General features: G+C 40.8%; 2 protein-coding genes across 2 annotated transcripts; one reads left to right on the plus strand and one right to left on the minus strand.

Annotated features, from left to right (window-relative positions):
* Positions 1-4,097: 4,097 nt before the first annotated feature.
* Positions 4,098-21,663, minus strand: TMEM100 (transmembrane protein 100). The gene is made up of 3 exons (XM_060763982.2): positions 21,568-21,663; positions 13,031-13,174; positions 4,098-6,157 (listed from the first exon to the last, which is right to left on the minus strand). Exon 3 carries the CDS (start codon positions 6,083-6,085, stop codon positions 5,681-5,683), a length of 405 nt encoding a protein of 134 aa, XP_060619965.1. The 5' UTR covers positions 6,086-6,157; positions 13,031-13,174; positions 21,568-21,663; the 3' UTR covers positions 4,098-5,680.
* A 10,195-nt stretch (positions 21,664-31,858) lies between these two features.
* On the plus strand, positions 31,859-46,619 carry PCTP (phosphatidylcholine transfer protein). Its single transcript, XM_060760937.2, has 6 exons — positions 31,859-32,065; positions 37,669-37,786; positions 43,265-43,344; positions 43,909-44,080; positions 45,180-45,247; positions 46,422-46,619. Exons 1-6 carry the CDS (start codon positions 31,859-31,861, stop codon positions 46,494-46,496), a joined length of 720 nt encoding a protein of 239 aa, XP_060616920.2. The 3' UTR covers positions 46,497-46,619.
* Positions 46,620-72,089: the final 25,470 nt, after the last annotated feature.

Here is a 72,089-nt window from a genome sequence, read left to right on the forward strand (position 1 = left end):
AAGCCATGTTGTTTTGTCTTCCTGTCTGCATTCCTGCAGTAGAAGAGGCCATAGGGCAAACCACGTGTTACCTCACTAGATCTGGCACACCTTCCTTAGATGGATCTGGCTGTCTAGATCACTTGTGTTTACTCAGTCAGAAAAGATTGAAGCTCTATGTGTGACATCTATGGACTTTATGATTACAATGCGAACTCTGCTACAGAATTGAGTCTCAACACTGAAAACATATTGGGATGCTCTTACTCAAACGAAGTTCTGGATACGCCTCAAATTCAACATGCAGGGGAAAAAAGAACTAAGAAACTAAGTTGCTGAACCCAAAAGCTTACCCCTAACATAAGTCCGGTCCTGACTTATGAGAGCAAAAACGCACTCGGTGGCGCAATGGGTTAAACCCTTGTGCTGGCAGGACTGAAGACCAACAGGTTAGAGGTTCAAATCTGGGGAGAGTGCGGATGAGCTCCCTCTGTCAGCTCCAGCTACCCATGCAGGGATATGAGAGAAGCTTCCCACAAGGTTGGTAAAAACATCAAAACATCCAGGTGTCCCCTGGGCAATATCCTTGCAGATGGCCAATTCTCTTACACCAGAAGCAACTTGCAGTTTCTCAACTCGCTCCTGACACACACACACACACACACACACAAACCGTATAATCAACTTTCTGCTCACCATAGTTACTTGAAGCTGTTTTAACTCATTGGATTAGTCTTGGTAAGGAACAGAGCTTGGAAAAGCACTTTTTGGGCTACACCAGAATGGCTAATAGGATTTGTAAAAGTAAAAGGACTTCTCCAATCTCTGCTTAAGGAGCAATGTGAGTCTGTTCTCCCTTTTCTAGCTTATTCCAACAGTAGTCTGTACAAGAGGTATCTGCTGAAATTCACGGAACCAACTACGCTGAGTCTCTTAAAACACTTTAAAGCATGTACAGAGCTCTGTTTGCCACCCCGCCTCCAAAGCAAAGACCTTCACCTTCCTTTTCTCAGTAGTATTTCCTGGGACGTCTTGGAAAAGGGTATTAAGAAGCCACGTCTGGTATGTCATGAGGAGAATGTAGTTCAAAAAAGGACAAGGCAGGGAGTCGTTGCGTTGACAATCGGTCACATTTGTTTGTCTAAGTCATGGTTCTCAGCAGCCTCTGTCAATGTATTTACCCTGGAGGAACCATTGAAATACTGGTCTTAGGGAAAGCTGCAAAAAAATATCTACAGCTCAAAAAATATCTGCACTAATATACACCGTTTTGCTTATACAGTTTCAATTATGCATTTATTCACTTAGGGCCTCCTCTTCTCAATACCTCTGTTGTTTATCATATGGAAAATAATAGGGTTTGCTATTATCTATGGTTTTCCCGTGTCCAAGCAAAGTCTAGGAACATATCTTCTATGGACATTGAGGCTTTATTTGAAATACCACAACTATTATGTATAAACTAAAGCCTTGGTGCCATCTCCATCAGGGAACCAGAGTGGTGGTGGTGGTGGGGGATATCTGCCAGAGATTTCACCTGCTGACAGGTGAAGTAAAAACAGATGCTCCCTCTTCATTTTATCCACAGAAGTCAATGGAGCCCCCAGTGGCACAGTGGCTTAAACCCGGCAGGACTGAAGACCAACAGGTCACAGGTTCAAATTCAGAGAAAGTGTGGATGAGCTCCCTCTGTCAGCTCCACCTCCCCATGTGGGGACCTGAGAGAAGCCTCCCACAAAGATGGTAAAATATCAAACATCCAGGCATTCCCTGGGCAACGTCCTTACAGATGGCCAATTCTTTCACACCAGAAGCAACTTGCAGTTTCTCAAGTCACTCCTGACACAAAAAAATGGAAGCAAATATTACTTCAAGCACCATCCTTTGTACCTAAGGAAGCAGGGTTATTTACAGTGATCAGGATAGATAATGTAGCATGCATATACCTGTTCTTCAAAAGAGAACAGAAGGGAGGGCTCAGACTGAATGGGAGTGGTAGCACTATTAGCCTCTCAACAACCAGCATCCAAGGCAGTCATCTCACTTTAATATATGACTATCAAGCAGAATAGCTAGAATTGGGCTACATGCACAAATAGTCTGCTGTTGTTGTGTGCCTTCAAGTCATTTATGACTTATGTGAATCCTATCATGCTATTTTCTTGACAAGATTTGTTCAGAAGAGGTTTGTCTTTGCTCTCCTGAGAGGATGTGACTTACCAAGGTCACACAGTGGGTTTGAATAGCAGAACAGAGATGTGAACATTGGCCTCCAGCATCATAGTTCAACACTCAAACCACTACATCATGCTGGTTTCCACCAAAAGTCTGGCATATAGATATTCCTGCTGCAATTGAACCAGATGCCCATCTAGCTAAGCAGCTAACTTTCACACAGTGGTCAAGTGGAATTTTCTGCAAAGGATATAATAAGAGGTCAGCTCTTTCCCGCATAGCCTCCCACTAACTGGTGGTAGTGTCATTTTACAAGGGAATTGTGTTGAATTTTAGAATTAGGGAATGGTAGTCAAGGCCAGCACGAAGGCAGCAGCCTTTTCCTTGCATGACAGAAACTGCTCTTTTTGTGGTTTTTTGGCAATTGATTAATAAATCTACAAACTAGCAGCCATCTCCACATCTTGTGACAGTGAAATCCATGAATGCATTGGGCATTTGAAAGAAGAAACACTTTTTTCATCTGCCTGAAATTACCTGAAACGATTACATTTTTATATGGATCCGCTCTCTTAAGAAAATAGCATAGGCCCATGCAGTCAATTTTAAACTATAAATTTACATTCTATTAATATTGTTATTTTAATCTTGACACTATTTATTTTAATAGATATATATCATGGTGATGTATTTTATCTGGGTGTTTTACTATATTATACCCCACCTCGAGCTGTGAGAAGAGGTGGGTAATAACTAAATTCTATTATTATTATTATTATTATTATTATTATTATTATTATTATTTTACTGACACAAAAACACAGTATGTCACAGCAAATGAGATATATATGCTGGATTTCGTATCACAAAATCACAAGTCTAACACTTCCCAAGCATCTAGGATTGTGTGATGTATTTTCGAATGATGTGTGCAGATCCAAGTAAGGTGGCCTTTTGAAGTTGACAGATCATCTTTTGTCAATGTTTATTGTTTCCAAATGTCGGCTGAGATGTTTTGGCACAGTACCCAGTCTGCCGATGACCACTGGGACCTCCTGTACTGGATTATTATTATTATTATTGTCCACATTTGACAGGGTTTTTTTTTTTTTTTGCTGATTTAACTATTCACAGATTTAATTTAATGTTATATCTAGGTACCTCTACTGTGATTCCAATGAACGAAAGGACCTAGGGAGCTTTTCTTTCAAGTCAAATAAAGTGATTTGTTTAATTCTTTGTTTCCCCAGTATTGCAGGGGTCCTGTATTCCTAACTCCATTGAATGCAGAAGCCTGATTGTACTTGAGTTTGTTCTTCTTGAGTGACAGTTTCTTTATTTTACATAACCCATCTCGAAAACAGATCTGAGAATTGAGCAACCCTCCAAATTTTCTGGAACTACACTAACCACTATACCACACTGGGCTTTTTCAGCGTTCTAAAACACTTCCCCATCAGACTGGTGACAGATGGCCATATTGCCCACCACATGACATCACTGGATTTCCCATGGAGGCCCCACCCACAACCAGAGTGGAAGTGTTGCAGAAAGCTTCCCTCCAAACACTGGTTCCCCGAGTAATGGGGGAAGCATTGCTGCGATGGTGTGGCATGCGGGACAACGGATTCACCCCACTGCTCTTCAGTTCACTGCTGAAGTGGGACACTTTGCCTGGCTAATGTGATGAGGTCCTAGGTCAAAGGGTGATCTGAAGTTCAAAAGTAGTATCCGAAGAGCTGCCTGTATTCTCACTCCTGCTCTAGAATAATTCAGACAATTGATATACCGCCATACCAAGCTGAATATACAGCATTTAGTTTTGGACACTAAGCTGATTCTGGCCCGGGAATACATTAATCATTATATGGGAACATATTCTTCTTCTGCAGAGGATCCAAGCAGCTCACAGTCAGAATGAAAATGATTTGATTTTCTAAAGCTTTAGCAGCAAGGGTTGTTTATTATTTCAAAATGAAGGGTACAATTTCTAAAAATGCAGGTTTCAATATCAAAACCATCCCAAAGTGCTAGGTATGAAAGTGTGATAATAGTTAAATTTACCAAAGGGGAAAGGGGGAATCACCTTTTGAGCTATACACATACCTTGCTGTTCACTTTAAGCAAATAGGTACATAGAGCAATCTGTGTATAAGCAATAATAGCCCCCATAATAATAATAATAATAATAATAATAATAATAATAATAATAGTGTTCAATATTACTTTTTTAAAAAGTACCACAGATAAACATCATAGGAACAAAATGAATTGCTGAGCTGATATCTAAGTACTGGCTTATGCAAGTTTCACAGTTTCTTTTTTTTATATAAAAATAAACAATGCTATGTTGATCAAAGCCACATCTGGGCCTCTCGTCTTGAAAAGGAAAGCAAAACAGTACTTAGTGAACATGACTTTGGAGCAGGTTCCTGGCACTTTTAGGTCTGTTCAGATCTTTTCTTTGATTTGCTCACATTCTTCTGCAATATGGTCCAAGCATTTGCCAACACCTTAGAAAGTAACACAGTTCTCCAGGACTGGGAGTAGAAAGAAAAGTTCTTCCTATGTTGGAAGAGGTGTAGAGGAAATATGAGATGTCAAGGCTACTCTCCCTGTTGAGATGGAAGGCAAGAAGACCATTGCATTTTCCAACCTTTACAGACCAAACAACCATGCAATCAACATGGCATTCCAGGAAACTGTTATTTTTAAATTCTGAAGATCATCCCCTAAGCTTGATCTACAAGTTACACATGACTTGTTGTCTGTAACCTAAGACCAAATGCCATTTTTCCTAGGGGAACTTGGAACAGAGAGACAGCTGATGTGGAGAGTATTTTACCCCTTTCTTGGCCATTTCTGTTGAGTAGTGTGCAGAATTTGCCATCACAAGTTATTGCTGGTAATCAAATTCCACAGAAGACAGAATCAATCACTTTTTGATATAAAGAAGATTATCTATGCACATTTCCATCCAAATTTTTATAGAAGACGCTTCCTTAAGGGGAAGAATGCTAAATATAGTTATTTGTCACTTGCATGCCTATCAACTTGCATGTTCTACTACATGATAGTTGCATTGCACGTTGCCTTCCTTTTATGATCTTCCTTTTGTATTAAATATGCTTGTTATCAATTGATCACTCCTATCTTTAACCATGCAGTGTAGTTTGTTTTCTGTGCAGGCACTCCTGTGTGGAAACTTGGCCTTTCTTGCACTACAGATCAATGAGTGGTATATGTATTATTACTAAAAGTTTGAAATTACTGACATTTGAACTTCATGATGACAGATATGGTAACATAATCTGAAAAGAAAACTAAACTCCCAGAACAACAAACCTAAAGCATCTTGTGAGACTGTGACAAAATATGTAATGGTGATGCCTGAACTTCCCACAGTCTTATTAGATCTCATTTGTAATCCATTTCAGCCATTACTCAGTGATCCTACAACCCAACTGCAAATAAATAGATGTGTTTATCAAATAATCCTCTGCTCTTTTCTTTTCACTTGCAGTTTTTAAGCAAAGAGGTTCCTCTGATTTGCCACTAGAGCTGTCTGGCTCTCCCGCCTCTTTCCTTTCTTGTTCCGTTGTCTGATTTTCCAGCACAGTGCACTCGAGGCCAGCAAAAGGAGTCCAGACGATAACAGGAACAACCCCAGCACAGAGATGATGGATCCATGGGAGTTGAAGCTGTATGCCACGGCGGTGACCACCACTCCGGCAATAAGGATCACCACCCCAAATGGGACAGTGCAACGGTAGCAGGAGAGTTCAGCTCCTCCCGTGGTGGCTGTCAGCTGGCATTCACTCACCAAAGGGACAGTGGTGACCCGGCAGTCATTGTTGTTTATTTTCTCCAGCGTCGCACACTGGGGACATTTGGAGCCCCCCAAGATCTCCTTGATAGGCTCATCTGTCATCTTGCAACTCTGAGATGAAAACTTTCTTGAGTCAGTGCTGAGGCTAGACTAGATGTGCTTCAATTGCATCAGCTGTGGAAAGAAAATGAATTTAAATAATAATAATAATAACAACAACAACTTTATTTTTATACCCTGCCTCCATCTCCCCAAAGGGACTCAGGGCTGCTTATGCATGGGACAAAATGTCAAGACATGAAGCAAAACAATGCATTAAAACAAAACAAAAAACACTTTTTAATTTTTTAATTTTTTTTTATTGTTTACCCACTCCCACCCCGGACATACGATTTATACAATAAACTACAGAAATTACATTTGAAATATCAGTCTTAGTCACAGTTTTTCCACTCTACATCTTAATACATGCTCTAAATAATTCCTAACTGGATCCCACATGTTCTTAATCATTATAGCATTTTCTATTTTGTCTATATTGTTCAATTTACATTTTTTATTTCCACATTTAACATATTTACTACATAATTGTACCAATTTGTTGGAGTCCACTTTGTTTTATCTTTCCAACCCCTCACTAAAACAATTTGAGCACATGCTATTAACTTGTCAATCACTCTGTCATTTTGCACATTATACAATCCTGGTAACCTTGCATGTAACATTCTATTAATTTCTCCATCAACAGTTCTCCAATATGCCTGTAATCTATCACATTCCCATATCATGTGATTAAACACACCTCTTTGTTCACAACCATGCCAAAACCTGTCCTTTACCCTGGTAAAATTGTGAAAGTTGTGCAGGAGTCCTGTACCATTTTTGTAACATCTTCCTTCTTGCTTCCCTAAATACACACTACTTTTCCTTTGCTATATTCCCTTTGGATATCTTCCCTCTCAATTTCCATATCCATTCTCCAAAATTAAAACATGATTAAAATAAAACATAGCAAAACATAACAATTCGATAGCATCAGATAAAAACCCAATTAAGTAAAACTTAAGGCTATAAAACAATAGCATTAAGACTCACTTAAACAATACATGATAAAATACAATAACCAGAAATACAGAGATGGGCAAAAACAAGTGGATATTTCAATGTGGCGAAGGAGGCAAGTTATCTCCTCACAATTAGGCAGCTGTTGGCATGACATTATGTAAGCATGTCAGGTAAAGGTAAAGGTTTTCCCCTGACATTAAGTCCAGTTGTGTCTGACTCTGGGGGGGTGGTGCTCATCTCCATTTCTAAGCCGAAGAGCCGGCATTGTCCATAGACACCTCCAAGGTCATGTGGCCGGCATGACTGCAAGGAGTGCCGTTGCCTTCCTGCTGGAGCGGTACCTCCTGATCTACTCACATTTGCATGTTTTCGAACTGCTAGGTTGACAGAAGCTGGGGCTGACAGCAGAAGCTCACGCCGCTCTCTGGATTCAAACCTGCGACCTTTCGGTCAACAAGTTTAGTAGCTCAGTGGTTTAACCCACTGCGCCACCGGGGAACCAAATTACAGTGCAATATTAAAGGTTATCCTGCCCCAGATTTAGTCTTACAGTTTCAAATACTCCTAAAGAAGAGACAGAGGAAGCGGACTGAAAAAAAAGTGGGAGGAAAAAAATCCTTTCCTGCCTCAAAGCAACAGAAATAAAATCCATGATACAACAAGATGTAACCAACATTCCAATGGTATCCAGACGTCCCACAAATGATAGAGCTCTACCAGACTTTCTACCTTTCTCTCCTCTAAGACAAACATACACATACACACTAAACATTTTATGCAAACAGTTGCTGGTGATGGCTGTGAAGAAGCTCATCTATTTTATCTATTTTAATTTTGATAACCCCATCTGCTGCTTCAACCATATCTGAGTGCAGCTCAGTCAGAAACAATACATTAAAATGCAACATATTTTTTTTTCTTTTTGGTGGCAATGAACAACTAAAGGATGTGATTTTTCAGCTAATGCAAGAAGGTCATGTTATTTTCCTTGTGAAAGTAACATTGCTGAGCTTTAAGGGTAGTGTCTTAAGAAATACTTATCGTTTAATTAAAAGCATTTTTAAAGTGGGGAGAGGAAGTAGAGTCTATGACAGATTGCAGCCAATGCTTACCATGTTGGCTGGGGCAATCTGGGATCTGTCGTCCAAAAAAGTACTCCCCCAAACCTCAAGTGAGGCCCTGATGCTGTTCTGCTTCCTGTTTAATTTTGCCATTGGCAAAGGAGGACTATGTTAGCATTTCCATCTTTTCAAAGCCCCTAAATCAGTGGTTCTCAACTTTTTTTGACCACGTACCACTTTGACTAAAGACCACTTGAACAGGGACCACTTTGACCAGAGATCACTCTCCAGCATTAGTATCAGAAGGGTTACAAATCAGTTTTTGGTCAACTTTAGATTCCGTTTGGTTATCTGGGGTGCTGATTCAGAAAATAGCACTTGATAGATCACAACAGCTCTAGTTTCTGATACAGAACATAAGTCATCCAGTAGTTGCCACCTGCTCGCTGATAGAAAACCATCTTTAATAATCTGGAGCCGCTACCTTATTTTAGGTTTTGTGGCCCACCAGTGGGTTGTGATCCACAGATTGGGAACCACTGCCCTAGACTGACTCGTACATTTTCCTGACACCTGAAGTGGTGGTTGCTTCCAGTTTTGAAAAACGGCTATTCTAGATGTATTGTCGAAAGGCTTTCATGGCAGGAATCACGGAGTTGCTGTAAGATTTTCGGGCTATATGGCGATGTTCCAGAAGCATTTTGGAGCCTCACAACCTCTGAGGATGCCTGCCATAGATGCAGGTGAAACGTCAAGAGAGAATGCTTCTGGAACATGGCCATACAACCCGAAAAGCTTACAGCAACCCAAAATTTAAACTCTGAATGGAGATAGTTTGGAGTGATACCAATCAGACATTGTTATTGTTATCATGTCACTGCTGTTGTAATTTTAAAGAGCCGGTATATGGAGTAAGTTTTAATGTTTATATGGGAGAGTGCTTGTTGTACTTTTAAAGGTTGTATATTATTTGATGTCATGGCCTATGGGTGGTACAATAAACAATTCATACAAAAAATAAAAATAAACTGTGAATGGATGAATCTGTGGGCCAGCTGTAACCACATCATAGTAAAGTATCACTCCTAATATTCAACTGATTAAAAATATATTCCAAAATACTGAAAAGAAGCTTTTGTCTAGAATCCAGCTATGAAAACCAGTTAGGTCTGCTGACCTATAAAATATCTGATCCTAATACTTTAAAAAAGTTCTTACAGTCTGCATACTTTTTGCACACTCATATTACTCATCAGTCTTTGTTCTCTCCTGATGCATTATAAGGAGCCCTTCACTTTTTAAATCAGCAGATGTCACCCGTTGGTGAGAAATATATGTCAAATAAACAAGATCAAGGATTCATTTACAATTTCCCAGGACACAGTAACAGTTCTGGAGCTCCTTTGACTTGACTTACAGAACATTCATCTTTCTCTCTCAATATTAATTTTGATTGCAGGTTATTTGAGGGTTATCTGTAAAGATTACTGCTTGCCACTTTTTATACTGACTCCCATTCGAAGTTCCTCTTTCAGCTTCTCTGTTCCCAGTGTAAATATTCTAGGGCCCTTTATTTATTTATAAAAACAACTGAAAAAGGTGTGTTTTTTTTGCAGAGGGGAGGAGTATCCTTGATTATGCCCCCTTTCAGTATTTTTAATTAGAGAGAAGGAGAGAGCAAAGTATATAATATTAGTTTTTGAATATCAGTATGTTTTTTAAAAGCAAAATGAAGGGATCTGTCATTAATTTTAGATTTTTCTGTTTCCTTCGATTAAAAAAAACTGAACTTATTCTTAAGAAAGTTGCTGCTGAATCAAGTCTTTCAAGATCTTTCAATTTCTGTTCCTTAAGGCTACATAAAATGGGAAAATTTGGCCTTTCCCAGTGTCTCACTATCCCCAATAGCCTGTTGCTGTGTGCTTTCAAGTAGTTTCCGACACATGGTGACCTTATCATAGGGTTTTCTATGGCTGAGAGTGTGGTGTAACTTGTCCAAGGTAACCCACTGGGTTTCCATAGCCGAGCAGTGAATCCTAAAACTGAGTATGCAGTACTAGGTTCTCTAGGTGACTCTACACTGCTTCTAGCAGATGCCATTCATTTCCATAAGGTTTGCTTTTATCCATGGTTTCCGGTTTCCACTGCAAGTTCAGATTGTATCCTATCTGGATAAAGGAGTCACATAGGTTGAATATGTCCTATCCAAAATGCTTGGAATCAGAAGTGTTTTGGATTTTTTTTTAAAAAAATGGTTGTATATGTTATCTATGTAGATAAAATATTTCAGGGATGAGACGCAAGTTTAAACACTGCACTGAATATTTTTTTCCCGTGTCAGGAGCAACTTGAAACACTGTAAGTCGCTTCTAGTGTGAGAGGATTGGCCATCTGCAAGGACATTGCCCAGGGGGTGCCCGGATGTTTTACCATCCTGTGGGAGACTTCTCTCATGTCCCCATACAGCTGGAGCTGACAGGCGGGAGCTCACCTTGCTCCTTGGATTTGAACCACTGATCTTTGGGTCAGCAGTCCTGCCAGCACAAGGGTTTAATCCATTGCACCACTGGGGACTTGAGTCATAAGACTTCATGTTCACAAAATGTTCTTTAAGAGGACACACTTACAACCTACAATTTGGAAAATTCATTTTAGTAATAAACAAATGATGCTTATACCCAATCGTTTTTTGAAAAATCCTCAAGATTCATCACCTTCAACTGAATAAAGGAAAAAGAACTCCAATAAAAGTCTACACAACTATGAATTTTTAATCAGGAATGATGGAGACATGGGGCACACACAGGCTGACAACATGCCATCTGGATCATAAAGCTATAACTAAAATTAAGGCTGTAGTAAACATCAATCCACTATATCTGTCTCGTATTGACTAAATGCTGTTTGCAGTTCTGAGCAGTAGTACCGAAGTACATTTTCTGTGGGCTCATGCCATGCTTCTGTTGTTCATTACATGGGCTGATTCTGCAGATTGCTCAAAGCTATAGCTCATAAAAAACCCAGTTCCTACAGCAAACAAAGAAGTACAAGAAACACCTCTGCACCCTGGGCCTGACATGGAAGTGTTCATATTACTTGCTAAGTAATCTTTAAATATACCATGATCTTTAATTTTCTAAAAAAATAAATAAAAATAAAACATGCAACTGATCAGTGACTTCAACCCTAAATGTTCAAACTAAATATGTGATGCTACACTGATTCAGGATGATGACAATGTTTGTTGGACTGCAGCTCCCAGCATCTTCCACTGTGACCAGGAACAATGAAATGGCCAGTCTAACAACACTGAAATGCCATACATAGGTTACTCTTGCATTAACTGCAACATGTGAAAACACCCGGTTAATGTAATGAAGAGATAGCGAAGTCTGATCTCTTCATGGTTAACACTTATTGTAATGAAGATACCACTGGGTTGACATATTCACATTGCATCCACATCCCAATTCTCACAAGAATGATCACCACAGGCTCTTAAGACTGTCATTTCCTATTGTTGTTACCCCTGAGACAAGCAATTGATATAAATCACTGTTTTAAGCTTGATTTCTTATTTGTATTTATGGCAATTTCTGTATACGGTTTTCACATAGTAATTCCAATCAATAAGAGGACATGAAGAAACCTCATACCAGATATTCTAAGGAATTATTCCAGGAAAACGCATATTATCCCAATGTAGCAGCTAGGCGTGGTAGAGATTTGAAACTGAAACATCCTTGGGTTAATATGAGTTTTCAGGGCTGTATGGCCATGTTCCAGAAGCATTATCTCCTGACATTTCACCCACATCTATGGGAGGCATCCTCAGAGTTTGTGAGGTGTGTTGGAAACTAGGCAAGTGTGGTTTATATATCTGTGGTATGTCCAGGATGGGAGAAAGAACTCGTCTGTTTGAGGCAGGTGTGAATGTTGCAATTGGCCACATTGATTAGCACTGCATGGCCTTGCAGCTTCAAAGCCTGGCTATTTCCTGCCTGGGAAGAATCCTATGTTGGGAGGTGATTAGCTGGCCCTGATTGTTTCTTGTTTGGAATTTCCATTTTTCTCCATGTTGCTCTTTATTTACTGTCCTGAATTCAGAGGTTTTTTTAAATACTGGTAGCCAGATTTTGTTCATTTTCACGGTTTCCTCCTTTCTGTTGAAATTGTTCATATGCTTGTGGATTTCAATGGCTTCTCTGTGTAGTCTGACATGGTGGTTGTTGGAGTGGTCCAGCATTTCTGTGTTCTCAAATAATATGCTGTGTCCGAGTTGGCTCATCAATTTGATGAACCAACCTTTTTAGAGGACCAATTTTCCTTGATCACCCAGAAGGAAATAGTTCTTTTGAAATGACTTTCTGACTTTAAGATTGTCTGAGGAGGCCCTGCTCTCGGTTCTGCCTTTGTCACAAGTACGTCTGGCGGGGACGAGAGACAGGGCCTTCTCAGCGGTGGCCCCTCGGCTATGGAACTCCCTCCCTGGCGAGATCAGATTGACTTCTTCACTCCTAAAATTTCAGAAAACACTTAAGACATGGCTGTTTGAACAAGCATTTACAAATATTGAGTAATGGGCATAGGAAAATGGAACAACTATACAATGGGACTGGACAATGTTTTAATGAGGATTTATAGAATTATGTTTTATTGCTGTTATGATTTTATTGATGTTAACATTTTTAAATTGTTCTTGTGTTTTTGTGGCATTGAATTTTGCTTTGTAAACCACCTCGAGTCGCAGGAAGGCTGAGAGAAGCGGTATACAAATACAGTAAATAAATAAATAATAAATAATGGCACCTGTTAATACCATAGGAGGTATTATTATCTAGAGTCAAAGCCATCACTTTAACACTCTATGTGTTAACATTTTAATTAATGACTTCAAATGTACAATCAACTCACATCCTACCTCATTTGTAGGATATCCATCATCTCTTGCTTGGATGAGCAAAGGGGGTACACCAGCAAGTCCACGGGCTTTTTCTTCCCAAACCTGTCAGTCAAGAGGAAAAACTAGCACCTCCAGTGAACTGTGGAACACCAAAGAGGTGACCTAGGATGAGAAAATGCAAAGGAAATCAGAACAGTGGAAAAATAAAGTTATAGCAACTAGAGGGGTATTTTGCATAAAGAAGAACTCATATCTCACAGTAGGCACACTTTAGACTTGGGCAAAACAAATCATTTACATTTTCCACTGGATAGAAACAGCACAGCTCTGGGATTCTGCACCTGCTCTCAACCATAAACTGCTTACATCTCCCTATGAAAATGTGTCTTTCAGCTTAGAATTACCTCTCATCCAATGTCAGAGAAAAGGCAAAGACTCACTCCGTTTCTACTTGACATGTTAAGAGCAACCAAATTTCTCCAGTGCCTGCATTCAAACCAGCCAGAAGCCAGAGCGACACTTTCCGTGACACATCCAAGCCAGGGAGAGCCAACGTAATTGTCAACAGGAGCAACAGCTGTGAAACCACCAAGCAGCCGGTTAACCTTCTGAACCAGCAAAAGATTTGTTACTAAGCTTACTCAACATTCCTTTGCAATGCATGCGGGGTTGGGGAGGATTGTTAGGGCCATTTCGACACTGCAACCGGTCATATGTCCTGGAAAGAGCTTGGCTTTAATTGTGAGATTTTTTTCCCCTCTCACCTGAATATGACTCCACACATTCAGGGAAGCTTCACTTGGACCATCAGACTAGTTTAGGGGCCCTTTCACACAGCTCTATATCCCAGAATATCAAGGCAGAAAATCCCACAATATCTGAGTGTGGACTCAGATAATCCAGTTCATATTGTGGGATTTTCTGCCTTGATATTCTGGGATATAGGGCTGTGTGGAAGGGCCCTTGGTCTATTCTGTCCTCTGATCTTACATATCATCATCATTTGCCAGTTCTCTTTTGTTCCATTGTGCTTCGTAAAACAACCAATCCATTGCTTCTGGCAGCTGAAACAGCTGAAAAAGCAGTCCTAATCTGGCAACCCTCCTTTATATGGAAGAGTTGTGCCTTCCAATAGCTTCTTGCCCTGATCCTGAATATTCGCTGTAGCTGCAGGGAATCCCAATGGACAGACAGCTCCAGTACGCTGCCCACTGATGTCAACAAAAGGAGCAGCTTCATGGGTGGAAGAGGTCTACAAGAAATCTTGGATTCATTTTCCAAGAACTTCTGAACAAAGCTACTAAATATCCTAAAAACACCAGATACCATCTGATCTTGGAAAATACTCAGGTCATTACTGGTTAGCACTTGGATATAAGACTGCCAATGAACATCAACTGTTGTAAGCTATATTTCAGAGGAAGGAACTGGCAAAACTATCTCTAAGTATTTCTTGCCATACGTCAACACACAACTTGAAGAGACTCCCTTTTGCATTCATATACTTTGTCAGAGAGAGGAATGATATGTCCATCTAGCTGCGCTGCATAAAGATCTATCCTAGATAGTATGCCTATTTTAAAAGATCCAGGAAAAATAATGCCAAGGGCTTTGGTGCACAACCAGCCTGGAGTGCTTCTGCCCTGCCAGAGATGAAGCTAGGATTGTCAGACAAAAATGTCCAACTGTGCAGCGTTCTAGGAATTCCATGCAAACTGGTGCAGAAACAAAATTGAGGACTGGTTATGCTAATTACATGGGATGTAAGAGTAGTCTCTTATTTCAGAGCACTACCACTCCAGTTTAAAATGGTGTCAGCAGAAACCTGTTTATTAATATTACTTCTGTTAAGGACTGGGGGTACTAGTCACTAAACAAGGTTCTGGAGTTAAACTTCCAGTCTTTTTTTTTTTAGCCCTTGGTCAAGCAATAGTGAAAGCATGGAAGATGAGAACTAAAGACAACCCTGTTTTCAACATCTCACACATTTCCAAGCTTCCTATTCAGGTGGGAAATGAAAATGTGGCCTCCAGGGTTTGTCAGATTGCCACTCCCATCAGTCCTAGCCAGCGCAACTGTTCCCCACCTTGTTAAGGAAGCCACCAGTAAGTGATGATGGAAGTTAACAGTTTAACAAAATCTGGAAAGCCATCATCTGCTCAGGCCTGGTGTATAGAAATATGGCTCTGTCCCCACCTAATATGCCAGTTACAATGCTGACACATTCTTAGAGAGTATTCAGAAACTTAGATTTACTTTGGGATTTCATGTCTAGCATCGGAAACTCATTCCTGAATGCAATAGATATATGAGCAGTAAACATCATGACTGGCATGCACACATATTGCACTTTTGTGTCCTCACACTATATGAGTAGCAGCTCAAAAAAGCTTGGCCTTGCTCATCTGTATTTTGCCGGCTATGGCAGTCATTTCCATTCATCTGTGTGGAGAAAAGCAAACCACAGACCACCTATTACAATGCAACCTGAGCCCTGCCACATGCACAATGGAGGACCTTCTTACAGCAACACCGGAGGCACTCTAAGTGGCCAGTTACTGGTCAAAGGACATTTAGTATAATGCCAAGCTTTTAAACTTTATGTTTTTTAAATACATTACAACTGTACCCTCGGTTCACTTCTGATATGATAAATGAATAAATCTATGTCATTCAATTTCAAATATCGACTCAGCATGCAACTCACACTGAACTATCAACTATCAACCTTGGGTTTATTGCAGTCTTTACATCATAATGACATTGTAAAGACCAAGCGGTACAGAACAGGAACAAAAAAGAACAATGTATACCACTCTGAATGGAAAGAAGCAAGCAGGGACTTTAAATATACAAGAATAATCTCTTGTAGTGTGTTTTTCAAAACTCAACCATTAATTTTCATAGCTGGATTGTAACCTTCAAGGAGGGATTCGTAACCCTAAGGGGTCCATGGATGGGCTTCAGGGAGATCTGAACCAGATGCAAAAAAGAAAAGGAATCCCTTTGATTTCTGCATAGGGTCATAGTAGGTCTTTAAACAGGCCCCCACCAATAATCGTGGCTTGGACTCTGCAGAATCATCACTGCGAGTCAGAGTTGACTATATATGCCAAATGAACTAGCGGTGTGACCTCAGTAAGAAGGCAGCTTCCTATACTTCCCTGAAACCAAACAGCCAAAAGACAAAGGACCTTATCACAATGGGAAATACTCAGTTTCTGAGACTCTCTGAATGTGATTCCAAACAGATCTTATCACATGATGTTTGTTCCATTCCACCAGTAATCCATTGGGATTCGTCTGCAAAACGTTGCATAAACGGAGTAATTGCACACAAGATTTTAACTGTGTTTTTAAAATTTAATGTAGCTCTGAGGTGCTGTTTTTTTTTTTTTTAACATATGATTATAAATCAGTTTGCAGCTAAAATCTCACGACAATGTAGTTTGAGACTTCCAGGCTATGTCACTGTGCAGTATTAGGATTTTTTTAGGGACGCAGGGAAACATTTGAATGGATTGGGAGAAGTCAACCTTCTGTGGTTTAATGCAGCATTTTCAAAATGTAAAGATCGGGTGTGATGGAGTCAGTATGTATCTATGACTAGATACACTAAGTACCTAGACATAGAATCATAGAATTGGAAGAAACCTTGTGGGCCATGCAGTCCAACCCCCTGCCAAAAAGCAAGAAAATCACATTCAAAGCACCCCTGACAGATGGCCATCCAGCCTCTGTTTCAAAGCCTCCAAAGAAAGAGTCCCCCCCATACTCCGGGGCAGATAGTTCCTTAAAACAATGCAGGATGAATACTGATATAAATGGAATATAAGGTCCAAAGTTTGGGCATACGTACTTACAATTTCATCTGACTAAGTTTCCAGAAAGTCTCAGCATAAGAGTGACTATAACTGACCTTCCACATTTGCGGATTCTGCACACAAAAGCAGTCAATCCACGGCTTGAAAATACCCCCCCCCCCCAAAAAAATGTTGCCATTTTTGTCATATGGAACATAAATTTGTCATTTTATAGAATTGGATTTCAGCACCCATTAATTCTGGTATCTACAGAAGTCCTGGAACGAAACACCAAATAATGCGAAGGCCCCACATTACAGACATGCAACTGACATTTCATATATGTAACCAAAAGCTCGACCTGTATGCCAGTTTAGTTTAGGAATAGTTTAGGAGCAGATATTTCTCTCTCAATTCCTGATGCTAAGTCAAGGAACACAGAATAGTACATGCTTAGCCTGGAAAAGGTCCCAGGTTCAATCCTTAACATCTCCAGGCAAGACTGCAAAAGACTGACAAATTTGAAAGTGTCTCTACTAGTCGCCATATAGGATGTTTCAAAAAGATGGATCTGATTTGAAGTGGCTGCATTTGATCATACTTAGGCCCCTTCCACACAGCTGAATAAAATCCCATATTTTCTGCTTTGAACTGGAATATATGGCCATGTGGACTCAGATAACCCAGTTCAAAGCAAGGGATTTTCTGCCTTGATATTCTGGGTTATATGGCCTTGTGGAAGAGTCCTTAGCTAGATCCAAATCAAATTCATCCACTCCTGCAGTTGCTGTTGAACTGCAAGTTCCATCTACTATGGCCAGCATAGCCAGTGGAGTGAAATGCTGGGAGTTGCGAACCAGAAACATTTGGAGGGCTGCATAATATCTAACCCTGAGCTGGATGGTTTAGCTCAGTATATGGAACCTACAAATGAGGCAAACTTTCATTAAAAAGTGGACTCTGCTGAAAAGTTTTGTAACACTTTAAAGAGCTGCCAAATTCCCTTAACTAGAAATAGGAGTCAAGTGGAAAATATTCCAGAAACCTTTATGCCACATCATTATAGCATTATCATTCCACTTTAACTCACATGGCTATGGAATCCTGGGATTTATAGTTTGGTCAGAGGCACCAAGAGATTCTAAATGTCACTCTCCAAGCTGGAAAACCCAGTTTTATACAGCATATTGCCATGCCAGTTTGTAGAGTGTTGAAGAGTCTCTAGTTTATTTATTCTGCTTTTATCTCTACACCCTGGTGTCACAATGGGTTAAAGCCTTCTGCCGTCAGGACTGAAGACTGACAGGACAGAGGTTCGAATCCAGGGAGAGCGAGGATGAGCTCCCTCTGTCAGCTCCAGCTCCCCATGCGCGGACATGAGAGAAGCCTCCCACAAGGGTGGTAAAACATTAAAACACCGGGTGTCTCCTGGGCAACGTCCTCGCAGATGGCCAATTCTCTCACACCAGAAGCAACTTGCAGTTTCTCAAGTTGCTCCTGACACATGATTAAAACACTACTAATTTTTTTAAAAAAAATACTTAAAGCATATTTAAACCATAGGTTCAAGAAAACATTTTTGAAAATACAGCACACAACATAATTAAAATTCACAATTAAATGCCTACCTAAATAAAAACTTCTTCACCTGCCAGTAGAAAGGGAGCAGGGAAAAAGCCAATTGGGCTTCCCATGGAAGGCAGTTCCACAATCCTGGAGAAAGTTCTCTCTTGAGTCTTCACCAATCCCACTTGCAAAGGTGGTGGGACTGAAAGAAAGCCTTTCTCTGGCTTATATAAGGAGATACAGCCTTTCAGAAAGTCTGGACTCAAGCCGTGTAGGGCTTCAAAGGTCAAAAACAGCACTTTGAATTCTGCCCGGAAATGGAATGGTAGCCAATGGAGCTATTTCATGATCCCTGGTCAACAGCCTGGCTGCGGCATTTTGAACAAGCGGAAGTTTCTGAACACTTTCCAAAGGCAGCCCCACTTAGGCCCCTTCCACAGGGCTGAATAAAATCCCACATTATCTTCTTTGAACTGGAATCTATGGCCGGGTGGACTCAAATAACCCAGTTCAAAGCAGATATTGTGGGAATTTTCTGCCTTGATATTCTGGGTAATATGGCTGTGTGGAAGGGCCTTTAGAGAACATTAGTCGTCCCAATAGGATATAATCAAGGCATGGGTCACCATTGCCAGATCTGACTTTGCAAAGAATTATTTCCGTGCCCCCCAACCCATCCTCAAATACTGTACATCCAACAACATATTCATAATGCATACTTATTATCCTTCATTTATCTTCCTGAATTAAATTACAAAGCTCCCAAACTCTCATGTGTCTTTCACTATGTCTCTATGTTTTCAGTTTTAACAATGTTAAATGGTTTGAATCAAAGCAATTTGGGTTTAATGTGTTGCACTATGACACACCACGGCTCAGTTCCAAAACTCCTATCAGACAAAATGCTGGAGAACTGAAGTAGTGAGAAAAACAAGTGCCACTGAGCATATGGAGAGTTAGCATCACTCTCCATGAATGGAGTCCTCAGTGGCTCAATGAGTTAAATCCTTGTGCTGGCAGAACTGCTGACCAAAAGGTCGGCGGTTCAAATCCAGGGAGTGGGGTAAGCCTAGTCTGTGAGCTCCAGCTTCTCATGCAGGGACATGAGAGAAGCCTCCCACGGGATGGCAAAACATCTGGGCATCCCCTGGGCAACTTCCTTGCAGACAGCCAATTCTCTCACACCAGAAGTGACTTGCAGTTTTCAAGTCGCTCCTGACACAGAAAAAAAAATCTATCCATGAATAACTACAATAAGACTGCACACAAAGAGGGGTTAAAGGGATGCGTGCGACTTCTTAGGTTGCATCTACACTGTACAGTTAATACAGTTTGATACCATGGCTCAATGCTGCAGGAGTTGTAGTTTTACAAGTTTTTTTTAGAGTTCTCTGCCAAAGAGGGCTGATGCTTCACCAAATTACAAGTATCGGGATTCTACAGATTTGGGCCATGGCAGTCAAAGTGGTGTCAAATTGTATTAATTCCACAATATAGGTGCATCCTAAGTGTGTTTGGCTCCCGACCCTTCTTTAAAGACATTAGTTATCAGTAGTAATATTGATAAGTCAGATCTGAAAAACCTTGTTCGGTACAAAATGTGTTAGCAGTTAAGAAAGTCTAATCTAAAGTATGTTACTCTCATGTAACCCCTTCCTAACTTACTTCCAAGATGACATGTATATAAATACTTGCAGCCTTATTTCTAAATAGGAAAAAATATTATTTGCATAAAGGGGTATGGGAAGGAGTTACACAAATAACCTCACCAGTCTCTCCATCCTGCCCAAATTATATGTGGATTACGGATCCACATAATTGAAGATGCTCTATTCAAAGAAGCAAACACACAGAAACCAAGCTGTCATACGTAACCACTTCCCTGTGTCATATATGATTGTATTACATAAAGGTATAATCTTGTGCGCACAGGACAAGAGGCCCTTCCACACAGCCCTATATCCCAGAATATCAAGGCAGAAAACCCCACAATATGTGCTTTGAACTGGGTTATCTTGAGTCCATATATTCCAGTTCAAAGCAGATAATGTGGGATTTTATTCAGTTGTGTGGAAGGGGCCAAGGTTAGAAGGGTTTTCGACATCCAGAGCACAAAGGATTCACCAAATTTCCATGCTTCTCTTCCGTTCACATTCTTCCTAACTTTAAAAAATCATCTATCTATCTATCTATCTATCTATCTATAGTCCAATGGAAGAAACTGTTCAAAACCAGCAACTCTTGTCTTTCAACTAAAGGATAGCTAAATAACATTAACCTGCTGAATACTTTTTGAATTGAGGGTGCCTCTACTACACTGTAGAATGAATGCAGCTTGGCACCGCTTTTTCTGCCATGGTTCAATGCTATGGAAAAATGGGACTTGCAGTTTGATAAGGGGCCCGTCCACACAGCCATATAACCCGGAATACCAAGACAGAAAATCTCACAATATCTGCTTTGAACTGGGTTATCCGAATCTACACAGACATATATTCCAGTTCAATGCAGATAATTTGGGATGTTATTAAGTTGTGTGGAAGGGTCTTTAGTTTTCGCTGCCCAAACTACAAATCCCAGAATTCCACAGCACTTGAGCTATGGCAGTCAAAGTGGTATCAAACTGCATCAACGCTACAGTGTAGATGCATTTATAGAATTGCAGCCTATTGAAAGAGTGCATAATTCAGGCTGGGGCCCCTTCTACACTGCCATACAAAATCCAGATTATCTGATTTGAACTGGATTATATGTCAGTGTGGAATCATGAAATGTTTTCTCTGCTTTGTTAATCTGGATTATATGGCAAAGCAGAAGGGGCTGGAGGGAGAAAACCACGATTGCCAGATATGTATGCCAGATAACAACAACAACAATAATATTAACACATTCTCTTGGATATAAAAGGATCGTTTTAAAGGGAGCAGAAATTTTTTTTTGTTCTTTGTATTGGAAAGCTCCCGAGCAAGAAGAGACCAAGTTCCCATTTGCTGGCAATCTCCATTTCCATTGAGCAGAGACTTTGCAGACCCCTGTGGGGACTTTCAGTTCCTTGCTGGCAAAAGTTTCTTTCTTGCTTTGCCACCAAACCACTGTAATATTTCGCCCTCTCCTCACCTAACCACCTTTGATAACTTTCCCCAACTTCTCCCCGCTCCAGGAAGCCCAGCGGAGCCCACCACTTACCTTCCCTCGTCCAGAATGGAAGTAAAGCGAGCAAGCACTTGCCCCGGTCTGGAGAGAGGCGCAAGGGAGCGTCTGCAAACTGCGCAGCCGCAGAGGGAACCCAGGGACCGCGGACAAGTTCCCAGCTTCAAAGGAACGCGCGCTGCTCTGCTTGACGGGAGGGGGGGGGGGGGGAGTCCCAAACTGGTACTTGCTGAACAAAACCAGAGCCGCCTTTTGGTGCACCTACACCGCAGAATTAATCCAGTTTTATCACACTTTAAACTGCTTTGATTCAATGCTTTGGAATCCGGTTTGATGAGGCCCCCAGTAATTTTATTATTATTATTATTATTATTATTATTATTATTATTATTTGAAACACAACAAGATGGGTCCACAGCAGACACTCTGCTGGCTGTTGTATTGGATCACACATCGGACTCTTCCCAAGTGTCTAGGACTGTGTGATGTATCGGCAAATAATGCATGTACATCCCAATATGGTGGTCTTTTGCAGCTGGCAGATAAGCAATTTTGTCAACACCAATTGTGTTTAAGTGCAGGCCAAGGTCTTTATGCACTGCACCCAGTGTGCCGATCACTGGGACCACCTTGACTGGCTTGTACCACAGTCTTTGCAGTTTGATCTTTAAATCCTCATATCATGTCAGCTTTTCCAGTTGTTTCTCTTCAATCCTGCTGTCATCTGGGATTGCAACATCCATGATCCATACTTTGTTTTTCAACATGATTGTGAAGTCAGGAGTATTGTTCTTCAAAACTCTGTCAGTCTGAATTTGGAAGTCCCAGACAGGCCCGTAGCCAGGATTTCGTTTCGGGGGGGGGGGGGGGGGGGATGGGGGGGCTAAAAAATTTTCAGGGGGGGTTTCGGGGGGGGGCTGAGTTTCGGGGGGGGGGGCTGAGTCTGAGTGAAAGAGGGTCTAGCCTAGCAAACCTTTTGTATCATTACCCCAATACCCCCATGCATATGGGATATATTGAGTATGGTGATCAGATCATGATATGAATAAACATAACAGTTTAAATAATGCGCCAGTAAGGCCTTTTCACGAACCACCATGAGAATTTCGGGGGGGGGGGGGCTGAAGCCCCCCGAGGCCCCCCCCCCCCCCGGCTACATGCCTGGTCCCAGAGTAGTTTGACCTGCTCATTTTTTGTAACCTTTTCAAGCTTGTGATCCCATCAATTCTTTGTCACAGACAGATGATATTTGTGGCACAAGTTCCAATCAATCATCTGAGCAAAGGTGTTATGCCTCTGCTTGTAGTCTGTCTACGCAATCTTCTTACAGCAGCTGAGGATGTGATCTATTACAACAGCACAACAACAGAGAGAAAACAAACAAAGACATCTAATTACCTCTCAACAAAAGTTTGCTCTAGGCACTGTCAGGCCATTATATCCTAATCAAGGTGATCAGCTGAAACATTCACACCTAGCTCCAGCAGACAAGAGTCCTTTGTCTCACCCTGGTTATTCCACAGATATATAAACACTTTTTCCTAGTTCCAAAACACTTCACTACCTCTGAGGATGCTTGCCATAGATGCAGGCGAAAAGTCAGGAGAGAATGCCTCTAGACCATGGCCATATAGCCCGAAAAAACCTACAACAACCCAATGTGATCTATTGTTTCTACTTCCTTGCAGAGTCTACATTTGGGCTCTGTCATCGATTTTTCATTTCTGGCTTTGATGGCATTTGTTCTAATTGCCTGTTCTTGGGCAGCAAGAATTGTTGTTGTTGTTGTTATTATTACTATTTCTATCCTGCTTTATCTTTCTAAAGAGACCCAAAGCAAGCCTCTTTTTTACAAAGAAACTCATTAGAGGAAAAGAAGGACACAAATGGAATAAGTAAATAAACAACGTACATTATGAGCCTTCACTTCTGGTCGCTTCTTGCAGCAACACCAGAGACACTCCTATTGGCCAGATATTGGTCAAAGGACATATAATCAACTACCAAGCTTGCAAACTTTGTGTTTTGTCTGTCTGTTTGTTAAAAAATGTAATACAAATGTTTGGTTACTCCTGACACGATAAATAAATAATTATGAGCCTTGCTCACTTGGAGTGCACTATCTAAAACGATTTTTTTTCATGTCAGGAGTGACTTGAGAAACTGAAGTCACTTCTGGTGTGAGAGAATTTGCCATCTGCAAGGACGTTGCCCAAGGGACGCCCGGATGTTTTTGATGTCTTACCATCCTTGTGGGAGGTTTCTCTCATGTCCCTGCATGGGGAGCTGGAGCTGACAGAGGGAGCTCATCTGCGCTCTCCCTAGATTCAAACCTCCGACCAGTTGGTCTTCAGTCCTGACGGCACAAGGGTTTAATCTATTGTGTCACTGGGGGCTCCTATATAAATAGATGAGAGATCTGGAATAGTAATTTGAGTGTTAAACTAGGACTTTGGGAGACCAGGGTTCAAATCCCTCCACAGCTGTGGAAACCCATGGGTGACACTAGAAAAATCACACTCTCTCAGCCTCAAGGAAAGACAATGGCAAACAAATCTTGACAAGAAAAACCTGTAATAGCTCTTTTTCCCCCAATATTTGTTTCCGTTAGTTGAAAACAAACCGGATGCGCTTTCGTTCAGGGTCCTGAACAGCTTCCATGGGTCTCCCAAAGAAGTGTAGATACAGACTTTCTTTAGAAAATCACAGTCTTTTTTTCTCTCGCAAGACACCCGCCCTCAAGAATTATCTATTATTGACCAGGACAAGTTACTCTCAGGAAGGCTGCTTACATAAGGGCTGAGTTTTGCTTGGCCCCATGAGCCAGAATGCTGGAAGGAGGGAGCAGATCTATTTCTTACGAAGGAGTTGGAGGGAATACCACTGGCATATTTTCCTTTTTATCATCGCTTCCTCGAATAGCGAACTCAGGTGGTGAGTGGTGACAGAAAGGCAGCCAAAACGAAGAGCAAGGTATCAAGCAAGGCAAGGAGAAACATGGGTCATGCAAAAGTTTTTTTTTAAAAAAACTCACAAAATAGAAGGACCAGATATGTTGGCCACAGAATGCCAACAGACAGAATAGGAAAGGGGGAGGCTTGGCTGGTTGCTTGCCTGATTCCTGCTAGGAAACGAGGCTGAACTTCATCATGTATAACATGTCTCATTTCATGAGAATATGGACTCAAGGAATGAAGTCCCTTTCTTTTACATTTCTTTGCTTTTAAATAGAAATCATCCATTCCAGGAGGCAAGTCTGAGGGGACCAGACACCAGCTCCTTTATTTGCCATGTACAATTTTCTTTTCTTTGGTGACATTTGATGAAATGTTAAATCACAACACCTAGCAATTTCATGTATTTACCTACAAGTAAAAGCATGAAGCCCCCAGTGGCACAGTGGCTGAGTTGCTGAACTTGCTGAGCTAAAGTTCAAATCCGGGAAGCGGGGTGAGCTCCCGCTGTTAGGCCCAACTTCTGCCAACCTAGCAGTTTAAAAACATGCAAATGTCAGTAGATCAATAGGTACTGCTCTGGCGGGAAGGTAAAAGCACTCTATGCAGTCATGCTGGCCACATGACCTTGGAGACATCTACAGACAACGCTGGCTCTTTGGCTTAGTCATGGAGATGAGCATCAACCCACAGAGTCGGACACAACTAGACTTAATGTCAAGGGGAAACCTTTACCTTTACCTTAAAAGCCTAAATCAAAGAGATTTTACTTTCACTTCCACAATACTTGTGGGAAGTAGCAATGTCAGCTGTTTGCCACACCAAGAAATGTAGTCCTGAAACTTACCATTACTCAGAAGACTTAAACAGGGAAAAATGTATGGTATTACATTTAGGCAATTATAATGAAATACACAGATATGGCATGGGCAACATTTGGATTGAAAACGGTATGTGTGAAAGGGATCTAGGAGTCTTAATAGATCACAAACTAAAGATGAGTCAACAGTGAGAAGCATTAGCTTAAAAAGCCAATGCAATTCTAGGTTGCAAGAACAGGAAGTGTTGCGATAGTCTAGTCTAGTCCCTCCCTATTCTATTTTGGCCAGACCTCATCTGAAATACCATGCCCAGTTCTGAAAAATGTGGACAAGCTCAAACACATCCAGAGAAGAACAACCAAAATTATCAAAATTTAGAACCCAAGCTCTACAAGTAGCAATTTTTGGTATCTTTAGCTTGGAAAAAAGAAGACTGGGGGCGGGGGGGGGGGGCATTATAGCTATATCAAAATATTTGAAAGGATGTTGCACTGAGAAGTGGGCAAGCTTGTTTTCTGCAGCTTTGGAGACTAGGGCATGGGGCAATGGATTCAAATAGCAGGAAAAGAGATTCCACCTAAACATTGGGAAGGACTTCCTGACAGAAAGAGCTGCTGGACAATGGATTATTCTGCCTCAGAGTCTGGCGGAGTCTCCTTCTCTAGAGATTTATAGGCAGAGGCTGGATGGCCATCTGTTAGGAGTGCTTTGTGTGTTCCTGGACTGGATGGCCCCTGTGGTCTCTTCCAACTCTATAATTATCTGATTTTAAAATCTGGAGACAATTTTGGAAGAACTTGCTCTCTGCTTTCCTGCCCCAAGGAAATACTGGTGATGTTTGTCTTTGCAAAGGGGCTCTTTTATACAAGACACCTTCATAGCCCCCCTTTTAAACAAGAGCTGAAAGATACAATCCCAAATTAATATCTAGACTTTCTTGGCTGCTCTGAGGATGATGGGGCTTTGGGGACAAGAGGCTTTTTGCTGACTTGGAGTCCTGGCGATTACAGTTCCTGACCTTGACAAAACTTCAAGCTCACCCTAAATATTTCGTGGTTTCTGGACCAAAAACTGAAGCAGCAATTTTTTTGTGGCGTGTTTTTGTGTGGAGGGCGAGAGGGATCGTGACTCTGCTGGACAAAATGCCTGAGCAAATGCTTACAGAAACCAACTTGGAAAAAGGAGGTATTTGTTCTTTCACAAGCCGCACAGAGAAGTTCAAAGTGGGAAACTCCCAGCAGGGGCCAGGAGGAAGAATAAGGAGGTCTGTGTGTAAAAGCAAGGAGCAAGTCTTTAATTTCTCATGTTTGCCAGAGCCAATAAAGCCGGTGCCTGGAATTAATAAACTCCCTTTTTGTATAACACCCACCCACCCCCAGAGGTTCTTTTCCTGGAGAACTAAGAGGGTGGAACTTTTTATAATTATGATTTGTTTTGAGTAGCTGTACTTTGTGGGAATGCCAAAAAGAAAAGACCATTTGAAACCCAAATGACTTCTTTTAATTATATGGATGTAAAGAGTCTGGAACTGAAACAGCTGACACTGGATTGAGATGACAGTTTTGGATTTGTCCCCCCCCCCCCCCCCCGCCCCCCAAATAATATATTTTTTAAATCTATGTTTTGAAATTGTATCTTTAAAAAGTAGCATGTGCAGACTGTTTTTCCACTGCAGTTTCAGATACTGAGCTCAAGATTAGGACCTCATATACACCGACCATTTGATGCAGCTCAAAGCAAGCTTCAAAATGTGATGCCTGACGATGACAAATTCCCACCAAAGTGCATGAAAGTTCCCAACGTGCACCAGTGCTCTGTAAATTGTGGAATCACCACTCAGGTCTCAAACTAGTTCCAGGATTTCTCATGTAATAACAAACATAGCAAAACCACTTTCTTCATTACCAGTTTGAAACTGCATTAAATGGTCATTGTTGCTGGGACCTAAGATCCACTCAAACTAATGTTCCAATTTATTTATAATAGAGTCCCTGCAGATATAGCAAATCAGCATGCACATCCTAATACCAATTTTACCTCTTTGCCTTTTCTTACCACACTGATGTACAATAGTCTATAGCAGCGGTGGTGAATCTATGGCATGACATCTTTACTCTAAAAGTGAGGGAAAAAGAAGTTTCTGCCTCAGATGCATGCATTCTTCTATATGCACGGTACGAAAAAAGATATGAATTGACCAAAGAGAAGGATTTTATTGACTTTTGCTAAGCAGCATTTTTGAAAATGAAGAGGGATGGTTGAATCTACCACAGAACTGCTCATTGTGATCTGACCATCTTCAACAGTGGTTCCCAACCTTTTTTTTGACCAGGGACTACTTTGACCAGGGACCACCTGACCAGGGACAACTTTGCCTAAGGACCACGTGATCAGGGACCACTTTCCAACATTAGAACCAAAGGGTTACATATCAGCTTTAGGTTCAGTTTGGTTATTTGTGGTGCTGATTCAGAAAATTGCATTGGATAGACCACATCAGTTCTGGTTTCTGATACAGTACATATGCCATCCATTAGTTGCCATCTGCTCTCCCACAGAAAACTATACTTAATAATCTAGAGCTGACGTGGTCTGTCCAATGCAATTTTCTGAATCAGCATCCCAAATAACCCCAGGAACAGGCTTCAAATCAAAGATTTTTTTTTGTTTGGGCTATCTTATCATTTGTGTGTTTTGTTAAGACTCTGTAAAAAAAAAAATAAGGGGAGGGGGCTGAGGTTGAAAAAAAATACAAAAGGTAGAGGACGAGACCCAAAAAACCTATCTCTAATTGCTTTCTTTTGTCTCCTCGCCACAGCTGCATGGCCCCAAGGAAGGGGCCATAGTCTGTTGCAATGGTGTATTAACAGTGAGGCAGCGGGCCATATTTTAGTTTTTGCAGACCACTGGTGGTTCACAAATCACAGGTTGGGAACCACTGGTGTATAATGACCACAAATGAGGAGACATCTTGTGGGTTTGTGTGAAATCTTTTGGAAAACCTGGCTAGAACTAGAGCTTAGAAAAGATTTTGGGCATGGCAACCTCAAAAAAAACCCAAAAAAACAAAAAACACCAAAACGTTATCCTAGCTTCAACTGCAGCATTAAATGTCATACTACAGCATTTATTTGGTATTCCCAACTGTACTATAGCATTACATAATTATTATTTTCCAATTCGTTATTTCCGGTAACGAGCAAGCAAAGTTTCACCTTCCCACAAAGTTCCAGGAAAGTTGTAATGTTGTTCCCATGCTTTTATGTAGGTAAACATTTTCAAGCACATATGGGAGTGGTGTGTATGACTCAAGATTTTCGGCTCTATTTCTAAATCTGAATCAGGATTCTATTTAATGACAAATCAGTCTGCTCCCATTGTCTCAGTAACCAATTAGTAGGAATGCTTGTTCAGGAAATCAATGCATCACAGTGTTCTGGTAACACAGGGTTCCACACTAGACAACGTGCCAATTTCATTACAAAAAATAAGCGGGTCATAACTGGCAATTTCTCAGCAGAAACACAGAGTGGAATTTGAGGGTGAATAGTTCCCACAAGTGACAAATGCCTTTATACAAGAGAATTCCTCTAGCCACGCCCATCCTTAGATGTGTTACCTTTCTTTTTGCAGAAATTCCTCATTTTTTTTACCAGAACAAGGTTTTTCTTTTTTTCTCCAAATGGCAATCTCTGGCTGCCATCTTAATTTGGGACAATTCATTGTACAAGCTTTTACATCTGCTCGATTTTTGCTATATTTGTAGATTAGGTCAAAATATGGTTTCTTGGGTGGAATTTGCTAAACCAAGTGAACATCCAAATTTTATGTACACATCTGTCTTTTGTGGGCAGCAAATACTAATCAAGGCTGGGAATTAAAACAATTACGCCAATCTTCCATAAATATATTCTAGTAAACATACTGTCCTAAGTGGAGAGGAATTACGCTGGAGGAAATATAAATCTATTCTGTTGTAAAGCTTAGTTTCTTCTCTCTATTCCTTATATTTCTTCTACCCTGTTGCAATGGCTTCAGGTTTGAGCAACAATATATAACAACATAAGGAGATGACTACTGGCTACAGAAATATTGCTTTCACATCACTTTGCAAGAGAACACACACTGATTACTGAAATTCTTCAAAAGAGAAGAGTGTAAGACTTACAGTGAATACAAATAAAATATCTGATCAGCACAACCACTCTGGAAGATTTACCACATTTTAATCCAGGGGTTCTCAAACTAAGGCCCGCGGGCCGGATGTGGCCCTCCAAGGTCATTTACTCAGTCCTCACTCAGGGTCAACCTAAGTCTGAAATGACTTGAAAGCACACAACAACAACAACAACAACAACAACAATCCTATCTCATCAGCCAAAAGCAGGCCCACACTTCCCATTGGAATACTAATAAGTTTATATTTGTTAACATTGTTCTTCATTTTAATTATTGTATTGTTTTAAGTGTTTTTACACTACAAATGAGATATGTGCAGCGTGCATAGGAATTCATTCATTTTTTTTTCCAAATTATAATCTGGCCCTCCAACAGTTTGAGGGACTGTGACCTGGCCCTCTGTTTAAAAAGTTTGTGGACTCCTGTTTTAATCAAAAGAATAATCTTTTCAGTACCGAATGTAGGGAAACAGGTTCTGTGGGCTTATTTATTTATTTACTCTATTTATATCCCGCCTTTCTCTACCCTGACCACCTTGATTAGCATATAATGGCCTGACAGTGCCTAGAGAAAACTTTTGTTAAGAGGTAATTAGATGTCCCTGCCTGCTTCCTCTCTGTTGTTGTGCTGTTGTAATGTTAGAGTTTTTTAAATACTGGTAGCCAGATTTTGTTCATTTTCATGGTTTCCTCCTTTCTGTTGAAATTGTCCACATGCTTGTGGATTTCAATAGTTTCTCTGTGTAGTCTGACATGGTGGTTGTGAGAGTGGTCCAGAATTTCTGTGTTCTCAAATAAAATGCTGTGTCCAGGTTGCTCTGCTATGGCTGATTTCTCTGGTTGAAGTAGTCTGCAGTGCCTTTCATGTTCCTTGATGCTTGTTTGGGCACTGCGTTTGGTGGTCCCTATGTAGACTTGTCCACAGCTGCATGGTACACGATAGACTCCTGCCAGGCCCATAGCCAGGATTTCGATTCGGGGGGGGGGGGTGAGTTTGGTTCGGGGGGGGGCTGAGTCTGAGTGAAAGAGGGTCTACCCTAGCAAACCTTTTCTATTGTTACCCCAATACCCCCCATGCATATGGGATATATTGAGCATGGTGATCAGATCATGATATGAATAACATAATAGTTTAAATAATGTACCAGTAAGACCTTCTTGCGGACCACCATGAGAATTTTGGGGGGGGGGGGCTTAAACCCAGCAAGCCCCCCCCCCTCGGCTACATGCCTGACTCCTGCAGAAGTGAGAGGATCCCTCTTGTCCTTTGCTGAACATAGCATTTGTTGGATTTTCTTGGTGGGTCTGTAGATAGTTTGTATGTTGTGTTTCCTCATCAGCTTCCCTATGCGGTCAGTGGTTCCCTTGATGTATGGCAAGAACACTTTTCCTCTGGGCGGGTCTTTGTCTTTACTCTCGTGGTTTGTGTTCAGTCTTGCAGCTCTTCTGATGTCTGAGCTGGAGTATCCATTGGCCTGTAGGTGGTTCAGTTCATCTTGGAGGAGGTGGGGTTCACAGATTCTTTTTGCACGTTCTGCCAAGGCTTTAATGGTGCTTCTTTTTTTTTTTTACTTGGGTGATGGTTGAAGTTTTTTATGTAGATATCTATCTCTGTGTGTGGGTTTTCTGTAAACAGTGTGACTCAAAAAAGAAGCACCATCTGAGGATGCTTGCCATAGATGCAGGCAAAACATCAGGAGAGAATGCCCCTAGACCATGACCATATAACCTGAAAAAACCTACAACTCAGTGATTCTGGCCATGAAAGCTTTTGACAATACAATGTTAAGAAATATAAATTTATTAGTATTTCAATGGGAAGTGTGCACCTGCTTTTGGCTGATGAGATAGGATTGTTGTTGTGTGCTTTCAAGTTGTTTCAGACTTAGGTTGACTCTGAGTGAGGGCCAGGTAAATGATCTTGGAGGGCCATATCCAACCCCCGGGCTTTAATTTGAGGACCTATGGTCTATACTGTATAATTAGTTTGAAACCACTGGAACAACCCCGAGTCAGGGCTGTAGAACAGGCATGAGTAAATTTTGGCCCTCAAGGTGTCTTGGACTTTAACTCCCACAATTCCTAACATCCAGGAGGCTGTTAGGAATTGTGGGAGTTGAAATCCAAAACACCTGGAGGGCCCAAGTTTGCCCATTCCTGGAGTAGATGATCCTTGAAAGACAGGCGGCAGCAGCAGCCGCACACATTCCTGGCTGAGTAGGAAGCTCGGAAGCGCCTTCATTCCGAAGCGGGGCTCCATGTTCTACGCTGGATCTCTGTCTCCTTCTCTGGATTCCGAAGAGGCTCGGCCCCATGGAGCCCCCTTAGCAGCGCCCGGCCCATGTGCCCTCCACAGCTCTTGGTGGTGGCGGGGATGTCCCGAGGAGGGAGCGCCAACCCGGCTGCCGCCTCCACCTCGGCCTCAGTCCGGAATCGCTCTGAACAGCCGCCCCGCAGTTTCACCAACGAGCAGTTCCTGTCCATTGGCCGCGAGTTGACCCGCTCGAGCGAAGGGGCCGACCCCTCCTGGCAGCTCATAGCACAGTCCATGGGCTTCAACATTTACCGCCACCGAGAAGAGGTGTGAGGCCACGTGCGAGGGAGAGAGAGAGAGAGAGAAAGAAAGAGGCCTACTTGTAGTACTCAAGCCCCCGAGGGGGAGGGACGTCACCATGGAAACGGGGGCAGAGATAAAAGGAGGCCTCTCTGTCTCCCTCCCCCTTTGCCTGAGAGGCTTGTTTCCATAGTGATAACAGCCCTGCGGGAAGAAGTAGGAGCAAGTCCTCTATTCACCCCCAACACAGGCATGGTCAACCTTGGGCCCTCCAGGTGTTTTGGACTTCAACTCCCACAATTCCTAAGATCCTGATGGAGTTGAAGTCCAAAACACCTGGAGGGCCTAGGTTTGTCCTTTCCTGTGGCCTAACATGCCTGTGGCCTAACATAATGATAGGTCTGCTATATAATAAAATACAACATCTTCACAGAGATTCAGGGTGGCTTCCAAAAAGAAAAAATGGCAAACATTCAATGCCGTGTGCAGTAAGAAGACAATTAAAACAAACAGTCAATAAACAGTTAAAAATAGAATAATTGAACAACCTTGGCTAAAACATATAATTCAGTCAGGCTTCATAAATAACACCATAAGCAGATTAGTGCCATCAAGGCAACTTCTGACAACCCTTTGTGATGTATGCCTTCACCAAAAGTGGAACATCTATACTATAGTCTATAGACTTTGGATGGCCATATCCGACTCCCGGGCTTTAGTTTGAGGACCTCTAGTCTATACTGTATAATTAATGTAGTTTGAAACCACTGGAACAACCCTGGCTCAGGGCTGTAGAACAGGCATGGGCAAACTTTGGCCCTCCAGGTGTTTTGGACTTTAACTCCCACAACTCCTAACACCTGGATGACCCAAGTTTGCCCATGCCTGCTGTACAATCACAGGAGTTTTACAAAGTCTTTCTCCTTCTCTGCCAAAGGGTGCTGGTTCTTCACCAAACTACAAATCCCAGGATTCACTAGCATAGAGCCATGGCAGCTAAAGTGTTGTTTCTACAATGGAGAGCCCATCCAAGGCACCCTGCTATCAACGCATTAAGGACAATCAGAAATTCAAGACAACCCCCAGATCTAAGTTTAATTTTGTACCCACTTTGTTGTTTAAATAAGAGAAAAGGGATGCCAACAACTTTTGCCCAAGAATTGAAAAACTGTCATCGAAATAACCCCACCATATACAAGCTGTGTTAAAGGCCCTCCTTTCCTTGATGAAGTCTTGGTGAATAGGATCCTGCTTCCGTCAGTGGCCATCCAGATGCTTCTGTGATCTATAGCTTGAAGATGACCCCCCATTGCTCTTCTCTATCTTCAGTTTCTTAACATGAAGGTTGTATGTAGTTTACTTAGACATTAATGACCCCATTCTCTGTAATAGCCACCCTATGTTTATTTTGTTTAGTGCCTAGGGTTTCTTCCTAGGGCAGGTGACAGGACCCCAATTACCGTATATACTTGAGTATAAGCCGCCCCAAATATAAGCAGAGGCACCTAATTTTACCACAAAAAAAAAAAAACTGGAAAAACATACTGACTCGAGTATAAGCCAAGGGTGGGAAATACAGCAGCTACTGGTAAATTTCAAAATAAAAATAGATACCAATACATTTGCATTAATTGAGGCATTAGTAGGTTAAATGTTTTTGAATATTTACATAAAACTGTGATTTAAGATAACCATGATTCTAACCTTCTTCAGTGTAAATATGCATACGTATTCTTCCAATAATAATAACATAATAAATGTAATAATAATAATAACAATAATCTGCCAGCTGCAGAAGGCCACCTTACTGGGATTTGCAAGCATTATTCGCCGATACAACACACAGTCCTAGCCCCTCATGAAGTGTCCGACGTGTGATCCAATTCAACAGCCAGCAGAGTGTCTGCTGTGCTCATCTTGTTGTGTTTCAAATAATAATAATAATAATAATAATAATAATAATAATAATGAGTAAAATAATGGAACTGTAATAACAACAATAATGATAGAATAATACATGTAATAGTAACAATAATAAATAGAGTAATATAATAAATTTAATAATAACAATGACAAAGTAAAGTAATAGTAGTAGTAGTAGTAGTAATAATAATAATAATAATAGAGTAAAATCATAAATGTAATAATAATAATAATAATAACAGAGTAAAATAATAAATAACCTTGACTTGATATAAGCTGAGGGTGACTTTTTCAGCCTTAAAAAAGGCTGAAAAACTAGGCTTATACTCGAGTATATACAGTATATAGACCTGAGCTCAGCACTTTTGGAAACAATATGCGTATGTATATATTGCACTTCTTTTGGCGTTCCTTTAAAAAGGAGACTTTTGCAGGTATTTTTGTTCCAATGCAAACACAAGACATAATTTCAGACACTAGACTTTATCTTCATTCGTAGGAAAGTTTATGTGCCTGGCAAAATGTAATTCAGCAAATACATCTCTCCCTGACTATAATGAAACAGTAGAGAACATGCTTGAGCATTCCTCTTTTTGGCAGCCATGGACGTATTTAAAAGAGTGCAGTCCTGTCACTCCTCGGTCTTCTATTCACTAAGCTGAACATGCCCGCCTTCTTCAACCTTTCCTCATATGTTTTGTTCTCCATAGCACTGATCATCCCTTTTGTCTTCAGTGAACTTGCTTCAATTTCTCTGCATCAGTGGTTCTCAACCTGTGGGCTCCCAGATGTTTTGGCTTTCAACTTCCAGAAATCTGAACAGCTGGTAAACTGGCTGGGATTTCTGGGAGTTGTAGGCCAAAACACCTGGGGACCCACAAGTTGAGAACCACTGGTCTACATCCTTTGAAAAAGGAGCCAACCAGAACTGGGGATGCTACTTCAGATGATGCCTGACTATTTCAGAATATAGCGGGACTATTACTTAGTTTGTCTTCGAAACTAAAATCCTATTAATTCAGGTTAAAATATTATTTGCCTTCTTTGCTACAGAATCGCATTGCTGGGTCATGTTCATAATGGACAATTATCCCAAATTTCTTTCCATGTGTAGCACTGTTGAGCCACATATCTTAAATCCTATTAGTTTTGTGTGCGTGTGTGTGTGTGTGTGAGGAGTGACTTGAGAAACTGCAAGTTGCTTCTGGTGTGAGAGAATTGGCCGTCTGCAAGGATGTTGCCTAGGGGACACCCGGATGTTTCGATGCTTTGACATCTTTGTGGGAGGCTTTTCTCATGTCCCCATTTGGGGACCAGGAGCTGACAGAGGGAGCTCATCCATGCTCTCCTTGGATTTGAACCTGCGACCTGTCAATTTCCAGTCCTGCCGGCACAGAGTTTAAGCCATTGCGTCACTGGGAGCTCCAATCCTATTAGTGTTCATTTGTTTTTTGTCAGTTTTGCCTTTTTCTCTGCATCTGTTTGAGACAATTGCCCCGTGTTTCACAATCGTTCTACTTCTGTCATTCTGTATTTCAAGACCATGAAGCCTCTGTGAACTTGCAGCTTCTATTTCTTTTAGTCTTCCGTTTCCCAGATTTGAGAAGAGATGAGAGTGAGTTCTAACAGCTGGACTTTGTCTTGCTTAACCATAGGGGTGCACAGCAGATTCCGTTTTTCTTTCCACTGCTCTCTTTACGTTTACTAGGAGGAAGTTAAGACTAGATAGGAAACTGAACTCTTGGTTCAAGGTTTAGATTTTGGTATCCCTGAGCAGGTTGGAGAAGTGAACAGGATGCTCAAAGTGTAGCCACAGGGAGATTTTTCTGTTTCTCTCTTGCTATGCAGTATGTGTCCTTGGAAGCTGTATCGTTTTTGAAAACTCTTTTATTCCCTGTTTTCCCCTGAGCTTAAACATTATTTGAGACACTTTTCTTGTTAGTACTTTCTCTTTGCAGCATATTTATGCATGAGTTTCATCTTCATAACTTCTATTTCATTCCATGAATATTTATTTTGCCCTGACAAAAAGAATAGGAGAACATGCTCATCTCATTCAGTTCTGATAAGGTTTGTGACCTTCAAAAGTATTGATTGCTGTGTAACACACTCAACACATTGTTTCATTGACATTATAATGTCATTCAAAATGTATCTCCCCAACGGGATTGATTGTTTAAAAATAATTCCTCGAATACATAGAAAATGTTTTTAAAAAGAACTCAAGGCAGACATTCTTTATAGGCTCCTAACATTTTCCATCTCAAGGTGCTTCCACACAAGACTTAAATGCACACCGAAGCGGGTTTAAAAAACCTGATTCAGTTCTGATTTAAGTCCACCTTCCCCCCCCCCCAAAAAAACCTCTGGGCTTCCAGGGGGTGGGTGTCTACATGCCGTCCTGATAACAATCAGAATGACATGCAGCCACCACGAAGCCACAAAGTTGTTAAAAGCTTACCTGGTAGTCCAAAACACCTGGAGGGCCAAAGTTTGCCCATACTTGCTGTAGAAACATGTGAGTTTTACAAGGTCTTTCACCTTCTCTTCCAAAGGGTGATGGTTCTTCACCACACTACAAATCCCAGGATCCTCTAGCATTGAGCCATGGCAGCCAAAGTGTTGTTTCTACAATGGAGAGCCCATCCAAGTCACCCTGTTATCAACAGGGATCAGAAACTCAAGTTATCCCCAGATCTAAGTTTAATCCTGTGCCCATTTTGTTGTTTAAATATGATATTGGGTGGAGGGGGGTGGAGAGAAATTATAAGATTTCTTCATCTGGGGCATGAGGTAGTTTGAGGAATTGTAATATAAGAATAATTGTGTATGTACAGTGTGTTTAATGTTACAGTTGAGCATCATAATAGAAATCTAATCCATGCTGAGTTTCTTTTGAAGAATTGTATTCTAGATGGAAATAAAATCTTCATTTTATGGTAGTCTCTAATCTTATCTACATCCCGGTTGTATATAGGACATACACAGATGTTTGGAAAAGGAAGAGAGGGCAACAGTGTACACATTAGGTTTTGTGTAGGATAAATTGCTTTTGGCAAACTGGTTGATTTCAAGTTTCAAATTATAAAATAAAAATTGTAGCCTAGAGAGAGATTGTACTTATTGTGTTCATTTTTCCATTGACTGGTATAATGGGCAAAGCTTATCCCTGTTCCTTAGACTGGATCTACACTCCATATAATGCAGTTCAGAATCCATTAACGGGTCTACATTGATCACATAATACATTTCTAACTATATAACATGGCAGTGTAGATCCAGCCAGATTTCCCCATATCCTTTCATGGCACTTAAATATTTTACAGAGTTTGAGGGGCCTACCAAAGTAGATTTTGAGATTCTCTGAGAACTGTAGGGCAGGGAGGATAGAAAATAAAAATACTGTTCATCCAATGTCACACAAACTATTGATTGTGTGACAATATATTTAAAATACTCATCAAGATCTTTATGCAATGAGTTCATTTTTTTCTTTCAAATAAACATCTCAGAGCACCTTTTATATGTTTGAGCTGTTGATGCACAAAGAAAATATTTATTTACAACAACATTTGTATCCCATCCATATCAGCCCAAAGGTGACTCAGCCACTGGAGGTATTAAAAAGCAAATGTTTGAGGTAATCATGGACACTTCTGATTTTCCAACTGCCTCCATCTAACTTTTCTGTTTATTTATTTCTCCAGAAATCAGGACTATATGAGTATAAAATCTACGGAACGCTTGAAAATTGTCCCCCTGACCTGTGCGCTGAGGTTTATATGGATTTACACTACAGAATAAAATGGGATGAGTTTCTTAAAGGTTAGTCATTAACTCAGCAATGTCATTAAGAAGGATAAACATAATTTCAATTGTTCATATTTTTCTCTTCTCCTTCCTCCAACCATGATCATTTCTAGGATTCTTCAACATCATTATTTTCAAATAAGTTGAACAGACTGTAGATGTGGGAACACCAGTATATAAAGACCCACTGATGGAATTTAAATTGTTTCATATTTGTCAGAATTTCTCATATATTTTGCATGAGCTCAAGCTCAGTATCATGTTAGTTGAAATATGGCAGCAAGTTAGGCACATGTGCAGTAGAAGAATATATTGAATTCTGCTGGAAATTACCTTGATTCTGTTAGAATTTTTCACAGTTTTGCTTGAACACCAACTTAATTAATCTACAAATGGCAGAGATGAACACAGAAGTTCTGCTCTGTTATATTGCAGATTTCTGTGCATTGGAATGAGAGTTAGGGGCTCATACAACTATTGTTGGACTGCAAATCACAATTCTCTCAGTCAGAATAGAAAACAGCGAAGAATGCTGAGAGTTGCACTCCAACAGTATTTAGAGATTCTTTGAAGAGTCTGGAAATTGCAGTTGGTTTATAATGTGGTTGAATCAATGTTGTGAAATACTTTATCAGTCAAACAGTATGATTCACTTCCTGGCTGTCTGTTGATAAAGATGCCTTTTCTTCCAGTAGGATTTGCTACTCTAAGTATTATGTCAAAATAATGTTCATCTGTGTGTCTACTTCAGTTGCATTTTCAACATTTCTTAATTGTACTCTATGATAATAGGATTTTAAAGTGTAGTAAGCTGCCTAGGGTGGTGCATAGATAGTAAAAAGAATGTTATTTTTATAGAAATTAATGCTTATACAGCTATCCCAAAGTTGGAAGAATCATCTATCCCAGGCTTTCCATTTTTTTGGAAGTGATGATTTAGCTTCCTATACATACTTTGGTATATTTGGAGGTTTGTTTTTGTTTTTGTTTTTTTTTGCAAAACATTAGAATAGCACACTGATCTTGGCATCATTAAATAATGCCAGATAACCATTTGTTACAAATAGCATCTTATTTTAATATTTCTCCTTCTTGATTTCAAACTGCAACAAGAAATATGAGAAAACGCACATTATCTTCTTACATTAGTCTACCACAGTCACAAAAGAAGGTGAGATAAACCTGTGTTCCTGACATGATGGGAAAGAGGTTGTAAATGTCCTGTCCTGTAAATGCCCCAGTGTTGCATTTGTAGGATATTGCACATATTTTGAAATTTGGTAAGATTAACATGAAACATCTGTTCTGTTTCAGATTAGTGTTGTGCATTATATTTTTTAGAAAGGCAGATACTGATATGTTTCCAGTGTATGCCTTAATTCTAAAGACTGGACATTTGGGGCAAAAACCAAAAGGTTTTGATGTGTACTAAATATATTGTGCTTCCCTCAGACTTTGCAGGTTAAGGATGTATATAACATTAAAGAATACTAGAGACCAAATGAGTGGCAACATTACATACCCTGTTAAATTCATTATTCAAAGAAAACTATTAAAAAGGATACTTTTCCCAATGTGAACATTTCCATGATCGACAATGTTAATTTGTTCTAACATCTGTAGCTATTAATTATTGAAATATCAGACTGTATACCAAAACCTAGGGGCAGGATTCCAATGCATGTTCCTACCTGCACTTGAACAAGTGTTAAAACTCTTCATGTAGACAGAGAGAGGTGAAATCTTAGTCTGACTGAGGGCCCTTCCACACAGCCATATAACCCAGAATATCAAGGCAAAAAATCCCACAGTATCTGCTTTGAATTGGGTTCACACTGCCATATATTCCAGTTCAAAGCAGAAAATGTGGGATTTTATTCAGCTGTGTGGAAGGGACCCAAGCTTCTCAGTAATTTGTGCGTGTACCATCAAATCACCTGTTGACTTAGGTGACCCCATAATTTTCATAGTTTTTTAAAGGGAATGAATATTCAGAAATGTTTTGCCAGTTGCTTCCCCTGAAATATAGCTTACAGCAACTGGTATACAATGGTTGTCTCACATCTAAGTTCTAATTAGGGATGACTATTTAGTTTTTAAGATGGGATGGGATTTGGTGCCTTTCTCCTAGATAACTCCTCCCCAAGTTCCTTGTTTACGTAATGTTTATAGTGTGACAGAAGGTTTCTGCTGGAAAGCCAGAGCTGAAATATCTCCATACACGAACAGAAGTATCTATGTAATATTAATAATTGCAGCTTGTTACTGAACATTTTTTTTTTAAAAAAAAATTCAAATAGACAACATTTACCATCTGCTGATAGTGACAGTGAAATGTTTGGAAAGGACGTGAACACTTTTCAAAACATGTTTTTAATTTATGATAAGAGGTGAATAAAGACATTAGATGCACCAGAAATCATATGACAGGAAGCTTGCTGTAGAATGAAAAACATTAGAGATACCTGACATGTCAACCAGCAACCCCATCTCAATCCGTAGTTCCTTCCCACATGCTGGGAAAGAGGATGTAATGAACACAGAGCGAAAGAGCGAACTGAATAATGGAATGACCTGAAAGTGTCATGTCTTATCAAATGGTATAAGTTTCTTATGAACAAAAATCATCTGTTAAAATGAAGAATGAACTCACCCTATTATTTGAAGAAGTGCTTCTCTATTATCCCTTAAATTGGATATATGAGATAGGACTTTTCCATCTCACGCCTTCACTTTTGAATTTGATTTTTTTTTACAACTTAAGAAAGAAACTGAATAGGATGCCTAATGGCACTAAGTTAATACTCCAGTGACCTCTGGTGGAAAATGTGATATTCTGTGGCATCTTATTGCATTCTGAGACAGATCAGATTACTTATAAAATGATGTAGCTCACATTACTCACATTACTTATAAAATGATGTAGGTTGTGTGATATTCCTGAGAAACAATTTGTTATTTTGCCAATAGACCCCTTCCTTTCTCTCTCTCAAAAGAAGCATATTGGCTGTCTGACAAGTGTATCAATTAGCAAAATTATTCTGTATGTCATTATTTCTGCATTTTATATATATTTAAAAAAAAACCACACACACACACCACAAAGTGGTTTATCAGGCAAACAATGATTTTCTATAATAATTAAATTTTTATATCCCTCCTCCATCTTCTCGAAGGCACTCGGAGTGGCTTACATGGGGACAAATCCATTCAATGTAGTTAAAATATGACACATTAAAATACATAATGACAGCATGAAACAGAATAAAACCAGCATTATGACTTTTTAGATGTGAGGCTCCCAATTTGAGAAACAACACCTCTGGATGCTTGAAGTAAGTTCTTTTTGGCATGGCACTGCGGTTTTAAAACACTATCCTCAAACAAGCCTGACATCTACCCAGGGGCGGCTCAACCCATTACGCAAAGTAAGCATTTGCAGTATAATTGATTTTGCCCAGGGGTGCTCTTGAGGTGCTCTTGGGGGGAAATAGACCTTAACATATGTGAGTTGTAGTTACTGGGATGTATAGTTCACCTACAATCAAAGAGCATTCTGAACTCCACCAATGATGGAATTCAACCAAATATGGCACACAGAACTCCCACGACGAACAGAAAATATATATCAGTGATTGGTTGCGGGGGGGGGGGGGGGGGACGGGACCAAAATACTGTTTGCTTACCGTTGAAAATTACATAGGGCCGCCTCTGCATCTACCTATTTTTCAGTAATCATTTCCAAAAGATATTTCCCTCTCCTTTCGCTGTTATGGGTCTCAACTTTTATAAAAGAATCAGTTACACTGTGCTTTTGAGAGTTGTGACCTATTACTTTTAGATGTATTATTTTAAATTCTGCACACTGCCTTGGGCCAAAATTTTGAAAACAAGTCAATCGTAACAAATAATATTATAGCAATACTTTTGTCTACTTTTCCACAGCTAGTTAGTGGCCTAATAATGTTGGTTATACAAAAATTCAGAATATGCCCCCCTCTCCATTAATCTTAATGGAGAAGGGGGCATATTCTGAATGACCCATGAGTATTGGAGCTCTCTATTTTAGTTAGTAAAGGAAAGGAGATTATTTAGGGGAAAGCTCTATATTTTGAGGATACCTGTTACGTCTTTTTGATTAGGTTGCCCAACAGATGGTATTTTATTTGTATAAAAATAAGTCTATGTTTCAGTGTCGAGCAGCACTGAGACCCTGTTTTGGAGAAAGGCAGGATAAAAATCAAGGTAATGATTTTTAAAAAATCATTACCTAGATTGCGTGGAAGCTATCGTAAGGTATTTCTTTTTTGTTTGATACCTACTGAAGATGGATGTTTTACTTTATTTATCAGTACCATGGCACAATTTATTTATTTATTTATTTCTAACATTTATATCCCGTCCTTCTCAACCCCACGAGGGGCCACTCAGGGCGGCTTACAACTGGCAGCCATTAGATGCTAACAAACAGTCACAATACAAAGCAAATTAACATTAAACAAACAATTAATTCTAAATATACATTAAAACATCAGAACTTTAAAATATTAAAACATAGCCAAGCCCAATCTCAAATCCAAGTCAGAGTCCAAAGTTCCCATCTGAGGACTATCTATTATCCAATTCCATGAGTCATTGCAGTTACTGTTCAGTCAGCTGCCCGAATGCTTGGTCCCAAAGCCACGATGTGACCTTTTTTCTGAAGGAAAGGATGCCATAATACTAAGAGCTATTATATAAAGACTTTATAACACTTCTATAGAAACGTTTTTTAAAACTGTATTTTATATATTTTTAGAGTAATGTGATACACACAATGGTAAGGTAATGTAAGTTCAAATCAGAAAAGAAACCACTACTGAATTTTTTCTCCCTGCATTCCCAGGTATAGAAAAGCATTGAGGATTAATGGAGATGCTACTGAAAACATGAGTTACATATCTCTATCCTTCCCCTTTGATAATACTGGTGTCCATTGTTCATTGAGAGGAAATAAAAGTGGTGGTTTGGCAGGAATGAACCATGTATGCACTCCCTTACATACTCGTTCACTTTGATGGATGGATGTGCAAGGGAACATGTGGGGGGGGGGGACCCTACCGATACAGGGACTTTTTGTGTGTCCTACGTAACATTTGGGGAATCATTAGATGTTTGGTTTTTTCCCACTTTTGCAAGGCTCCTGTACCCTTAAGACCTCTGAAAAGGGCCCCCTGTAATGTATGGATTACATAATGCATAAATCCCTAGATTCACAATGGAGAAGTTTGCCTCTGGAATGAGAGCCCTGCCTTGGCTCCTGTCCTGTTCCTTGATTGCTGCCTCAGATGTTGACTTCTACTTGGTTTCAACTATATACTGTCTTTTGTTGCACTTTGACAGGCAACCGACTCTCCCTTGGGTTTGACTGAAGTCCGGTTATATACACACGTATGTTTCATAGTCCATAGCTAAGCCAAACACAATCTAATGTGTTCATCCTCTTATTTTTAGAGCTACATGAAGACACACGTGATGGCAGAACAGTGATTCACTGGGAAGTGAAGTTCCCCTTTCCCTTGACAAACAGAGATGTATCCTTTCGAGTTTTGGATTAAAGTTTAATGTATTGGCGAAGGCTTTCACGGCCAGAATCACTGGAGTGTTTGTGGTTTCTGGGCTGTAGGGGCTGTTCTAGCAGCATTTTCTTCTGACATTTCACCTGCATCTTTGGCTAGCATCTTCAGAGGATGTGAAACCATACAACACGACACCAATTAAAGTTTTCTTCTAATATTTGTAGCTGAAAACTGTGATGCAGGTCTTAATTGTTCACAACATGGTTCTGATAGTTTAAGTTAGGGACAAATGAATGCTTACAACAGCGATTCTCAACCTGTGGGTCCCCAGATGTTTTGATCTTCAACTCCTGGATATCATAACAACTGGTCAGCTGACTGGGATTTCTGGGAGTTGTAAGTCAAAACACCTGGGGACCCACAGGTTGAGAACCACTGAAAAAGTAGGACCTAGATGTGTATTGTTGAGAAAAACATTTCTTCTACACAATGTTTTAATATAGGTGTGATCTCTCTCCACATCAATACATATTGTAGCTATATTTTTAAATCCTGATTAGTTCTTCAACTTTAGCTCAGTATGTTTTTATTCATGAGCGTCAAGATATGGAAGTTGATGGACAGAAGCTCTATGTCATATTGGCTAAAAGTGCCAGTTCTCCTAAATTCCCAGAAAAGAATGGGATTGTTAGGGTAAAGAATTATAGACAAAGTGTGGCCTTTCAAAGTGATGGCAAGAAAGGGTCCAAAGGTAAGAAATCAATAAATGTTTAGTTATATCTACCTAGAATAATTTTTTTTACATTTCTAAGTTAGGATTGGATGGTGTAATGGAAGACTTGACTAGTCCCCCAAAATATTTGTTTCGGAGCCAGTGGTTTTTAACATATTTATAATGGGTTAAAGCCATTGGTGTGAGGTAGCAGTGTTAGTTTTATTGACCCAAAGACTATCATTTCAAATAGCATTGACATAATAAGCTTCTAGGTATCTTCTGAATCTGAATCTGAATCTGATACTGTAGTTTTGGTGATGGGAACAAGTATCCCACACCAATTTTCTGTAACGTTCTTTCAAATTCAGTTTTGAGGGAAAATGCATTTGTTGTTGCATTCTCAGCTTCTTGCCCATACTGCATGACAGAGAAGAATATGGGATTGTCTAGCCATCAACCTCTAGGGAACCAGCAAACAGCAGCGGTGAAATGCTCTTAGAAACATTTCTTTGCTGCAATAAACTAGGAATGACCTTTACAAAGATTTTCATAAGACTTTTCAATGTTACTTGTACAAGGCATGAACATATAAAAGGTTTGCTGGAGAGAAGGCAGTGGGGGAAAACATTGTTTTCACCTTGGCCTTTTGCAACTTTTGCCTTGGGATTAGATAATGTGCAATTCATACTTGGATAATGTGCAATTCAAACTTGGATCAGCTTTTGAATGTGTAAACATTTTGTGCTGTCGAGCAGAAAGAGAAGGAAGGTTTTCTGGGGTGAGAGGGAAAAATGGATGGATATGTACAGGCTGTTCAGAAATAATGTGCTTTAGTAAATACCTGTTACCATTTATTGGAAAAGTGAAAAATCTATAACAGTAATAAAAAGATAGGTTCTAGATGCCCCTGGTTTTTTAAAGCTATCTAGAAACCTAGAGTGGTCCCGAATGAAACATTTAGCATGGCCTTACTTCATTGAATTTTACATGGGATTCAGACAACATCTGGTCCTAGTCTGAAATTTAATGTGCTATTGGGGTATCCATCAAGTGGACATAAAAGAAAAAAAAGTTCATTCTAAAATGGAAGATCATTGACTGCATTTTGTTTATTTCTCTCCATTTTGTTTTAAAGTTTTCATGTCCTACTTTGATGATCCTGGTGGCAAGCTTCCTTCCTGGCTTGTCAACTGGGCAACCAAGGTAAGCAAAGTGTTGGAATCTCTAGGGAGCCAACAATATCAATATTGGTCTTACTCGGTTCTCTGTTGGGAAAATTAATTACTGGAAGATGAAGAGTGGAGCCTAGAGCAACAATCCAGATTGTTTTTATTTTAATTCCATTACCCACTGCCATGTGCTTGCTAGTGTGAGAAACTGATTCTAAAATCTTTTTGGCATAGAAATAAATCACTGGTATGCTACTCTTTTTATATTTGTCTGTCCTGCACTATGGTTTGTCTTTCTTACATAACAGATGTCATGTCTCCCAACAATAGTTGTTTGCAGTAACCTATAACTGAATCATTATGCTCATGTGAGTGCACGCAGCACTGTTGCCGTCTTGCTGTTGTAGATCTTTAAATATACTTTGATTTACTTAATTTGTGAATTTAGTCCATATCTTTTGACTTTTTTCACCTGTTCATAATGATCCCTTGTGAAAGTTATCCACTTGTTCTAGATGCACCCAGGGTTCTTGTGTGAGAGACTTCACTTGTCCATTGCTGCCTCACTCATCCACACCCTATAGCATTATTGTACTGTTTCAGAGGCCCAAAGGTATAATACAAAAATTGTTTATTAAATCAGGAGACGGTCAAAAGATTATTTACTTAAAACATCTAAATTCTGTCTGACCCTAACTAGCTTACATCTCTCTCTGCTTGTCCCAGCTTTGACAGATGGATGTATCTCAATCTGGACTTTATATGGCAGTGTATAAGGGGCCTAAGGCTCAATTTACACTGCCATATAAAATTCAGATTATCTGCTTTGAACTGGATTATATGTATACACTGCCATATACGCCAATTCAAAGCAGATAACCTGGATTTCATATGGCAGTGTTAATGGACACTTAGGCCACTAACACTGCCATATGAAATCCAGATTATCTGATTTGAACTGGATTATATGGCAGTGTAGACTCATATAATCCAGTTCAATGTAGATACTGTAGATTATCTGCTTTTATAATCTGGATTATATGGCAGTGTAGAAGGGGGCCTACATTTGTTGGATCCTCCGGTTTTTATTGTATAGGGTAGGTGGGTAGTAGGGGAACACAGCTAAAATAATGAACCCTATTGAATTAGTCATTGCTTTGTAGGCCATAATTTACAGAGGGATAACTGCAGTGCCATTCTTCTTACAGACTGGAGTGCCTAATTTCTTAAGAAGCATGCAAAAAGCATGCCTTACTTATCGCAAGAGGAAAACTTCTTCCTGAATTCAAACCAAACAGAGAGTTTAAAGATGTACTTTCCAAAGTTGGATACTTTCATGGATAGTCAAACCTGACATATCACTGAGTAACATCTGCCTTCTGGGATGGTAATCATGAGCCATGTGAGTTCCCAGGCATATGAAATGGAACATATTAAACTTTTTGTTTTTCATTTTCTATCTGTTTGATGTGTTTTTTTTTAAATAAATAAACTTTTGAGCAAATCAACATATGGATCCCTCCCGAGTCTAATTGTCTTTCTTAAACATTTGTGTTCTGACGTGCACACACGGTTGATCTCCCAAAAGACTCCTGGAGTTTTGTGTCCAAGAGCTATACCCTCCCTTGGAATTAAGAAAGGAACCAGCATTACATCAAGATTTGCATTTGATTTCTTTCCAACACCAGCTGTACTTAAGTGAGGAGTAGCATGCAGAACTGTAAAATATAATATGACCCTCTTATCCAAAGGTTCAATATCTACAATTTGTCTTAAGTAAAAGTAAAGGTTTCTCCTGACATTAAGTCATGGTTGACTCTGGGGGGTGGTGCTTATCTCCATTTCTAAGCCAAAGAGCCCACATTGTCCGTAGACACCGCCAAGATTATGTAACCAGCATGACTGCATGGAGCGCCGTTACCTTCCTGCTGAAGTGGTACCTATTGATCTACTCACATTTGCATGTTTTCAAATTGCTAGGTTGGTTTACAGTGGCAGCTCACCCTGCTTCTCGAATTCGGACCGCCGACCTTTGAGTCAGTATGTTCAGCAGCACAGTGGTTTAACCCGTTGCACCACCAACGGGTTAAGTGTTTGTGGTCTTCTCTAGGTCCACAAGTAGGATCCTATGGTATGCATCTGGTCCAAGTCAAAGCATAGAAATTACTATTATTCATGGGGTTAGGTGTTCGTGTGTGTGTGCCTTGGAACGTATTCCCTGCAGATATGGATGTCATACTCTAAAAGCCTTTTATTTTTCCTGTTCAGTAGGAGTTAGATCTTAGTGTTCATCCAGTGTCTAATTGATTCAGCAAATGGCTTTGGAGGAGCCAAATCATTACCAGGTTTGCAGAGATCTGTTTTCTATTCCTCTTGCAGTTGGATCCTAGGCATGAAATGCAGCACTGGATACTAAAAATTAGGAACACATGCTGCAGTTTCTAAGCAAGCCCCCCAAAAACCAGCAAGCAAAGATTTCCTCATCTTTTTTCATGTTCTACAGTTGCCTGCTAGACTGTGTGATATTTGAGAGCTCTGTCTCCATCTTCCCACACTTTTCTGTTCCATTAGCTCTGAAAATGGCCAATGACCTGCTTGAGAATGAAAAGGTTGGCCAGATGTTTCCTGATCACAAACCAGTTTTGTGTTTCCCTTTGCACATCATCTTGCAAGAGGCAGAGCTCCAATGAGTGCAGATCTGACATCATTTCAGAAAACTGACAGTTGAACTGGTGGGAATTTTTGTCCTTATTATATATGTGCTTCTTTATTGGAAGTTTTGGAAAGAATAAAAGTGGAAATAAATTATAACATGGAAAGTGAGATTTACCTTGAAAATCTCTGGTTTGCTGGCTTGAAGGTTTTTTTCACAACTGATGTTTTTTGGTTTGGGACTTTGTGTCTGTGTAAAACATGTTTAAAGAGGTATGCTTTAGAATGCTTCTTAGACCATAGCCATACAGCTCGAAAAACCAACAACAACCCAGTGATTCTGGCCATGAAAGCCTTCAACAATACAAGCTACCTTTCTCTAGTCATTCATCAAACTCTTCCTTTGTAGGATCACCATAGGAAGTGTCAGCTTTCTTTGGCGATCTTACATTCTACTTTCTGCAGAAGGGGAGAACAATATCTTTGGGGTCATGCTATTAATGAAGTTATTGTTTTCCCTTATAGGGAAATTGCTTTAATCCCTTGATAAAGAGAGATGCAAATATTTAGGGTTAGAACTGCTACCAAAAATGATGAAACAAACATGCCATCATGGGCTTTCACTCCCCTGGCACCAACTCAAGCTAAACCAAGAGTCCAGCCAATTCATAGGCACAGACAGCAAAGTTGCATCCTTTAAACAGACTGGTGGAACTACAAAGCTTTGATACATTTGATCTAAGTACAAAAGGAAGCAGGAGTGTCAAAGTCTCTCTCTCCCACCCCCATAAGCAAAGGAAAAACAACTTTTAACATAATACAAAGCCCTGATATGATTCCCCAGGAATGTACTGTGATTAAAGCCATGGACTTTTCGTTTTGCCCGACTTGGATATAAAAGTCAAGGGTTACATCTGTTGGCCAGTCTTGAGGGACCTATTTGTTTACTTCAAACTGTGTTATGTAACATCTTTCCAAAGAAATGAACAATACAGGTAATACACCTGTGAAGTATCCCCCCACTGGTTTTGAGTGAATGCCTAAAATAGGCTAGGATGGAACGACACATCCAAACATTATAAATTGACACTGTGTTCCTGTTGCAAGTCGTGATCAGAGAACACTCTGTTTCTCAAGGATATTGACTTGGTTTTCATTTCCACAAAATCTCCCCCCCCCCCCCCCACCTCAAGATTTGTCTTTACTCACAGTGCAAGGACATTGCTTCTTTGGTTGTTTTTTTGTTTAAAGAAAATGGTATCAACCAACGGGTGCTCACCACTGCTTCCTTTTCATCGTGGAAAGAAGTGACGAGCGGAGTGCCGCAGGGTTCCATCCTGGGCCCAGTCCTGTTTAACATCTTTATTAATGACTTAGATGAAGGGCTAGAGGGCATGATCATAAAATTTGCAGACTACACCAAGTTGGGAGGGTTACCCAATACTCCAGAGGACAGGAGCAGAATTCAAAATTATCTTGACAGATTAGAGAGATGGGACAAAACTAACAAAATGAAGTTCAGCAAGGAAAAATGCAAGATAATTTGCTTAATTAGAAAAAATGAGATGCAAAGATACAGAATGGGGGATGCGTGGCTTAACAGCAGTATGTGTGAAAAAGATCTGGAGTCCTCATGGACAACAAGTTAAACATGAGCCAACAATGTCATACAGCATCAAAAAAACAAAACAAACAAACAAAAATGGGATTTTGGCCTGCATAAATAGGAGTCTAGTGTTTAGATCCAGGGAAGTCATGCTACTCCTCTATTCTCTCAGTCAGACCATACCTGGAATCATACTGTGTCCAATTCTGGGCACCGCAATTGAAGGGAGATGTTGACAAGATTGAATGTGTACAGAGGAGGGCGACTAAAATGATCAATGGTCTGGAGAACAAGCCCTATGAGGAGCAGCTTAAAGCATGTTTAGCCTGCAGAAGGGAATGCTGAGAGGAGACATGATGAGGGCCATGCATAAATATGTGAGGAGAAGTCATAGGAGGGAGCAGGTTTGTTTTCTGCTTCCCTGAAGACTAGGTCACGGAACAATGGCTTCAAACTACAGGAAAGGAATTCCATCTGAACATGAGGAAGAACTTTCCGATTGTGAGAGCTGTTCAGCATTGGAACTCTCTGCCCCAGAGTGTGGTGGAAGCTCCTTCTGTGGAGGCTTTTAAACAGAGGCTGGATGGCCATCCGTCGGGCGTGCTTTGAATGCGATTTTCCTGCTTCTTGGTAGGGGGTTGGTCTGGATGGCCACGAGGTTTCTTCCAACTCTATGATTCTAGGATTCTATGAAGTAGACTGAAGAAGTCCCAAACTGTAAACACAAAGACTCTATTAATCTCATGTCATACAAGTGGTGATCAGAGAAATGAAAGTGCAAATTTCCCCAAGATATTGGGATAAGTTTGACATGAATTTGTCCTAGCAGGGATGGACCTGATATAAACAAATGTATTTAGTTCCAATTCAAATTGGGGCCCCATTACCAGCAACCTGAACTGTTTCTGTATACCTGAAATAGAGGCTGCAAAATAAAGCCGGCTCAGGAGGAAAACCTAGAGGAAGCTGCTGGGTGCAGGAATTTAGTAGGCCAGGAAAGAAGATCAAAGCTTTAGGAAGGGGACTCAGGTGGAGTGTGAGATCCAAGGCCACTGGCATCCATTCATCCCTTCCAGAGCACAACAAACTAGAATGGCAGGCAGTTTGGGAAATGAAGGCATCAGGGATACAACACATTGCTTTTATCTGAGAAGTCACATCAACATTTGGTTTCCTTTTTCCTGATAATACAAGAGTTGGAAGGGGCCCAGAAAAAAAAAAGAGATGGAGAATGAGAGCAAGAGGCTGACGATTTGGCTGAAAATTAAAATACAGCATTTCTGCTAAATCATCTTATTGGTAGAGAAGAATGACAATCGGCAAAAGGAAGTGTGAGGTAATCGGTCAAATAAATATCTCAGAGCATTTCATTGAGCTCAAAAATGAGGAAAGAACATTGGGGACTAGGAAAGAACCTTGTTCATATTTCAGATAATGGTGAGATGGGAATGACCTTATCTGTGTTGCTTGGCCTCATTGGAAAAGGAAGACAGCCTAAACCAATTTAAAAAGAATAAAAAAATCAATGCAGCCAGTTTTGGTCTGCTAAGCTTTCAACAGTCAGCACCATGATCTAAAGTTCAATAGGATTCTTGTGATGTGAAGTTCGACTGCTATAGGAATATTCACCACAACTGGTGAGCATGCACGTCGATGTTTAAGAATTAACAGTTTTAGTGCGGGCAAGCACTCCCATTCTACAAGAACTAGCTCACCCCTGCTTTCTCTACCCCCCATTTCCAAATGTCTGTCTTTACTTGCAATAAACAAATGTGTTCATATACAGTGATACCTTGCTTTAAGAGTTTGATTTGTTCCATTACCAAGCTCCTAACTCAAAAATGCTCTTATTTCGAAGCAAAGTTTCCCATTAAAATGCTATTAATCCATTATGCCCCCCGAATCCCCGCCCATTTTAACGTGTTTTAAAATAAGAAAATGTGCTTTGTAAATAACAATGTATAAATGCACGTTCACATGGAATAATAAAAAAAGAAATATCAACTTTAAAAATGGTAGAAGCATAAAGTTGTAGCAAGGAAGCACAAAGCAAAGAGGCAGATGCATCATTTTCTTCCTACTGTACTCATTCCAGCCTCCCTCCCTCCCTCTCTTGCTCTCCCTCCCTCTCTTTTCTTCATGAAACTGAACATACCAGGAATAAAAACCAAAATCAACTAACCCGAAGTTCCTCAAAGCAAACAAGAGCAAAGCAGACAGCAATCCGCCAAAGCGGACAAGACCACGAGGCATGGAGGCTGCCCCTTGAAGCTCTAAAGCCCTGTACTCTTGCACTAGTGCTCCCTCTGGCTCTAGCTCTTAACTTAAAATACTGCTCTTATGTCAAAGTGAAACCCAGGCTGAGCAACAACTCTTAACTCAAAATGCTCATAAGTTGGGACACTCTTAAATATAAATTCCACTGTATTATCATCTGAGTAGTTCTGGAATGGGCAGAGTGGACTGCATACATGCACAAAGTCCATTTGTGCAGCCCCACAGTTTTTGTAACACTGATATTTCATTTCCTGCTGGTGTGACAATGAAAGCTCACTCACCTTCCCCTTCTATGCTGTTGCTGTTGACACTTGCAGGAGAGGGAGTGCACTGGAGAGATGGGGTTATGGCAGATCACTCTAACATTCCTTGTATCATTCACACATCCTCCCACCCCCACTCCAAAAGATCACATCAATTTACTTCACTTCGTGTGTGAAAAAAAATATCTGATCAAAATCTAGACTCACTTTATGGTGTGCAACAAAAAGGAATGCACTCATCTGTACACATACCACGGACATATATGTTAATAATATATTCGTCACCGTTAAGGGAAGTGAAATTCAGAATGACATTTCCTTTCCTTTGGGGCTTGAGAGAGGCTGGCTGCAGCGATATCTCAGCAGTTCTGTTGGAAGCTTACTCTTTCAGAAACATCTGTTGGCTACCATGTGTGCTACTTTGCAGATGGCAGCTGATGGAACTGACGTCATACAGAGAACGCTCTGCTATTTTGATTTTTAGTTTCTTTTAAAAAAAGTTCTGCCAAGATTTATCCAGCTGTTCGAGGCAATATGTAAAGTGCAACAGTATGGTAAGGATTTTGGAGGAAACTTGAATGTCATCTCTTTGACATTTTAGAGTTGTTTCTGAGCATGCTTTGCTATAGGTGTGGGAGGAAATGCCAAAAGTTATAGTTCCCCAAGGTACAATAGAGACCAGGGCTATCAGAAGTTTGTTGTTTAGCCATCACCACTTTCCATTATTGTCAAATAAATGACAGGAATGCCTGTTTTAACAAGGGGATGACACACTCCCTATAACCAGTCTTGGTCAGCAGTCTAACTGCAGCATTTTGAACCTGTTGAAATTTCTGAACAGTTTTCACATGCAACTCCAAATGAATTATAGTAATCCCACAGGGGTATAATCAAGGCATGTGTTGCCATAATCACATCTAGTTTCTCAAGAAACAGATGCATTCCTGACTACTCCTGAAACCTAGACATCCAGTTTGAGGGATGAATCCCAAAGGACACCTAAATTATTTGACTCTCCTGCAGGAGAGATAAACCTGGGTGCAAATAAATATAATCCAAGGTTACTGTTGTGTGCATGTCTGCTTTTCTGTCATGGTCTTGGGCTTGTACAATAAAATTATTTGATTGAATAATAACAATAACAACAACAACAACAACAATTTATGAATCTGAGATTTCAAGGAGGAATACAATCCCATCCAGCACAGAATGAGGCCCCTTTCACACAGCTGTATAAAATCCCACATCATCTGCTTTGAACTGGGTTATATGGCAGTGTGGACTCAGATAACCCAGTTCAAAGCAGATATTGTGGATTATCTTTCTTGATGTTCTGGGTTATTTGGCTATATGGAAGGGCCCTGAATCCTGATTTCATTATCAGCAGTTTGACCGACCAGGGGTACCTGAATTGTCAGAATGAAGCTTTGATTTGTTTGCCTTCATCCTGTCTATTACTGGCAACATAAACTGGTTGAATACCAAAGCAGCTTCCCTGGAGTTGAATTCGAAAGGTGATACAGAGTTGTGCATCAGCCACATATTGGTGACATTGAACCCCAAATCTCTGAACACCCTTTTCCTATAGTTTCATTTGTGTGTTAAATACTGTAGGGATAAGACAAAGCCCTGAGGAACATCATAGACCCATGGCTAGGATACCTAAGGCATTTCCCCCAGCAAACCAGGATTCAGCTGGTTGCTCAGGGTGCTATGTAAAGTACAATAGTATGGAAAGGATTTTTGAGAAAACTTGAATGTCATCTATTTGACATTTTAGAGTTGTTCTGAGCATACTATGTTATAGGTGTGGGAGAAACTTGTTAAAATTTCATTTCCTGACACAATTCAGAGTCTGGTCATTACTTATAAAGACCTATTCAGCTGAGGTTCAGACTACCTGAAAGACAGTATCTCTCTATATGAGCCTGTCATAATTTTACATAAGAGAGCTTTCTATTGGTTCTTCCACCATCACAGGCTTCCTTGGTGAGAGTACAGCACCAAGCTATTGTTAACTCCAGTGTCAGGAACAACTTGAGAAAGTGCAAGTCGCTTCTGGTGTGAGAGAACTGGCCATCTGCAAGGACGTTGCCCAGGGGATGCCCAGATGTTTTGGGTTTTTTAATGTTTTACCATTCTTGTGGGAGACTTCTCTCGTGTAGCTGGATAGCTGGGGTAGCTGGAGCTGACAGGGGGAGCTCATCCATGCTCTCCCCAGATTTGAACCTGTGACCTGTCAGTCTTCAGTCATGCCGGCACAAGGGTTTAACCCACTATGCCATCAGGGGCTTCAAATATTTTAATCTAATAAATTGGAAGAACTGGTTTTGGAATGGCAAAGGAATTTAATCATCTTCAGTCCTGAAGATTTGATAAACCCTGCACTGTTGAAAGGACAGGGAAACAAATGTGGTTGAAACAGGTATACTTCAATTTCAATTTTTTTTGTGTATAGCCAGGCCCGTAGCCAGGATTTCGATTCGGGGGGGGGGGGGGTTGGTTCGGGGGGGCTGAGTCTGAGTGAAAGAGGGTCTACCCTAGCAAACCTTTTCTATCGTTACCCCAATACCCCCATGCATATGGGATATATTGAGAAGGGTGATCAGATCATGATATGAATAAACATAACAGTTTAAATAATGCACCTGTAAGGCCTTTTCGCGAACCACCATGAGAATTTCGGGGGGGGGGGGACTGAAGCCCCCCAGCCCCCCCCCCCCAGCTACATGCCTGTGTATAGCATAATATGCTTTATGATTACATGATGGGAGTGGTGTTGTCCAGGACAAATTCAATCCTTGTATCTGCTTCAGATAAGAGTAACACAAAATCATGAAGACTGAACTCGCCGTTTCCTTTCCAAAGAAAAGGTGTCATAAAGCATGGGCTGTGGCCCTTTACAGTCACTTTAAATCCACTACAGCCCATTAAATACATATTTATTTTCAAAAACATCTGTGTCACTATTTTGATTTGCATTTTCTTTTACAAAGAGAAGTTGGGGGGCGGGGGCAGAATCTAATATGCTACTGCCATCTAGTGCTCAGCCTAAAACGCTGGAAAGAAAAATGATTCAATGGGTTGCTGTGAGTTTCCCCAGTCTGTATGGCCATGTTCCAGAACATGTTCCATGTTTTCGCCTGAAGTTCTGCTCACATTTATGGCAGGCATCCCTAGAGGTGGGGGGGGGGGTCTGTTGGGAACTAGGCAAATGAGGTTTATATATCTGTGGAATAATGTCCAGGGTGGGAGAAAGAACTCTTGTCTGCTTGAGATAAGTGTGAATGTTGCAATTGGCCACCTTGATTAGCATTGAATGGCCTTGCAGCTTCAAAGACTGGCTGCTTCCTGCCATTGAAATCCACAAGCATGTGGACAATTTCAACAGAAAGGAGGAAAACCTGAAAATGAACATCTGGCTACCAGTATTAAAAAAACTCTAAAATCAGGATAGTAAATAAAGAACAACACACAAAAAAAAAAAAACCAAACAAAAAACCAGGGATATTCCAGGCATGAAACCATCAAGGCCAGCTAACATCTCCTAGCAAAGGATACCACCAGTCTTTGAAGTTGCAAGGCCATTCAATGCTAATCAAGGTGGCCAATTGCAACATTCATACTTGCCTCAAGCAGACAAGAGTTTTTTCTCCTACCCCGGACATTGCCTAGTTTCTAACAGATTCCACAACCTCTGAGGATGCCTGCCATATTTATTATTATTTATTTAAAGCATTTGTATTCTGCCCTTCTCACCCCAAAGGGGACTCAGGACGGAGCACAACACATAAACAGCAAACATTCAATGCCGAAACATACTAGACTATACACATACAAAAACATTAAAATCATTTATCTTGATGTTACAATCCAAATGCCATAGATATGGGTAAAACATCAGGAGAGAATGCTTCTGGAACATGGTCATACAGCCCGGAAAACTCACGGCGACCCAGTGATTCTGGCCATGAAAGCCTTCAGCAACACAAAAACAATTCAATTGAAGTAGCTTATGGCCCTTATAAAATTTCTCATCTGAAGAAATAAATAAAATGTGACGACTGCTTTTTTAAAAAATTCTCAAGGGAAAGCATTCCCATCATTTCTTTGATCCCACCATTTGTTATCCTTCCTGTTAATGATTTGAGTCCTGCTGCGTATAGTCTAACCTGCTGGGGTCTCAGCTTCACTTATCATTTCACAGCTTTTGTTCTTATTGGCAGGGATTAGGGACCACGTGACGTAACCTTAGGCAGGAAGTATGCAACCTGACAGGGATGCCCTGAGCTCCATGCCAGCATGGTTGCTATGGACCATTTAAGCTTAGGCCACCAGTATCACAATCCAGAAAGCTCATGGTTTTAGGAATTTGGTGATCTTTTGTTACCCTCCCTCAGTTTGGACTGTGATTCCCCAAGGGTAAAAATACCTAGCTAGGTAGTTTATAGGATAGCTCCCCTCATGCCAGCCCACATTAGTTCTTAAACCTGATACTAACAGGAAGCCATAAACAAAAAGGCAAGGATGGGAAGAATGCCTTGCACAACCTAAAATATGGAAACCCAAGACTAGCTCAAATGCAATCTGTGTTATCTTATGGAACACAATATTGCTCTTCTATGGCCATCAATTTTCCCTGTGGATAATGGAATGGGAGGATTGGAGATGTAGTTGAAATCATGTTCCTCAAGTATGGAAGAAAATCAGACAGAAGACTGTGTTGGTTATATGCAGATATTTACTGATCCTAAAGCATAAGTTGATAGGTGGCCTTGGGCTCCAGGCCTGAACAATAGAAGCTGTTACGCTATTTTAAGAAGGGCTTTTGGTTGTAGTGCTACAGGTCACAGTATGCATCTTTTAGGATCAACAAGTTCTAGTTGGTGGTAACAGTTAGAACTGAGAGGAGTGAGAGCAGCAAAAATAGCAGGGGAAGACTGTAGGTCAGGGGTCCCCAAACTACGGCCTGCGGGCCGTATGCGGCCTGCCGAGGGTATTTCTCCGGCCCGCGCGGCCTGGCCTGGCCACGCCCACCCAGCAAAGCTCTGCCCATTGCGGGCACCCTCTGCTTCGGCCGCTCTGCCTGTGTGCAGGGGCTTGTTTTCCCGGTGCGGCTGGTAGTAGAGCAGGAGGTGTCTAGTGGCCGTGGAGAGCAGAGCGGCCAGAGCAGAGGGTGTCCAAGATGGGCGGAGCAGTGCCGGGCAGGTGTGGCCAGGGAACGCCGGCGTTCCCTGGCCACGCCCACCCGGTGCCGCTCCGCCCATTGCGAACACCCTCTGCTTTGGCCGTTCTGCCTGTGTGGGAGGGAGAAGCCTCCCAGGTGGGTATTCTGCAGAGCTGAGTGGCCGGAGCAAAGGTTATCCGCAATGGGCGGAGCGGTGTTGGGTGGGCGTGGCCAGGGGACGCTGGCATTCCCTGGCCACACCCACCCGGCGCTCCTCCACCCATCTCGGACACCCTCTGCTCTGGCCGCTCTGCTCTCTGCAGCCACGGGGGCACCTCCTGCTCCACTACCAGCCGCGCCAGGAGAACAAGCCCCTGCAGCACCGCTGTGAAAAGGTTTGGAATATCAGTGCCAAGTTTGCAAGTGAACTATAAATCCCAGCAAATACAACCCCCAAACGCCACCAGTGTTCACATATTGAGTGTCAGCGCCAAGTTTGGTCTAGATCTATCATTGAGTCCACAGTGTTTTATGGAGGCAGGTGAACTACAACTCCAAAACTCAAGGCCAATGCCCACTAAACCCAGTATTTTCTGTTGTTCATGGGAGTTCTGTGTACCAAGACTGGTTCAATTCCATCATTGGTGGAGTTTAGAATGCTCTTTGATTGCAGGTGAACTATAAATCCCAGCAAATACAACCACCAAACGCCACCAGTGTTCACATTTGGGCATATTGAGTATCAGTGCCAAGTTTGGTCCAGATCCATCATTGTTTGAGTCCACAGTGATCTCTGGATGTAGGTGAACTACAACTCTAAAACCAAAGGACACTGCGCACCAAACAATTCCAATATTTTCTGTTGGTCATGGGAGAACTGTGTGTCAAGTTTGGTTCAATTCCATCGTTGATGGGGTTCAGAATGTTCTTTGATTATAGGTAAACTATAAATCCCAGCAACTACAACTCCCAAATGACAAAATCATTTTTTTTTAGTGAAGGACATACATTGGGTTGTTAGGTTCCAGTGCTTTTTGAGTTCTGTTAATCCCACAAACGAACATTACATTTTTTTATATAGATTTATTTCCTATATTTATACCCTGCCCTTCTCCCCCCCCCCAAAAAAAGGGGACTCATGCTTACATATTCCAAAAACCACTTTCAAAAAGACAGAAAATAGAATGTTTTCCTCATTTTAATTGGAACTATTTTATCTTCAGAAATGCTAAAAGCATGCTTTATGTTCAGATTGTAACAATAAAAATACATGATGCATATCAGATATTTACATTACGATTCATAACAGTAGCAAAATAGAACATGTGCAGTGTGCATAGGAATTTGGTCATCGTTTTTTAAAAAAAACTATAGTCCGGCCCTCCAACGGTCTGGGGGATAGTAATCCGGCCTCCCGTTTAAAAAGTTTGAGGACCCCTACTGTAGGAGATCCTATCTATATCTGATGAAGACATCTATCTTGAGCCAACTAAATTGCCTGGAGACTTATAGCTCTCTCCCTGTCCAAACAAAAACAAACACCTAGTAATAAAAGAAGCTTTTCTATATTGACAGAATAAGTTAAAGGTAAAGGCTTTCCCTGACATTAAGTCTAGTCGTGTCCGACTCTGGGGACTGGTGCTCATCTCGATTTCCAAGCCAAAGAGCCAGCGTTGTCCATAGATGCCTCCAAGGTCACATGGCCAGCATGACAGTATGGAGCTTTGTTACCTTCCCACCGGAGCTGTACCTATTGATCTACTTTTTGCAGCCCACTGTTCACATAGCATGTTTTCAAACAACTAGGTTGGCAGAAGCTGGGCCTAACAGCCGGAGCTCACCCCATTTCCCGGATTTGAACCAGCGACCTTTTGATCAGCAAGTTCAGCAGCTCATCGGTTTAACCCACTGCACCACCGAGGAGTTTCTTTTGAAAATAGCCCCTTCCTATCCACATTTCTGGGCTACAAAGGAGAGAAATTCTCAGAGAGACTGTACTTGATTTATAAAACTACCAAGCATGATGAAGGACAAGTGTAGGTACACAGCAAATGCTGTGGTTTGATGAAGGTGCTGCATTAATAACTTTCCAGCATAAATGCTTCTTTTTTAAAAAGGTCTCTATGAAGCCAGTTGAGTATCATGAGGTCTACGTGACAGAAGCAGATTGGCCTTATTTACTACTGATCCTATCCATGCTCTTGATATAATTAGGAGTGAGGGCACCTTCCCTTGTTCTGCTCATGCATGAAAAAGTAGTGGTGGAGTATAGTAATTTTCATGTACAATGCAGATAAAAGTTTAAGCAAGGCATGGACAACTGCAGTGGTCCCAAAGCCCATTTTCCTGACCTGAGATACTGGAAGTCATATACACTGGGGAAAAAATCTAACAACCAAGCAAGCAAAGCACAGAAAATGGAGGAATTCAATTTCTGTTTTTGAATGGGAGGTGTCTAAGATCTGTTTAAAAGATCAATTGGTGCTCCTGGACGCATTCAGAAGAGAGAATTCACCCTTTATTTTTCATTGGAAAAAGAGAAGTCAAGAATAGGAACGTGCTACGTTAGGTTGGCCATTCCCACAAGGAAAAATGAGTAATTTAAGCATTTCCCACCCACTGTCAAGAATCTTTTAAAACGATGTCACTTTTGAAGAGGTCTTGTAGGGGGAGAACGTTTTGGCAGCTGGGGTGATGGTGATCTCATCTGGCTTGGCCTGTATGGCATGGGGCTGATGGGAGCCAGGAGAGATTTGGGGAGTTATAGCTTTCCAAGATACTCTTCTGGCTGCTCTGCTACCCACTAGGTAATGGTGAAAGAGTGGAGGGAGTGTTAGATCAGTGTTTCACAACCTGGGGGTTGGAACCCCTGAGGTTGCAAGGGGTTGCCAGAGGGGTCGCCAAAGACCATCAGAAAACACTGTATTTTCTGTTGGTTATGGATGTTCTGTGTAGGAAGTTTGGTCAAATTCTATCATTGGTGGGGCTCCGAATGCACTTTGATTGTAGGTAAACTATAAGTCCCAGCAACTACAATTTCCAAATGTCAAGATATATTTTTCCCAAACTCCACCAGTGTTCACATTTGAGCATATTGAGTATCCGTGCCAAGTTTGGTCCAGCTCCATCATTGTTTGAGTCCACAGTGCTCTCTGGAGGTAGGTGAACTACATCTCCAAAACTCGAGGTCAATGCCCAGTAAACTCTTGCAGTATTTTTTGTTGGTCACAGGAGTCCTGTGTGCCAAGTTTGGTTCAATTCCATTGCTGGTGGAGTTCAGAATGCTCTTTGATTGTAAGTTAACTCTAAATCCCAGCAACTACAACTCCTAAATGACAAAATCAATCAACTCCCAACCCCAGCAGTATTCAAATTTGTGCATATTGGGTATTTGTGTTAAATTTGGTTCAGTGAAAGAAAATACATCCTACATATCAGATACTTACATTACTGTTTATAATAGTAGCAAAAATTCAGTTATGAAGTAGCAATGAAAATAATTGTATGGTTGGGGTCACCACAACATGAGGAACTGTGTTAAGGGGAATTGTGGGAGTTGAAGTCCAAAACACCTGGAAGTCCAAAACACCTGAAAGTCCAAAACATCTGGGCCAAACTTTGCCCATGCCTGCTATAGCCTTATCACCTTTGTTTTCTTATCCCAATGATGTAGATGTCATGTTCTGGCTATCAGAACATAGCTTGTGACCATGATCCTTCTGGCTGGGCTGCCCTGCACAGACCATCCTGGCATGGGTGGGTAGCAAATAGGCATTTCTTTTTTGCAGGGGCAAGAGAAGCCCTTGATTCGATTCAAAGACTAGGCTAGGGGGAAATGAGAAAGGAGGTTTTGTTTGTTGGGTTTTCAAACAGTCATGACATCTCTTTGCTGTTTTGACTTTCTTCCAGCATTAAATGTTCTTTCCAACCTTAGTTAGACAAATTTGAAGAAGTCGAGGCCCCACTTTGCTCACCTTGGTGTGCATAAACACAATATAGCAATTTAGCAACTCTGGATAGAGTCAGCTAGTATTGTGACATGGATGAGACCTGACCACTCTGTACGTCGATGATGGGATGTGGTGCATCCCTCCCCCTGCCCCTGTGAGCCATGTGTTGTGCACCTAGTCACGTTTTCTCCATTAAGAATACCAAGAAAACAATTGTGGGAAGCACAATGGACACAAAAAAAATGGGGGGAGTAGATTGTAGCCTGGGGAGCTGGCATTAAACCCATTGAAGCCAATCAGACAGCTTGAATCTCAAAAGACAATTCTGAGGTGAGCCTTGTGAAAAGAAATGAGCCTCATGGGAGCTTTATACTTATTACCATTGTATTGCTTCGTGAGTCACTGTTCTTTCTCTAGCCTCTTTCTCCTGCTGTAAGGGGTTTGCCTGTCTTGCACGAAGTGTAGATTGTCTTGCCCCTTGAATGCTGGAGAGGGAGCCACCGCACCAGGCCCCTGACAGTTGCAGCCAAAAAGATGAATGATAGTAAGACTGCTTAACTCAGAATTTAAAGGACTAAAGCTACATCTACACTGCCATATAAAATCCAGGTTATCTGCCTTGAACAGGATTACATGGCAGTCTAGACGCATATAACCAGCTAAAAGCAGATAATCTGGATTATATAGCAGTGACGATGGGGCCTACATTGGAAGTCAAGTGATTGCATGGCATCCATCAGACAGAAATTAGGAAAGTTACTGCTTTACAACTACATTGCTGGATGTTTTTTCTCGTTGTTGTAGTAGTGCACAATTTAACTTACTCTGTTGGTCTTCAGTCCTGTCGGCATAGGGGTTTAACCCACTGCGCTACCGAGAGCTCCATTGTTCATGTTGTGACTCTGTATGTTTTGCTACTGTTGTTTGGAAACTGCCCTGAGTCTCCCCGGGGAAATAGAGCGGTATATAAATAAAGTTTATTATTATTATTATTATTATTATTATTATTATGCGACTCATCTATAGCAGCTACAAATACAGAATGTGTGGGGGAGTTGTGGGCCAAAAAATATCACTGTATCATTTCCACACTTGCTTCATAGAATCTACATGGGGTTGCCATGACCCTTCCCTAATCTGAACAGACCTCTGTGTGGCAGGTTGTTAGTTGTGTTACCAGTCCGAATACAGGATGGGCGCCTACTGCTTCAGTTTTTACCAGATCATAGATCAGAAGTCGTCATGGTATCACTTTCTGGTCCAGATTCTGCTAATAACAGGAGTCTCATTGGCAGAATCTGGATCAGCGAAGAGGTAACATAATTGGAGCTACAGGAGCCCAGTCCTAAAGGCACCCGTCAGATCTGATCTTGGAAGCTAAGCAGGATCAACTCTAGCTAGTACTTGTATGGGAGACCTATCAATGAATACTATGTGCTATGGGCTATATTTTAGTCCGAGGATTCCTTGTGTAACAAAACCTCATGATAAATTCATGGGACTGCCATAACTTGAAGGCATATACATCCACACAAAGGAGCTCCATCCCTTACTCAACCTTGCAATCCTATGTTAAAGAACAACTCCCTGTGTGAAGATACTTCCTGCTTGCAGAATAATAATAAAGAAAAGCAGGGAGGTGCACCTTGATGTCCTTTGGCAGTGAGGGGCTCGATGGATGCCATAAGCAGCACCGGATTTTGAACAAATCAGGTCCTGTGCTAGTTAAGTTATGAGGCCCTTTACTTGGACCTTGAAGGAGGTTGGCCCGGTAGGCCTACTCTTCCTGTTTTTGGCACACTCCCATCAACTATCAACACTATCATTATATCCGGAATTGCTCTGAAACAGAATGCCTTCCAGTTTAGAATTGCACCACATAAGAGAAATCCACTGTAAAAATTCTTTGGCAGGAAGATGCCCCCCCCCCCCCCCCGGGTCAACAGGGCCCTGTGCTTAATAAGCACAATGATAAATCTGGCTCACAGCCTTCCCTACTATGGTTAGAGGCACCATATCTCTGTTTTTATTACATGGCCATCTCTAAATACAGCACTTTACATATGTTTGAATGTACAAATTTGTGTCTTTCATCTTTTTTGGATTTATTTATTTATTGTGTCAGAAGCAAATTGAAAATACAGTTATAATGTTAAAAAAAAAAACCACCACAAAGTTAAAAACTTGGCATTGTGCTAAATTTCCTTTGACCAGAAGCTGGCCATCTGGAATGCCTTTGGTGTCTCTGTGAGAAGGTCCTCCATTGTGCATTTGGTGGGGGTCAGACTACATTGCAGTAGGTGGCCTGTGGTTTGTTTTTCTCCACACTCGCATGTTGTGGTTTCCACTTTGTAGCCCCATTTCTTAAGATTGGCTCTGCATCTTGTGGTGCCAGAGTGCAGTCTGTTCAGCACCTTCAAAATCATCCAGTCTTTTGTGTGCCCAGGAGCAAATTTCTCATTCAGTCTCAGCCACTGATTGAGGTTCCAGGTTTTAGCCTGCCACTTTTGGACTCTTGCTTGCTGAGGTGTTCCTGTGAGTGTCTCTTTAGATCTTAGAAAGCAGTTTCTTGATTTAAGACATTGGCATGCTGGCTGGTATCCAAACTGAGGATGGGCCGAGATGTCAATGCCTTGGTCCTTTCATTGCTGGCTGCTACTTCCTGGTAGATGTCAAGTGGTGCGATGCTGGCTAAACAGGAACATTTTTCCAATCGTGCAGGGTGTAGGCATCCTGTGATAATGTGGCATGTCTTGGTAAAAGCCACATCCACTGTTTTAGAGTGGTGAGATGTTTTCCACACTGGACATGCATATTCCACAGCAGAGTAGCAAAGCACAAGGGCAGATGTCTTCACTGTGTCTGGTTGTGATCCCCAGGTTGTGCCAGTCAACTTTCATACAATATTATTTCTAGCGCTCACTTTTTGCTTGATATTCAAGTAGTGCTTCTTGTAAGTCAGAGCATGGCCCAGAGTAACTCTCAGGTATTTTGGTATGCTGTAATGCTTCAGTGAGATTTCTTCTTGAAGCATCTTTTCTGGATGATGCATTTCCTTTTTTTAACCACTGTTTTAAGTGAAAACTAGCATCAGTATATGCTCTGAAGGGGGGGGGGGTGGAGGGAGAGAGGGGAAAGCTTTATTGATTTGCTGAAGACATTGCCTTGCTGACTACAGTATCATCTTGACTTGCCTCAACTTGTGTTTTATATCCTGGATTACCCACCCAAGTTGTTGGTATTTTTGTTTGTATTGATTGGGCCCAGTAACTTCATTTTTTGATGTACCACAACATTCCATAAATTTGATGGGTTAAAAATAAGAGAACTCTGGGTCTGTTCATTCCAAAGTTAACCACTTGTCAAGCATGAATGTTCCAATGGGAAATCTGTTCCATAGAAATCACCCCAGCTTATCTTTGGCTGGTTCATGTCAGCATAAATTATTTTGCAACTAGTACAAGGGAATGCCAAAATAGTTCCTTTTAAGCTTCTTTCCATAAATATGATTAACTCCAGAGGGCAGTATGGTAATAGTTCTGAGTAGGGATTGGGGAAAGACTTAATAACTAGAATGTTTATGAAGCTGGAAAACAAATTTTTCATCAGAGCTAGTTAAAATGAGGATTGGGATGGAAGGGAAGAATGCATTTGAAAATATAAGTAATATTTCTCCTTGTGCTGTCAGAAGGAAAATATTTCAGGAGCCGTCTTTGGAATGTTCTTGTTTAACATAAAAGTACTTGTGGTGGAAAAGTCAAACAATGTTAGGGTGGGTGCGCAAAATGTTCATTTCCTTGGAGTCAGGAAGTTTTCAGATTTTTTTTTTTGACAGAATCTGCAAAAAAGGTTTTTGTTTTTTGTTTTTTTTTTAAAAAAAACATTTTCAATCAAATCAAGGCTTTGTAAAGGTGGTATTGTTTAAATTGTGGTTTTCAGGCCACTCCTGAAATGGTTAAACTCCAGTATGATTAAACTAGCCTTTTCTGTTTTTACAGAGAAAATGGCACATCTGGGTGGTATGAGCTTCCATTTCATCCAGAAATTAATACATTGAACGTGACCCTCTAGATGTTTTTGCCTACCATTTCCATCAGTCTGTACCAGTATAACCAATGGTGAAGAATGATGGGATCTGTAATCAAAAATGGGGAAAAGAACCCGAGCAATCTCCTCTTCATTCCAACACCTTCAAACTGGACTAGAAGTTCTAAGTTTCTTCAGAAGCTTATGAAGGGTTTTTGAAATTACACCAGGAAGTAATAAAGGACAGTTTTCCTAACTGAGCTCTCTCACTACTCCCAGTATTTCTTTGTAACTTGGAGTGTAGTAGTAGCTATGTTAAGTCTGTGCTAGGATGCAGTTCTTGTTCACAGGCAGTTGTGAGGTCCAAAAAATCAGACCAGTTGCCTGTATCCATGTGCAGTCTAGAACATACCTAGACAGGTTCCTCAGTCACTCAAAAGGGTTCTTCAGAGAAAAAAGATGACACAGTGGATATCTTTAAGTCTGACAATATGAATATCATATAATGAATGGAGAAAAGGTTGGGATAAGGGAAGCTGTCTTCTCAAGTTCCTCATAAATAAAAGCAGCAATATACAAAGTAGACAAGGTAGTGCTATACCACACCATAGACTATTACTGTAGTATTCCCATACCTGTGGGATCAGTACCTGTGGTTTCACCTACCTGCATCTGCCAAAATAATGTCCTCTTCTGAACTTTTCTAGGTCCTCCAACACAATTCTATGAAACTTTCTTGTGGAAATAAATCATTGGAATAGGGTTTGCTACAGTGCCCACTTTCCTGTTTTCATGGTAAGTTCAGTAACATATCCCTCATGGATTTTTACTGTATATCACATGCCCTGGAATTTAACATCTCCTCTTCACATATTTCAGTTCCACTCTACTAAAGATGTAATTCTTGCACATTTTCTTCGAAAATAAAGCATGAAGCAACTCTGGCATTTTTCTTGCTCCTGCAATAAGGTTTTGAAAACCATACAAAATTTGGCTGTGACTGTTTTGCGCAGAAAGCCTTTTTCACCCAGAAGTATTGTTTTCTGCATAAAAATGTCATTTGGAGCTTGTTGTGTGTAGAATTCGCACATGGTTGATTTGCATAAAATCATGATTTGTTTTGCAGGAAAGAGTTTTTTCTATTCAGAAAATAATATTTCTGCAAAGAAATATTGCTTTCTATGGAGAAAATACTGAGAGTTTTCTTTTATGCCAAGTTCTTGTTTTCTGTGCTAAACAACCACTTGTGAATTCTGCACAGAATAAATCCCAAATGCCCAAGATTTTTGTTAGTACTCCAGAATTCATTCCGCTTGTCAGAATAATTTGTCATTTGTGGGTTTTGGAAAGCTTTGTTTTTTGAATATTTTCAAATATTCTTCCCACCCCTATATATGAGTGGCTAATTTTTATAGAGAGAAACTTACTATGATTTGGATCTCTAATTTTTACAGGGTGGGAGAGTGTTCACTATTCCAGCAAAGTAAAGAAAACAAGGCTTGCCTGTCAGAAAATCACAGCCTAGATGTAGAAGACAATAAGCAGAGACAGGTGGGCTGGTGTGCTCATCTCAGGAACCTCTTTTAAAATGAATTGTTATTCCTCAATTGCATTGTATGATTTCATTATTGAAAGCCGTCTATCTAGATTATCATCATCATTCTCATCTGGTGCTATTTTTTAAAAATCCACGTGTACAGATTCCTTCTTTATGTACAGAATATAAGGTGTCTGAAACACTGAGAATTTAGTGGTGTTAGGACAACTGTTTCTCACTGTAACCTCCATCCAGTACAGCTGGCCCAAATAGCACATTTTTACCAAAACACAAGGAGACTGAGTATGGATAACATATTAAGAACATTTCATTTAGGTAGTGCTGTGCCCACAAGGGAAGCAACAGAGATGAGATCAGAGCTTTTCCAGAAATGAAATTTTATTGAAAAAAAAGTATAACAGAATAAACAATTAAATGATTAACTATGAAAGGATTCCCAGAAGAGGGGGAAGAGAGAGAGAGAGAGAGAGCAAACAAGGAGTGGTAGTGTGACTGGGGTACTAGCTAAGTATGATTTCGGTTTCTGAAGAGGAAAAGGAGGAAATTTGCAGTAGACATGTCCGAAGACAGAGACGGAGAGAAAAGGAGAACGTCTTTGGCGTGTTTTGCATGGTGCACTTGATCCAGCAAAAATGTCTAAGTGGCTTCCATTAAATGCATACCTCATACACTATAAAAATAAAATTTAAGATATAATATATTCTTGGAGTGTTGGACTATAATTCTGGAGACCTGGCTTCAATTCCCTGCTCCATCATGGAAACTCACCTTGGGTGAGTCACAAACCTTCAGTCCCAGAAAAACCCACACAAGCCTTAGGTTCACAAAGAATCAGAAATGACTTGAAGGCAAACAAAAACAATTTTTTTAAAAAACCTCTCAGAATTTTCTTAAAACATCAAATAAACAGTTGGAGTATTCAAAAAAAAAGCCCTTAGAAAAGAAAGCCTTGGAAAGCTGTCTTGTGTTGAATCTGACCATTAGTTGACCTATGCCAATATTGTTGACAAGGGTGGATCAACACAGCCCCCAAACCTGGGGCTGACCTGGTCTGCTGTATGACCGATTGGCCTCGAGTATAGTCTTCCCAAGGACTCCTCCAGTCACTGTGCAGGTGGGAAGGAGTCCCCACTGCTCAGTGGTGCTAATTTTGATTCTGTGCCACTGGATGGCCATCATGACCATCCAGTGGTCCCCCACACCCTGTGTTCCAAGCATGACATGAGTCCTGCCAGATGTATCCTGTGATATTTTCTGGGGTGTTGAAGAAAGTGGGGGGGAGGGCCCATATTCCTGGCTGAGATCATGGTATGCAACAGATTCCACTGACTTTGAATAACTATTACCCTAGATCAACCTTATGTGGCATTTGGCTGCTACAGGGCTGATTCTCATCTACACTGACCTAAGTTGTCAGTGTAAATGTGGCCAAGGATAGACGGTAGCTTTTTTCTAACACTGCCCTGAGGCTCCAAGGCTGAATCTGAGGCCTCCTATATAGAAAGCAGGAGCGCTTCAGCTTTGGCTGCTCCACCAGCTGCACCCCTTCTTAGATTTGGAGGACCTGCAGATGGTAGTACACATACTGGTAACCTCAAGGTTGGACTTCTGCAGTGTGCTTTGGCTACCCTTGTATCAAGTTCAGAAATTCCAATTGGTTCAAAATACAGCAGCCAGATTGGTTACAGGAACATCTAAGAGTGAGCATATTACACCTATGCTAAAGTCACTCCACTGGCAGCCAATTAGTATATGGGCAAACTACAAGGTGATGGTTTTGACCTTTAATGCCCTACTTGGTTTGGGTCCAGGTTACCTAAAGGATGGTCTTCTGCCATACAATTTGCCGCACACACTTCGGTCTCCTAGGAGGTGTGTGCTCCAAACAGTCAGAACTCGACTGGCAATCACCAGTCAGGGGACCTTTTCATTGGCTGCCCCAAGGCTCTGGAATGGCCTGCCAGTAGAGCTCCGACAGCTGAATCAGCCATCGGAATTTAAGACACAAGTAAAGACCTGTCGCTTCCAGCAGGCCTACCCAGACAGCCTTTTAACATAAACATGAATTTTAATGAATATTCTTTGTTTAATCTCTTTTGTCTGTTTAAATATGTATTTTATAGAGATACATTTTCGGTATGTAACTTTTATTGAGGTATGTTTTAGTGCGTGTATTTGTAGTGTTTTTGCTATGTTTATGTATTTTATTTGTCCTGTAACCTGCCTCAAGCCATGAGAAGAGGCACGTGAAAAGTAAAATTCTTCTTCTTCTTCTTCTTCTTCTTCTTCTTCTTCTTCTTCTTCTTCTTCTTCTTCTTCTTCTTCTTCTTCCAGTGCTGACCAGAGCATGATGGTATTTTGGGGGCCTTTGTCCAAAAAAAAAAAAAAGAAAAAAGAAAAGAAAAAGAAAAAGAAAAAAGGCTGGTCTATTGTGGCTCTTCTCTATTACTATGATAAACATTATTATTATTTGTGTATCCTTTGTTTAATCTCTGTTTTATATATTTCAATACATTTTTAAAGAAATCTGCTTTATCTTTTATAGAAATACATTTAATATGTGTATTTGTGTTATTGTTACAATGCTTATGTGTTTTAATAATTCTGTAACCCACCTTGAGCCACGAGGGGTAAGAAATAAAATTATTACTATTATTAATACTATGGTTCCTTTTTCCACTTTTGGTGCTCTCATTGTCCTAATAATAATGACTGCGAGTTCTCATTCATTATAAGATAACATAAATGTGGATATTTTCTCTCTCTTCCAGATTATTCTGGATTGGAAATCCCATTATCTCTAGCTTATTTATTTGTCGTGTCAGAACAACCAGTCTAACAGAACAAAGCAAACAAACAGAAAAATACACAACTTGTGAGTTTGGTAGCTGGTTAAATGTCCTTTGACCAGTATCTGGCCACTTGGAGTGCTTCCGGTGTTGCTGCAAGAAGCTCTAGCTAGCATAGCAAGTATGAGGATTGCAGTCCCGCAAGCTCTGTAGAACCACATTTGCCCACAATCTGGGTCAAAGGGTGTCCATTGTTCCATGTAGACTCTGAGGTCCTGCGATCCAAAATAGGGAGGAAAATGTGAGGTTCAAACAAAAAGGTGGCAACATTCCAGCTTTAAAAGCAAGAAAATGGGGCTGGAAGCTCAGAGTTTCAAGAAGTCATCCAAGTAGAGACTGAAAATCTGCAATAGACCCTCGGAGCAGAGCCCAACTATTTTGAATTCTAATCCAATGCCTTCACCACAATGCTTTTATAGGAATCTTTGAACTTGAAAGTCATTGCCAAGCGGGGGATTAAAAAACGCTCTCCCCCTGCCCCCACAGTTCCAGTCCTTAACTAAAACTGCACCCATTGTACCTTGGCAGTTTACATTTTGCCTGGGCTTTTTTCCAGTTATCAAGCACCTGAAACATTTGTCTCAGGTGTGAGTCTTGACAATGTAGCCAATAGCCAACCCAGGAGGATTGTTAGAATGGCTCCGGGGATTACTTAGCACCACACTTATTGCCCACCCGCTCACGTCAGTTCTTCAATCCCAGTAAAATAATCATCAAGAAGCATGGATGAAGAGGCCAGAACATGGGTTGTGGACACATATGAACAGAGAGCGCTTGGGTGACAGAAAGAATTATGTAGTGCCCTGGAGCCAGAATTCACAAAGGCCAGAGCAAGAGGCCATGCCTTTTCATCAAAATATTGGAAACTCCACCAAGCTTTTGGAAGCACGCGGAATGACTCTTGCTACACACACCGACATTAAAAAGGATTTTATAGCTGGGCTTCAATTAGTTGAAGCAAAGGGAAGGGTGCTGAAGGGGGACGAATGCATAATCCACATGTCTTACATTAAATGGCTTTCTCTCTCTCTTCATCTTCAAGGCTTTCGTTCCCATTTGGAATCCTCATATTTGCCTTGCTAAAGCATTTCAGCTAGCCAGCCCACTTTTGGGAATGAATTGGCCTACGCTTGGTATTGCACCCCAGCAAGGGCCGGGGGGAGGTTGTTTTGACTCGCTGTGTCTGGCTTGAGGTATTTAGTTTAATACCAGTAATGTGTGTCACCATTTAGGAGTTATACAAATGGAATTTTCTGTCAGCTCTTCTGTGTATTTCAGGCTGAGTTCCAACAACTGGTTTATATGGATTTAGCTCAAGTAAGACCCAATCTTTAAAGGCTGAGGCCTTCCTGGAGACTCTTTTATGCTATAGATGCACTCTTAGTTCTTCCTGCCCCATCTGAATCTGTTGTTTCCAACTGCAACTTTATTGGGAACCACCTCTGGGTTAGACTACCAGTCCCATCACCCACTGAGAACATGATGAATGGGTTGTGCTGACTGAGCATTATAGGAGTTGTCTTCCCACACCAAGTAGAGTAGAGAAGACCCCAGTTCTCTCATAACATAAATTTCCTTTAAATTCTGCCTGTGACCTCCTAGATATTACCTGTTCAGGAAGTTTTGGAATCAGAATTTGGCATCTCTGGGCCCATACAGATAGGCAAAAAAAGCAGGACTTGTCTCGTTTTTTGCTGGAGACGTCCAAATGATGCCTCTGGTAAAAATAAATTAATTCAGAACAAACCAAGGTTGTCTTCATTTGTTCTGAATTAATTAGATAACCCATTAAATCCGGGTCTTCCTGAAAGGCCCAGGTCTAATGGGGTATTGGGCCTGTGGGATTCACTCCTGGGACTAACTTGGGTGCATCTCTACAGCTGTCCCACACCTTTGCGCTCCTGGGGTTGCAGAAGGTGACCACTCCTCCCCTTCAGTCCCCCCCCCCCATTTCCCCTTACAAGTTATTTAAAAGGTACCTGGCTGCCATAACTTCCCTCCTCACACCCTCCCGGCATGAGAAAATGAGGAAAGTTATGGCAGCTTGGGGGGGGGGGGGGCAGGAGGGATTTTCTTCCTCACCCTTCCCATCTCCTCAGGCATCATTTCCTTATGGCAGAAAGACACGAGGAAGGAAGTTGTGGCAGCCAGGTACCTTTTAAATAGCTTTTAGGGAGAAATTGGGGGTTTTGGAGTGGTTACATGTCATTCCAATTGGGGGCTTTGGGAAAGCCCGGGTTTTTGTTGGGGAGTGGGACCTAAAATCTGCACGAAAGCAGGTTATTTAAACCTTCTTCAGTGTGGATTTTAATCCTGTATAGAAGTGCCTTCTGAATTCATTTCTATCTCATCATCATAGGCTATCACTTGCAACCAAGTATGATTGCCTTCCCAGTGTAGGGTCTTGGTGGTGGGTCTGTAAGTGGCTTTAGAGACCTATTCTTGATCTGCACCATTTCTATCTATGTCAAGCTTGTATGTATAAGAGGAACAGGATCTACCAAATTGGTTCCTATGAAATCTTTTGT

This window comes from Anolis sagrei, chromosome 2 (assembly GCF_037176765.1).
Source record: "Anolis sagrei isolate rAnoSag1 chromosome 2, rAnoSag1.mat, whole genome shotgun sequence".
Classification (NCBI taxonomy): Eukaryota; Metazoa; Chordata; class Lepidosauria; order Squamata; family Dactyloidae; genus Anolis; species Anolis sagrei.

Bases quoted from the DNA above. Each gene is read 5' to 3' on its own strand.
- TMEM100 (XM_060763982.2), bottom strand. From the start codon at position 6,085: ATGACAGATGAGCCTATCAAGGAGATCTTGGGGGGCTCCAAATGTCCC.
- PCTP (XM_060760937.2), top strand. From the start codon at position 31,859: ATGTCCCGAGGAGGGAGCGCCAACCCGGCTGCCGCCTCCACCTCGGCC. The intron at 32,066-37,668 runs GTGTGAGGCCAC...TTATTTCTCCAG, and splicing joins TTTACCGCCACCGAGAAGAG to AAATCAGGACTATATGAGTA. The intron at 37,787-43,264 runs GTTAGTCATTAA...TCTTATTTTTAG, and splicing joins ATGGGATGAGTTTCTTAAAG to AGCTACATGAAGACACACGT.